The following is a 72,089-nucleotide window of genomic DNA, read 5'->3' on the forward strand; positions in this document are numbered from 1 at the left end:
TCTTGAACTTGTGCTTATCTAAACAAGGGAGTGCTTGAAAGTAAAGAAAAAGAGAAACTGAAAAGAAAAATAGTTACATGAGGACAAGATGATTATCAGGTCATTTTGTACCAAGTTTTCCATAATAAAAGAGACTCTTGGGAAGGATGTTCAGCAAATATTGTCTGGCAGTGGGAAAGATTTAGAGATGAAATCATACTTCAAGATTGTTTAAGATTGTTATAATTCTTCCTGATTGTTATAATTCTTTTGTTATTGATATATTTATTTATTTTTCATATATATATATATATATATATATGTATATATATATATATATATATACACATCTATATTTCAATCTTCAGTCCGGGCGTACCAGCGTAATTTCGTTGTATGCTGTTAACAGTTGTACAATGACAATAAAACCTCTTATGTCTTATACTCAACTCAATTGAATATCCACCATAACCATATCAAACATGCTTTAGATTTATTACCTACCAACTTTTGCTTCCAAGTCCTTTAATGTGTGGTAATGTCTTACTTTGATGCCCCAGGAGAGGAGATCGATCACCAGCCTGTGAGAGTAAGAGAGAGAAATTCTAGTATCAGTGACATTTTAGGAGTGAGGGGGATATTATTAGTCTGTTTACAGTTGAGAGACAAACAAATCTGTCAGATCAGTAGTTGTGCATGTAATAGGATTCGTAGAAACTTGCTCTTTTTCAGCAGCTCTTGGCCAAAAAAGAAAGAAACAAGAAATGGCTGCTTGATAGAAAAAGGCATTAGAGATGTTATGTTTGTGCTTGTGGGTTGAGTGTAATGCTTCCTGGAAATACTCTGGATTTGTTGTTTGATGCTTTACTTTCCATAACTTTTGTAAGTTATGGAGTTAAGTTTGAGTTTTGAGTTTTATTTCAAAATGAGACAGACTATGCAAGTAATTGTCATTTACAATGACTAATTGGCTCAGCATGAATAGAAAAAAACATTACAGAATATTGTTGAAGTTCTCTATTGCAGGCAGAATTGATTGACTTAAGGAAAGTGATATCAATGGTTATGATTTATATAACAGTGGTAGAGTGATATCAAATAATGTGTAGGCTGTTGCTTCCCACAGTTTCCTTGTTAACATAGCTGGAAATATCAGTACCTGTTGAGGTAATGGTGGTCTGAGAGGCACTGATCAACACTTATGATACCCCTTGTCAACTAACATTACCTCCATCTCATCTCCTTCTAGAGATTGCATTCACACTGCAGGGGTGCTGAGGAAGAGGGATACTGCAAAAGAAAACACAGGGCTGTCTGGCAAAATATGAAACTACAGCGGTAAATAGTCTGTACTTGTATAGCACCTCTAGTCTTTTTTACCTCTCAAAGCGCTCACCCATTCACACTGTAGAAATTTAATTTAGGATATTCACACTACGAAGCGCAGCACAGGGCTATCAGATCTTTGGATTGGTTGATGACCTGCTCTACCTGTGAGCCACAGCCACCCCTTAGCCACAACACAACGTAACTTCACTTATTAAGGTGCTGCAATGGCCAATCAAGTAACTTACATGAACAATTAAGTTGCAATTGTTGTGACAAAATATTGGTGCTCCAATATCTTTCCAGAGTTACCTGGGAGAAACCTGTGGAGTGTTATGGTGTCTGATCACACCCAACACCCACCTATGATGTAGCATGGTACTATAGTGCTGTGTGTTGTGAACTCTTAACTCTGCCATGACAGATTGACATGATTGGCTGCAGCCTTGCTCTGCAAGATGGACCCTGATACAATTCGCTGTGGGTTTTTTTAGGTATGGTAATGCCCCGTGCCCTGACGTGTGTCTGATTATACATGCTGGCATGTATAAGCAGACACTGGCAGTAGTTGCCCCATTTGTTAGGAAAAGTTGCCCAGCCTACAATTGTCTATAATTTAGTCAATATAGTCAGTGTGTCTCCTCCTCTCCATGTTTTATTTCTTCTCTATTCAGTTTCATCATTTTGTTTCTGTCTCTCAATCTCCCTCTCTCCATCTGTTGCTTTCTCCCTGTCTCCTCTTCCCTCCTCCCCCTCCATCTGTCTCGGAGGAGGTTTCACTAACAGGGTACTTGACAGGAGAGGAGAGTGCAGGGAGAGTGGCCTTTTTCTAGCAAGTCAGCTAGTCATCCAAGGCTAATTAAATATCCCTTCTGAGTGCTCAAGTCTCTCTCTCTCCTGTCTTTTGCTGTCTCTCTCGCTCTCCTCCTTCAAGTGGGTGCTTTTCCTGAACTGAATTAGCACTCTTTCCTCCTTCTCTTTCTTACTTGCCTTCCTTTCTCTCACTGTCTCTATTCCCCCGTTCCTAGTCATTGCCTTGGGCTCCTTACACTCAAATTAACCTTTCACTATAAAAATCACACAGGGGAGCAGTAGCCAGACAGGTGTGTGTGTGTGTGTGTGTGTGTGTGTGTGTGTGTGTGTGTGTGTGTGTGTGTGTGTGTGTGTGAGACTGAGTCTACAGGGTCAACCTAAGCTCCTGTCCATGTAATTGTGAATTAGAGTCTTAAATGAGCTCTACTTTCCCAGGCTGATCAAGAGACTGGAAGAAAAGAGAGGGGTTGGAAAAGGTAAATGAAAGAAAAAAGACAGAGGTTTTATGGGAAAAATAAGAGAGGAGGAAATAAGTGAAAGTCTGCTACCAATGGTGCTGTTCAATATTCAATAATGCTTAACGACTCTCATAGTTAAATCCATGCCAGCGGCTTCACATTTTACACACTGTGTTGTCTTATTTATTTTAGATAAATTAAAGGTGTGTGAGCAACACAATGGCATGACCTATGTAGGATTTATCTGCCATGTCCTGCTTGGCTGCTTGTTCCAACGAATACACACCTCAGTGTTGATGGGTGGGAAGTCAGTGAGGGATTATGTCCTAGTCACTGCACTAGTGACTTCTGCTGGTCAATCAAATACCAGCACAAGGGGGAGTTGGATCCTCAGAAGAATCGTGAACCTCCGATACTCCACATTCATAGGAGAAAATAACAGTGTTGGGCAATTTACCTTCCAAATGTAATATATTACTAGTTACTTTCATTGAAAGCAATATGTTACTTGACAATATAATATCTGTGTAGGGTAATGCATTACAGATTACACTAGTTTTGCATAAGTGTCACCAAATGAGCGTAGAACCGGAGCCCTGTTTGAGGTCCTGAGTGAGGATCAGTCTGTGGACAGTGTGAGGCCGGTGTAACGACCAAATCGCACAGGGGTCCAGTTGTCTCAGTGTTGCGTGGTTTGGGATTGCAGCCCAAACCGGGTGATAAACTCCCTCTAAGTATAAATACCAGCATGAAACTGATAGTCAAGTACTGTAAGTACCTTAAATTTGAAGAATTTTGAAGAGAAAGTTCAAGAGGGCAGAAAAACCATTAAGAGGTAAATGGGTGGGGTCCACGCAGTCTACCTGGGGGATTCAATTCGGCAGGTCAGGGTAAGCCAGTTTGCGCTGGGGGATTCCCTCACAGGATCTCTCCCTGTTGCTTGCTGGATCTTGCCGGCGCATTTCCTTTATGGCGTTGCCCCATGACTGGCTCCAGGTCAGTTTGCAATTTCAGGTAATTATGCATTATTTAACATACCATACTAAATGTAATAATATCACCGAAATCCTATTAATAACACATATTACTCTGATACAGCCAAAAGAAATGTATTACTGTAAGACGTTATCCCCAATGCTGGAAAAGAAGTGATTGTTACCTCTGTTACACCATGTGTAGCAGAAGGAGCACACTGCTGTTTACCACCTCTCTGGGCCAACAGTGATGTCAGCAGTGACAAGGACCACAAGGCATCTTTAAGTGGCCTTTCCAGATCGGTAGAAAATGGGAGAAGCGTAAACTTAAAATAAATCACACAGAATAAATGCAGACCTCCATCTGGGGCCAAGAAAGTAATACATTGCTAAAGTTGGCAGGGAATTCCTGTTCATCTATCTTGTACGCCTTCCACCCTCCTTCATTATGTACCTTCATTTCTGCCAGTGTCCTCAGCAATAAAAGCTTACTAGTTGAATAGCCAGTGCTTGCTCTTGTGTCTTCAAACAAAAATAATTATGGATGTAAAAAAACATCAAGGAATCAGATGGTTTCTTCAAACAACTGCAGTGCATTTGTTCCAAAATAGTTATTTTCTTGCCTGTACATGTACACCACTTCTAGCTCAGCTGCCTCTCCAGAGCCCTTTACATTTTAAATTGTACTGTAACCAATCACGTTGTCCCCACCTGTACTCCTAAAATCTCTATTCCCTTCCTCTCCCATCTTAGATCCCTCGAAGGAATCAAAGCGGCGGCCCACTCAGCAGCCCCAAACAATTAATAAAATCCTGTAAATCCTTCTGACTGTTGAAAATTTCAACAACATTGCAACAGAATTTTCAACATGAGGTGTGTCTGTGGTAACGTTGGTAGGGAGTGCCAAGCAAGCTTGCCTCCAGGGCTGGAAATTAAGCTTTCCCATTTAAAAATGTTACATGCTACTGACAGGCTGTGTCCAACAGGCTGAACACCACACTGTCAGCCTGTTGGACACAGCAGTCAAGAGTGGGCGGCTTGAAATTGGACCATCCAATTTCCAAGTGTTAGAGATGAGGAGAGGCAAGGGGAGCAGCAGGAAGGTACAAGAGGACAGAAGGGGCAGGAGGCACAAGCAGAGTAAAAGAAGAGGAATGAATTTTTAAAATTTTGACTTTGTGTCTCTTTGGCTTATTTGCTCTCTGTTTCGTCTTCTTTCTTCTCAAAGTTTTATTTGTTTTACTTACCACCATTTCCATTTTAAGAACAAGCCACTTCCAAAGCTAGATTGCTTTACATTGTCCTTGTGAGCGACCAGTAATCCCATTTCTCTCAGTGCTCGCAGAGCTTTCAGTTTTCCAAACAGTAAAACCAGAGAAACCGGAGAAGTAGTATAACCTCAGAGAGTGATCTAACTACCAAACTACTAACCAACCGACCAATCACACAACTGGCCAGTCACAAATAAAGACATGCAATAAAGACATGGTCTAGTTTGTTGGTGTTTGAGCCTGTCCATCATGGTGCAACTGTAAATATGAGAACAAACAATATACAGTACAGCAATATATCTCTCACCAACAATTTGGTGATTCATGTGTGTGTCCATGTACCTGAGTGTTGTTACAAACCTCTGCTGTCTCCATCTCTTCTCCTGAGGGAGGTGGAGCAATTATTACCAGACCTGAAAGAGAAACATTCAGGGAGGAACACAGACAGAGAACACAGAGAATAAGGGTGGTTTGGTGGTTTATGTTCTAATGTTGTTTGGGAGATCAGTTTTATTTGTGGACCAAATAGAATACCCGCACATTTTCAAGTCTCCAATTAAATCTCAGTTCTATTTTTTAAATACGATGCCAAGATATAGATGTGTGTATGTTAGTTTTTCTAATTGACTGTGTGTATCTACAGGATATCATTGTCTTTCTCTCTAATTGAGTAGCACTTTCTTTTTGTCCCTCTGTGTCTGTCTTTCTCAAGTGAGATTCTACTGTACAAAAAATGTGTGTTTAGTGTGTGTGTGTGTGTGTGTGTGTGTGTGTGTGTGAGTGTGTGTGAAAGAGAGACAGAGGCAAAGAGAGAGAGTCATGTTGGGCTCACAGATGGGAGAGCAGGGGATGATTAGAGTGGTATTACATTGTCACTGGGTTGGCACACACTGGTTTAATTACCAAGTGCAGCAAACACACAAAGACGTTCTTAGATACACACAATTACACAAACACCGAAACACAAATTCATGCAACCACTATATGCAGACACACTGTGCAATGAATGCAATGATATAAACCGTATAGAAATACAAATGCACACAACTCAAACATAAGCATATACAGTATACAGATAACACTTTGATACGTTGACGGTTGCTATCAGTATACTACACAACACAATAGTGCCTTTGAATTCAGATATTTTTTCATACTGAAACCAAATTCCTAATGATATCCAATTTGAAAAATTCTTCAGAACAGCAACCAATCAGCTTCACAGGTTCATTTTTAGTTGATTTTCCAGTAATCTCATTGTTCCAGAAAGTAACTGATTCATGTCAACTCAGGTGGTTACATACTCATTCTCAGTATACGAGCGTAGAGATTTGAAAATTTTCCAGGATGAAAAAATGCAGTTCACTATGGACAAATATGTCGACCATCAGTTCAGTCTGTTTGCTCTCTGTTGTCCATTAAGAGAAATAACGTTGTCTACAATGAGTCAGGGTCATTCTTATGTTTTCTCTCTGATATAACAAACCTTTATTTTCAGCAGAATGATTGAGCAATCATAATGAACTGTTCTGCAGTTCATGTGATTATGAAGTTTTTCATCGTAAAGCAAACTCATCATAATGTCTCACTGAATCATAATGCAATCTCAAAAATGCTCTCTACATTTGTTATGCAGTCAGATCCATCATCTCTCCACAATATGTTACTGTTGCCATTCTTTTGTTCTCTCACGCACTGCAGTTTATATTAGATTATTTAGACTGTATTAAAATTTTATTTGCTCTGTAGGCACATAAATTAATATTAAGCATACATGATGCAGCAAATGAGGACATACTGTAACAAGCCCCGTCCACTGAATAATGATTCAATTCTTTGATAAAATCTGGTGGTATATTTGCCATGTAGGGCCTTGGTATCAAACCTCACTTTCTTTTTGGTCCCACTTAAATTTGCCTGTAGCAAAGTATTGAAAACTGTCAAGTACTGAAAGTTACAATTGAAGGCCTATTTTAGACTGTAATTTATTTATGTTCTTGTATGACTGCTCATGCTTAAACATTTAAAATTCAAGAAAAGTTTGACTTCTTTTGTTAAATGATAAAAAAAAAAAAGGCAAGATTATGGTTTTAATTCCAATTATTATTAATTGTTCAACTTAAAAAAAAAACTGCCCTCCATACCGTAACAAATGTTAGGCTGTCAGAGATGAAAACATGCACAAACTAAGAAAGGAGAAAAAGATAGAAATCCGTCTTTTTATTTTCTGTCTAAAATTCATCTGCAGACATTGGTGACGACTAGAGGAGGAAAGCAGATGTTGAGAAAGGCAAAAAGAGTGGAGGAGGAGTGGAAGGGGGTCAAGAGCCCAATCTATCCCTTAGATGAAAAGCAAACGGCAATCGATGCGGCACAAACATGCGTGTCATCCCCGGGAATTGGTCGGCGGTTGGTGGCTCATCAGGGTCCCTCTTTCTCTTTTTCTGTGCAAATGGGAGAGAAATGGAGGGAGAGAACGAGCAAGAGAGAGACAGACATTTATATTTCATTGGTCTAGATGCCGCACTGCCAGTTAAACTGATGTTGCAGTAACAGTAAAGGAGGGGAAAAAAGGAAGAAGGTGGATGGAGGTGCGAAAGTATCAGTGAAAAAGCAAGCGAGGGGGGAGAAGACAGAGGGAGCGTGAGAGGTTAATCTAGAACAAATATCCATAGTGACAGAACAAGGGGGCCGGATGTGGTGAGTTGTTACTGAGAGTGGATAAGAGGGAATTTACACAGTGAGTGGGGAGGGAGGAAGTGAAATTGGAAAACAGAGAGAGAGAGACAGCAAAGACAAGGGCAAGGTGAGACATGAAGAGAAGGAGACAGAACAGAGGGAAGTTGGACAGAGGCAAGAGCCACAGTACAAGTACGACAACGAGAGAAAGAGGGATGTTGAGATGATGTACATGAGAGCAATGAAAAAGACAGGGACAAATGCATAGAGATAAAAATGGAGGAAGACAGAGGGTATAGCCTATATGAAGTCCGTCACACACCATGAAGTAAAGCCGCACGCAGAGCAGATGAAGACGGACTGAGATGGTGAAGTTTCTTGATCCTCTGGTGCCACTCGAAGGTATTAAAGGCTGAGCTGAAAGTCGATAAGAAGGAGTCAGGTTTTTACAGGAGGGGATGAGGACCACAAACCACTGCATCCTCCATCACCTCGTCATCAAGAGTGCCGGTTTGGTACTTTATAACCAGGCCCAAGATCCCCTAGGAATGATACAAGATACTCTATAGAGGGGAAAGATAATAGTGTAAAGTATCTACAAACACTGTAAACTCCAAATCACAGGGAGTCAATCTATAAAGAACTCACAATGTGGTGTGTACAAATTAAGTACTGCGGTCATAGTACATAAGTCAAGATCTCTTTATCAATCTTCAGATTGAGTCTGAATTAATCAATTAATCAAGTCTTTTTTTCCCCCCGAGTATGCCCAAGGTGAATTTAGTGCGAGTTAAACTCTGTTATTTCACATAAATAGTAATTCCTTCCAATTGTCAGAAGTGAGCATAAAATCACTCCTTCCTCTTAGCAAAAATAAAGTTATTTGCCGTGATATTTTAGATACCCTTTAAGCCAAACCTTTATCCTCAGCTGCTGTTGCCCTAATATCCCAGATTCCCAAGTCCCACATTTTCTCAAACTCACAGCATGTACCATCCTCCGTGGGTTCTTGGCTCACTGTCACAAGCATCACAGAGTACCATTACTGTAACCACAATGTTTCCTGAACAAGTCCAATCTCCACAAACCCATACGTGAGGAATCTGTTGTCTAACTGAACTCTCAGCTGTAAATGACAAACATTCCTCAGGCCAAACTCCTTATTGTGCATGAAAGCAACATCTTGACATCGTGACTTAAAATGAGCCAAATGTCTTTTGTTTCAAGCTTTGAAGTTGCTTCTTGATATTTATTGAGATACTACTTGATAGAGTACTCTGATACACACAATGCTATGTGCCATCATCAGTCTGTTCCTCTGCCCACTCAAGAGGCTCAAGATGACTGTGAAGGACTGTCCAATCTGAAAACACATAAAACAGCCGTTAGTGAGTCACCTTGAATTTCTCAGCCCATTTTCTTGACTGTTCGTCTATTTGTCTTGTTGCTGTCAATAACCGTCCAAGTGTCAATAATGTGACATGTTGTGATGCTTGCAGAGCAGATATTGATAGTAAATGACTGAAATGTTGCACCCACAGAATAAAAGAGAAATTGCTCCTAATGTTTTCCACTGAAAATCAGCAATTATTCAGGGAAGAATGCATCAAAGATGGCCAGTTTCTCAGATGTAATAGAGGGAAGTAGTGCAGTCATGGAAAAATGTTGGGTTTTTAATCCGTTACTGCTCATTTTACCTCTCTTTTGTTCCTAATGTGGTGTAAATGCCACTACTGTTTTCTTAACTACATTTTCAATCCACAGATGAATGCAAAAACATTGCACCTGTTCTCTGAGGGCTGTTGAAAATACTTAACAGTGCAAGAGTATCTGCAGGTGGATTCTTTTTCCTTTGCCCACCAACGGTCTTTGTCAGAACAAAACATTCTCTATGAAGGATTTTCTCCCTAATTTCACTGTGGAATTAGTGTAAATGAACAGAGAGACACTCAGACTGACAGACAGATGACCAGATGCACATATAGCCAGACAGAGAGACAGATGCGGACAGATAGGAATGATGAGAGAAGAGGGAGACAGATGGAAAGATGTAGATAGATGTAGACAGCAAGTCAGGGAGGATATTGGAGCATTTGGCCTTGAGCCTGAATCAACACAGCAAGCTGACAGCTATATCTGTAGGCTTTATTAACATGGAGAGGCACAAATCCATGTTTGCACACACACAGAAACACTAGAAAGTGAGTAAATTCAGGAAAATGTAAGCAGAGGTTTACATCCCACATGAAACGAACGTTTCGAGTTTGACATGTAGCCAAGTTTCCTTTAAGTCCATGACAAAATTGGAGACACATTTTCAAAAGTTTAACAAAGTCATATATTAAAACAAACTGAAAATGATTAAATACATAACAAAGTGCAAAAGCATATATAGCATGGAGGTCAGTGGCATCAGCAGTGCAGGATGTGCATCAGAGGGGAGATATCGTGTGAGTGTTTTGAGGTGCATATAAACAAAGTAAAGGAAGCAACCAACGAGGACCTAAAGCTGCAACTTGACCAAATGGATCCCTACAGGAAAGGCGAGAGAGACAGAGGCTGTTAGCAGCCAGGGCTTCATAAGCTGGGGACACCGGGTCAAGGTCTTCCCATTTGACATCCCCTGCCCCTGCATTGATTCCCTGCCCCATCCACCTGGTATCTGAAAAGCAGGTATACAAGACAGATTGGCAGGGAAGGGCAGGGGTCACCACATCAACCACAGCATGCAGATATTTTAACATCTGATATAGACTGATATATAAATCTTAGTCTAGCGTTAAGATTTTAAACTCATTTAGCCAACTTGGAAAATAGCATTATAAACCAGTGGCAATTGATTATGTTTAAAAACTCTATTGCTGGTGCTATTCAAATGCAGGGTATGAAATTCCCTGAACTTTGGCGTTTTTTTCTTTTTTTCTCAAATTAATGTGTCTGCATGTGAGAGAGTGAGAGACGTGGCAGCTGGCTGACACAGTGGGCACTCGGATAGGTATTCTGTCAGAGTTGGCACAGGGAAGTGGCATCACCTGTCACAATGTTTAATTAACACCTTGGAGTGTGTGTGTGTGTGTGTGTGTGTGTGTCCTTTGTCTCATGCCTGTGTGTGTGGGTCACATGTTTGTGTACAGATTAATTAGTGCTGTGGTATTTGCATGCAATTTGCTTTTTGGTTAGTGTCATATAGATAGTCCAGCGTGTGTGTGTGTGTGTGTTTCTGAGTGTGTGTGCATTTGTGTGGAGTTTAATTAGCATCACAGTGTGTGCATGTGTGTGCGTGCATGTCATGATACAGCCTGTGCATGTGCGCGATCATACGGAGGTGTGTGTGGGTGTGTGCATGTCAATGACAGCTGAGGTCACTCCTGGGGGTTTTAATCTGGACTCGCATCAGGAAGTGGAATGGCTTCTGCTAGTCTGATTGGAGTTTCCGCCGGCAACCAAGAGGTTCACCAGCTGTACCGATGAGATGCTTCCTGTGACTGTGGAAACCTCCCTCTCTCTCCTACACACACACACACACACACACACACACACACAGCTAAGGCATGTACACAGACACTCACACTCACACTTTCTCTCTCATTATCCAGCAGTGAATTGGACCTTAAGACAGCCAGTGACACACCTTAGAGTGGTGATAAGATTCTCCGCCGTTTCTTTGCTCACCTCACTACTTTTCACATCACACACTGTCATTAGCGGAGTGCTGAAGCTTGACTCAGTTGGGTTAAATTCAACAATTATGGTGATATTTATGTACATTTGTGGGCGGCCACAGAGCACTTCTCAGGGTCAAAGTCATGTAATGCATCTCTCTATTTGCTGTACTCCCAATTTCATTTACAGTGCTTCTTAAAGGAAGAACTGAGACTCAAACAGAGCATGTCTTCGTGTTCGTTCCTGTGATGAGGACAAGAAAGAATGTGATTCTCCCGAGATCCTCCTCTTTGGGTCAGTAAAGTTAGTGGCACTATTAGAAATCTAGTAGACCTAATAAATGGTCCCTAGTTTTAACTAACCTATAAAACTTGGCTGTGGATTTGGTTTTTAACATACTATTTTTTTCTTGCAAATTGCTCATCTTCAGCACTGAGAATATGTAAGCCATCCATATCGTAATCCAAATTGGCCCATTTCTCTCTACATCTTTGCCTCCATTGTTATTATCTCCTCCCTGTTAGTGTTCTGATCTCTAATTAGCTTTTGATTCACTTGCATTAGTGTTTTCCCATCCGCAGAAGCCATGACTCTAATCTATGATTTTTGATTTTTTGGCAAATTGCCTTGTTGGAAATTTAGAAACATTTCATTTCACTGAACACTTTTTGTTTTATCTACAAAATGCCTCTTGGTTTAAAACAAAAAAGATGATTATTTTTTTACTTCTCACCTGGTCAAAAAGGTGATATTGGGAAATTGTTCATGATTAACAGAGTTTTTTTCTGTAAAAGAAAGTAATATCTTCTCTCTGATCTTTTGCTCTTTTTCATTTATCTGTGTTCTCCGTCTCTCTCTCTCTTACTCTGACTTTTTTTTCTTTCTACCTTCCTGTGGTTTGACTACTTCATCATCTGGGGCCCTGTGACAGCAAGGCATTAATCCTGGCCCCTCTACCACACACATGCACACTACACCCAAACACACACATGTGCACCAAGCATAAGCCCACACACAACAGATCACAACATAAACACACACAGATACCTGTACAAATATTTTTTTATGAGCACACATGCATACATATAGTTAGCGTCCCCATACTCACGTATATAAACACACACACACAATTGCATGGACACACAACCAAAGCATGGTTGGCAGATTTGGAGAGAGATTCAGTTCCACCTCAAGCATAGTTCATGTCCATTTTATTGCCACACAGGCCGGCTGCTAGAATGAAAGATGTAAAATGAAAAACAGCTCTGACATTTACAACATTACACAAACTCGAGGCAATGAAAGGTAACACAATCAATAGATTGTGCAAAGTGCTAGAAACAGTCTCATCCATTATCATATAGAAGATGTATACCTTTACAGACTTATATAGCCATCGCTACACAAGAGGCAGCTACAATAAGAGGAAGTTATCGTATGTTTCAGTACCATAAATGGACACTACAGTAGATGTTGGCTCCAAAAACAATATTTGAATCAACAGAAACATGTAAGTTACAAAATGAATGGTATCCCTTTAAACATGGCCACGGAGGCCCTGGCAAAGCCTCATGGGAGCTGTAGTTCCTGAATGCTAACAAATACTTTGTTACGGAGATGAGGAGTTGACAGTTTACTCACCATTAATATAATGGAGACCTTTTTAGCTCCAGACATGGACAGAGGACACAAATATTAGGCTTTTCAGATAGAAAAATGGAGAATGAGAGGAGAACGGAAGCTAACCTGAACCGGGGCTCAGGCTCAGCTACCAGTTCCTCAACTTTTAACTCACCAAAGACACTTGGCTTAAATCTGCTCCAATACAAACCACTAGGCAATGTCATCACTTTTAATATCCAATGTGGCATTCATTTAGTAGACAGGTGTACAGTAAGTGATGTTCAAAAGGGCTGCACTGCTTTCAGTATAAAACATCTTTCAGACCACTTTTCTATGAACATTTACATCTGGCAAATGCTTCTTTGAAAAGTAGGATGATGAAGCATATCTCAGTATTTACTTTTAGCACTTTGTTTGGCCTATGATATCATCAAACTAATTGATGCAGCTAAGCAATCAGCAGACACACCTGGTATTTATTATCCAGACATCTCTTCTATCAACAACCTCTCCTGATGACGATTTTGAAGTAAAACTTAAAGCTTGATACTGAAAATGTCTTTTTCTGTAGCAACATAACTCTCTACAAGACCAGTGATAAATGACAGAGGGATTATTCATCAACCTGCAACCAAACTGTCTGTTTTTGTTTTTATATTATAACTGTAACATTGATTGTGTATTTCACCCTCCTTGATAAACTAAACACAGGCTACTGTGTGTGCTCTGGGTGCCAATCCCAGCATGCATTTGGTAATAGGTGGCAAAACAGCCATTCACAGACAAACTCATCCAAAATTGATTTGCTTGGTGGCCAACACTAAGCAGCCTCACCAGTGTAACCATCATTGTGCCTTTGAGCATGAACTTAATTAGCAGCTGAGCTCTAGAGTCATTACCAAGGTGGGATGAGAGCTTTCTCTGGCTGCCTCAGTAACATCTCCCTGCAGATGTTATTCAGTCTGTCTAGGATTTATGTAAAGTCCAAAAATTACAGCTGCATCTCAACCCAGTCATCACAAGGGCATAATAGATTAAAAACACAGTCAGTCAGTAATTGAATAGCAACTGTTGTGACTTCTCTGATGCCGATGATGTGCAGTTGATGAAAGGAAACTTCCGCTGACAACGACTTAGTGAATAAATAATGAGAATACATGTGAGTATAGATTTTGCTCTCGCGTGAAGGCTCTGTTTCATATCACTCCCCGTGACGGCTAATTTTAAGGCCGCAATAAGCGAGAGCGAGGAGGGATCAATGCAAACCCCAAGGGGAAACCAGGAGGAAACTGCAGCATTTTAAATAGAGCGTTCAGCTGGTGATATGGTAGCTAAGCTGACACATCAGCTGATCACGAGCTCTCCAGTTAACACCATAAAAGTTTCTGCAGGAGTTTTAATGGAGGCAGATGCAATGCATGGACTGTTACTAGCATCAGTTTTGTACGTGAGTTAAGGTCCTTAATTAAGGTCTTTAGCGGTACACGCTCCACCAAGTGACCTACTGCTCAAAGCTGGACACAGCTTTTTTAAGGGCTCTTTGTAACAGAGTTCACCACAGTCTGAGAAAAAGAGGTGGTGGTTTAAAAATCCCATACAAACGTAGTTTTCAGGGGCTTTCTTGAAACTGTAATTAAGGCTCAAACGTTGCCATTAATCACATCCCAGTCACAAAGCCTAATTAACCCAGTTTAAAAATATGTGTTGATGCTGTAGATTCTGTAATAGACCTGTTTCACAAGGATGTGTGTGTGGGTGTGGGTGTGTGTGTGAGAGAACTGAGCCTCCTTGGAACCACAACTAAGCAGCATTAAAGCAGAAAAAAGAAAAAGACAAGAGTTATGCTAACTGCTGCGTGTGTGTGTGTGTGTGCGCACAGCCCTGTTTGTGTGAGTGCTGTGTATTGAAATGTGTAAAATCAATTGTTGAACGTTGTTGTTTAACAATGTGGGCAACCTTATTTTTATTCCTAAGAAAGGTGACATGTGCCATAAGAAAATGTGTGAGGAAGCATATGACAACCAATGCAATAAATCAAATATATAATCAGTGAGTCTGTACATATATACATATGAGTTTGTTAGAGATTGCACTATTAGGCATCCACGTGTGTCCACGTGTGGACATTTGGATAGAAGCAATATAGTAAAGGGAGTGAATTAAGCAGTATATGTTATTTATTTCATTAGTTAAATATATTTGTATTATAGCGTTTTTGTTGAAAAAGTAATAAGACTGCAAGCTGAAGAGATAATACAAAAATGACTAAAAGAAAACGTCATGTCTAAACAGGTGAGACTTAAAGGTGTCCACAGAGATCAGTTCCTGTGTGAGTGATTTGCAAAGTCTGGGAACCACAACTTCAAAAGCATGAAGCCAAGCGTCTTTGATTTTAGGTCTGGTGCAAGGTACAATTACCAGGCCCTGGGCTAAGCAATGCTCTGTAATGTAAGAGGGAGCTTGACCATGCAAAGCTTTCAAAGTGATAACAAGGATTTTGAATTGAATTCTGAAGAGAGTGATAAAAGAGGGAAAAGGAATTAGAGAGATAAAAGAGGACCAAGGAGACGAAAAGAAAGAGACACAATGAAAAAGAAGGAGAGCGACAGACGTGGCAGTGTGCAGACAAATTGCTCTCAGAGCTGCTAGCTAGCTCGATAAAAGACAGGTCTTAAACTATGACCAAGGTCAACTCCCCTGCTTCCTAGCGCGGCCACACTGACATATTTACACCACTATAACCACCATCTCTGTGTCTCTGCTCTTTTTTTGGCTTGCTCTCTACCTGACTCTCCCTTTCTCAATCACTCGCTCACTGCAACACAACAACACTGCAGCAATATGAGGCAGAAATGCAGGGTAGTGAGTTGTTGGCAAGGAACAAATGTTCCTGGACAAATATACTCATTTAATGTTGCTTTATAATTCACTTTGTAGCAATAGAAATGCACAGTACAATGTAGAAATATCATATGCATTTTGCATGCAACTACAGGATATGATGCTGTAGATCAGTGGTTACCACCTTTTTTGCCTGTGCCTCCTCTAAAATAAAGTAAAGTTTATTTGAACCCCCTGGATGTTGGTTGCAAATGTTTACCAGTTATGATCGGGTCAGGGCCATAGCTACCACTGAGGACATGTCCTTAGTTTCTGAGTTTATCTTGGTAAGTTTATACTCTGCAGTCACAAAGTTTGACTTCATTGTGCACCGTAAACAGACAACAGTCTTTTTAGATTTAGTATGTTCAAATCCGACTACTTTTAGGATAAAAAACATAAACAGAAGATACATTTTTTAGCCACCAGAGTTATTTTTTCAGGATGTTTGAGGAAAGCTTTGAAACATTTCATGTCGGGAACAGAACTTACTGAAAAAATTAAAATGAAAAAATAAAAAGTGTGTCTGACCAGGTAGGGTCTTTGATGTTTAGAGTAATTTCTAAGATCCTGGGTCTGGCCCTGGGCTGGTTCCATCCAAAAAGCCATTTCCCCTGCTTTATTTCAATTATTGCCTTAAAAAATATATTTTATCTAATAATTCACAAGGGGAAAAAGATTAAAGGAGAGTCTGGAAATAACAAGCATAACATTATGAAGACTTTTTCTGCTTTCTTGAAAACTGTTTAATTTAGTTTTGTACAAATATTTTGAAGTAGCCTCAAAATGTTAGTTTGTTCTGTTGTCTTAATTCTAACAATTATATTGCATCTTAGCTGTTGAGTAGTTTGTGTTTTTTGTGACTAAACAGATGTGAAAAGCCTCCTTAACAGCTTAATGTGACAAGCTTTTATTTCTTTCTGGTATTTAAAAATGTCAAAGGTATATTGTCCTCATTTTCAGGTTCACACATGTTATGTGTTCAAACAGCACATTGTTCTTTAAGGCCCCCCTTCGAAAAGCCCAGCGTGCTCTGATTGGTCAGGTCCCACAAGCCTGAGCAGTTGCCGCCAACCAACCTCTGCATCAGCTCTGCCATTTCCAAAGGGGAATAGAATTAGCAACATGCTAACACCAAGTTCCAACAGCATAAACCACAGCAAAACCTATAGCTTCCAAGTCTGAAGTTGGGTCACGGTATCACTTCATCCTTGAGCCCTCCATTAACAGCTTTCATTCAAAGAATTCAAGAAAGCAAAGTAAAATAACGTCACACACACACACAACAGTTGTGTTTTGCAGTGCAAGTGCACAGTAGAAGTCTCATTTCTTATGTTTTCAGCATCTCAGGTGTTAAAAAAGACCTGAAAACAATGGAATCAATCAGTTTATCCTAACAAATCCTAACAAATAGGTGGGTTTTACATACATAAGTACAGAATCCACAGTTGGTAGAGCCTCAACACACTCACACTCTTGCACCAAAAGCACACACACACACCATCTCCCACAAGCTCAACAACGGACAGAGCTACTTTGCAGTAATATCTCTTCATTATGTCTTCATAATTACCCATGTTAAATGTTGCACTAATTAAAAACATCAGGTCCCGCCATGATATATGGTGCCCTATTGTTTGTCAGCTTTCTATTAATAGCTCATTTAGCAATAGGCTTAATTGATTTCCTAGTGTTCTAATTGATTGCAAGGCCAGAGGGAGATTTGTTTTAGACGGTGAATGGAGCTGATTGTCTGAGAGTTTAGAAACTGAGACAAAAAGAAAGCGAGAGAGAGAAACAGAGAAAATTACATCGTAGTCACACAGGCAATTAAGACTGAGAGCCTGACCTCCGCTAAGAATGACTGATTACAAGTTAAGTTTGCAGCCGTGTGCCATTGTAAAATGTTTACCAAACATATTTAACCAAACTTTGAATTGGGTTCTGCTTCTTATTTGAGCTACATAATCTCTATATTTGTATATCCATTCATTCATCTGGCATCATCTGAGAAAGTCAAACAAACTGAAACCTGAACTCAAGTTAACAGTGATTGATTAGAAAATTAATTATCTTGTTTCAGCAGCGATGAGGAGGAGTCTTATAATTAAGTGGAAATACAGTGTGGTTCAGTTAGTCAGAAACTGTAACAATGGCTAATTTTACAAAAGAAGTACTGGTCGATCACATGAACTGCTAACCGAACTTCCAATCCTGTTTGTTGCTTTAAATGCTTTAAGTGTATTTCTTGTTTTTCAGAAATGCTCAATTAAATCCACACTGGGGAAAAAAAGCTGCTTAGTTTAATGCTGCCTGTGGGAATATTGTCTGTTTGTTTGTTTAGTGTCATGTAGAGTGGATTCAGTAATGCAAGCTGTCTGAATAAATGCAGCGGATTGCATTTACTAATTATCCTTAACTAGCATCCGCAGTGACTTAATAAATGTCACATCATTGTGATTATTAAATGGATCCTTGTACAGTAAACCATCTTATTATCATGTAAATGGGGCACTATCATTAGAAATCTGCTTTGGTGTAATTACACCAGGTTATTGGGGTATTGGTGAACATGCAAATGTTTCTTGAGAGTAACCCACTGATAGATGACAGAGTGGTTATTCCTTCAGGACTACTTCACCGTCCTATCTGTCATTGCAATAACAGTGACATTAAATTGCTCGTCAGTGCTCCGTGTAACCTTGAGCTTTACCTGATATATGCAGGAAATGTCTTTATTTGTCAGTTTGGTCAAATCTGTCAGCATAACAGGCATGAGGAGACATTGGCCCATATGTTTGTTGAGACTCTTCATGACTTCATGAGTCAACTGCCTTCACAAAGAGTTGTGTTTGTATTTCGCTCTGAACTTCTTTAATCTGCCAAAGACAAATGACAAATACTTTCCATATTATAATAAGAAAACTAAAACTAATAATAATAATTATAATTATAAAAACTAAATTAAATCTAAACAATTGAAAATAACTAAAAGTAAACTGAAACGCGCAGAACCCCTCTGGAAACTGACTGAAACTAAAGTGAATTGAAAAAACATAATGAAAATAAACACAAGTGAAAATACAGAGCTATAATAACTCTGAACCACACTTTCTTCATGACAATTGATGGTCTCATGTTTATGCTCAGTCGTTCCTGACTGTCAAACACTTAAAGTCTGTGCTAGTTGGTGGAAACACTCTTCATGTGTGGTTTGTCCAGTCTTTAGAGGTTCCAATTAATCCTCAGGTTTGTCCCAAGCTTTACCTGGCAACAACATCTAGTGGACACTTTAGTGAGTTCAGTTTCTTTTTTAACGTACTAATTCTTTGTTGCTTTACTTTACTTTGGTCTAACTCTTGTTTGACTCTGGTTTGTAATTACTATCATTGAATTGTTGCCCAGTATTGTTTTTACAAGTGGCTTTCAGGGAAAGCTTCAAAAGCGAATTCCTGTCTGTTTAGCTCACTGCGCCTACATGAATAGTGACAGCAGAAGACTCTTTTTAAGTTATGGCCTCTTCTTCCAGTGCACAGCTGTAGTACTCTGTTTTTCTTCCCTCTCTCCCCTTTCTGTCCGTCTCCCCCCTAAGTGGATCTCTCCAAGGTCTTCTCAATAAACCCTTTGTGCTGTTTTGGACACTTCACTATAAACCAATTTACTTAAAGCAACTGTCAAACGTCTCACCTTGGGAAGTGAGAAGTATGGCAGAGAAAAGGCTGAGGAGGATGTAAAGAGAGAGAGAAGGAGCAATGAGAGAAAGAGGAAGCACGAAACGAGAGTGAACATATCAAGAAATGAAAAGGGAAATAAATGAGCAGGTTGCAGGCTCCATGTGAGCACATATCAGAGAGTGTGCATCCTGTGTGTGTGTGTGTGTGTGCGCACGCAGATCATTTAGCGTCGGTGTGTTGTTCGCCAGGTCTGCATTTCCCACAAGGCCATGCATGAACGGGCAAGCGGCTGGTCCCCTGGGACGATGACAACGGCAGCTCCATTGTTGCCACGGTGATATATTGCCAGGAAACCCTTGGGGGCAGGAACCACTTATTTAGACATCAAATTAAGGCTGAAGACGCGCGCACACACACACATACACACACACACACTCACACATACAAGATGCTTCCTGAAGTGCACATATGCACAAACTAATGCTGATTTACAGGCGTGCATGTGCACACTAAGAGATCAAGGATTTACCACTAACTTACACAGACTCTCACATGCAAACGGGACAGCATATAAATTCACACACTCTTATTTTACACACACAAGGTCTCTGCAGGAATCTGGCTAAGGACATAGGCCTTCATACATTCACACAGGCATATACCATTACATCAGGTAATGGCCACTTTTTAAAAGAAGAAGGAGGCGCATGGTTATGGTGAAGTTTTCTGCTCATAGGTTGAAAGAGCAAAACAATGAGTAGTGAATTTATTTTGTCTGTTCTGTCCTCTCAGTCCCTTCCATTTGAGTGTCCTGTACTGTATAGTAATTTGAGCCCTGCACCGTTATGCGGCCATAGTCTTGTCATTCAGCATCTTTGTGTACATCTATCACACCCAACCGCTCTTTTATACATCATAACAGCCTGACAGCAGCATAGTAGAGAAGTGTCACATACTGTTGTTGAAACTTTTTAATGGTCGTTTCACAAGTTATTATAGGAGTCAAGAGACAGACAGGGCCAGGCCAGGACTAAAATGACACAAGACAGCCCATCATGGTTACCCAGTGCTGCAAGGAACTCTCCATTAGGGGTGACAGAGGAATAAAAGTCACCCCCACCTTGTCTGGTGCTGCACATGTCCTCATGTTCCCAAATCTATTTCCCACATCATTTTGTACATGATGTTCCTATTGGAGTACTTCTTAAGCAAGTATGTGATATGCAGGATATGTAGGGGACGAATATCATACCATATTTCAAAACTGAAAAAAAAAAAGCTTTCAGAGGGCTGAAAATCAGTGTGTGAAAGCTTTAAATCTAATAAAACAGGTTTTGAAAGCTTGCAGTGTTTTGAAAAAACAAAAAAATAAATTAGATTTTTCTCTCTTCACAAATTTCTTTTTACAGATTCTCAGATACAGTTATACCTGTTCTTTGTCCCTGATTATAACCAATCCTGTCCTTTTTACCAGTTAGAATATCTTTAAAGTGGCAATAGGCCTACAAACCCAGAAAAATCAGTTTTCCACTCGCCAAAAGTGATGGGAGTTCCTGCATGATATTCAACCCATAGATATAAGGTGCCTTTGCAAAGTAATGATGTTGAGCCACTAATTTCAGCTTTCGTCTGTAATGTCGAGCAATATAAACTCTCAAGACTTCATTGACTTCACAATATTATCACTTTCATTACACAGGAGTCCCACAGGGACAGTTCCCTATCAGATGTCAGCATCTGCCTCCACCAGCCCTTCATGTGTCCCAGCTATCCCTTTTGTCTCTATAAGCAGCTCTGCCTCTACTTCCTGACTTCCTGCTCCTCTGCTTCCTTACAACAGCGCATGCATCTTTTTTTTTCCCTCTACAGTTCCCGTTAATCAGACACCACACACAATAATTTCATATCCCATTTCATACTCATGTTTTCGAATGGGTAACCTCTTTACTCAGCCTCCGCTATTATCCACAGAACTCTTCTGTGTCTCTCCTAATGCCTTATTTTTCTTTTTATCTAATGCTTCATAAGTTAAACCTTCAGCTATAAACAACAGACCACTACCAATTATCACATAGAAATATAATTTGGAGACCCAAGCATGACCCATATGTTTAATCAGACATGAAAGCACTAACTCTTGGCTCATGAATGGCAGCCTCAGTCATTAATTCAGTAGCAGAAAGATGGGGTGAGGGATGAGGGTGGTGATGAGATGAACTGAACAGTAATCAGGTATAAGGTGGTTCTTTTCATCATTTAACAAGCAATAACAGAGCTGTCGATGAGGATTTGGGCACAGAGGTTAACAACCATCAGGCTGATAAGAACTAGGTCCTGAAATTTTTGCAGAAGTGTGGCCACATCATGGCTCACATCAAATTTCTCATCCTGACTGAAGGAACAACTCAACAAGATGTATATTATAAAAGAACCATGAACCAAGAGAAATCTTCCAGATGAAAGACACCTAAGAAGAATAGACATTTGGGGGATTTTCTCCATGTTTCTCCTCCGGTTTGCTCGTGTTCTTCTTTCTCTCTGTTTCAGTAAAATACACTCATATGTAGTGGTGCAAATAATTCCCAGTAGATGTACTCCCTGAAGTTGAAAATAAAAATCACATTCCAATGCAATTGTAGTCAGAGTGAGTTTCATGTTAGAGTTTAATAATCAGGAGTGAATTTTCTGCAGAAATGATATTTATGACATTATGCAATTATTACAGTTATGTTAAACTACTAGTACCAATACTATACACTCCATTAGACTATTTGTAGATTTCTTGTATTGTAGTATCTAGTTGAGAGATAAAGAACAGCTCGGGGTGGAGAGGTAAGACAGCATGCAATAAACAATAAAACCACTGGATTCCAAGTGGTTAAATATTCCAATTCTGGACTGAGTGGAACAGGTGAGGTGAAAAGTGTTGTACCGGGCACTACAGAGGAGAAAGAAGAGGTTATTCTGATGTGACTTGAGAGGCGAGTGGAAGGGCGATAGGATATGAAAGGCGTGTGTGGTAAATTGACTGTGAAGGTGAGTGAGTGAGGTAGCGAGGTGCATAGTGGGTGACATACCCAACATTGAGTACACTGATTGGATAATTGGGTGACTGGACCTCAGCAATTATGGGTTTTGTTTCCTGTACAGACTGTGAAGTCAAATTTACAAGACAGCAGGTGGAACTGTTTGTTTAATAGACCCCTGAGGTTTTTGTAAATATGTGGTATTACCATACAAATACTTATCTGTTTTGGGACCCTCTACAATGGTTGCCAATGCACATCTGGGCTATAGAACTGACTAATTGTGTATTAGAGATATTACAGATTTGCTTCACCAACAATATAAATAACTTTGGCAAAATCGTCTTCTTGAATGTTCAAGTTAAAATACAGGTATCAATTAAGTGATAAAATTATGTTTTATCTGGAGATCAATAAGCTAATTAGATTGAAAGAAAACCTACTTCTAACTATGTTTTAAAGTGTTTAACACTGAAGGCACAAAGTTGACAATTATTGTCGTTTTTTTTAACTAAACTGAGCTTTCACACGTATTAACTCTTAATCATTTAACTGTGCATGAACAGTCTGTTGACCTTATCTTACAAGGACTTCCTCTAAGATTTTATATTCCATAAGAAAACTATCAAATTAAATTCTGCAATGTAACCAGTGATGCCCTGTTTGTGTCTTGATAAGCAAGCGCTTTTGACACTGCAGGAGCTAAACTTTGAAGTAATTTCTGTCATTTCCGAAGCTCACATAGTTAGAGTGCTTTGGTTTGCAAAGCAGTGAAACGATGTGCATTTTAAATAACCACAGGTCTACAAAAGCACCTCCTTCCCTCAGTGATATAAGCATTTTCAGTGTGAGTACCCTAGACCTGTCATTGCTTTAGCCACACTATAAAGAATTACTTCAAGAATGCTGCAGGGAATTTAAATTGCAAATTTAAGATGCAAAATTCTAATCTTGACTCTCAGCAGAACTCATATAGGGACTAGATCTGAAACTTGACTTGGCACTAGAGGCATACATGAAAGACTTCTGCAGGGTCCCCAATCATTGAAGTGAGGTTATGTATGTCTGTGTGTGTGTTTGTGTGTGTGTGTGTGTGTGTGTGTATGTGTGTGTGTGTGTGTGTGTGTGTGTGTGTGTATCCATGCTCCAGCACAGACTGTGTACATTTGATATGAATACCTGTGTGTTTTTATGAGACTGAGCTGCAGTTTCTATTTGGTTTTCAGCCTAAATGTGCATTCATGTGTGTCCTCATGTATGACTCAGCATGCAAACATGTGTGTGTGTGTGTGTGTGTGTGTGTGTGTGTGTACTGTCCAACTGAAGCACTGGTCAGGGCTGAGCAGGTCTATCGGGGCTTTGCTGATTCAGCATTCTACAGCATAGAAAGAGACTTAAGGACTGGACACATTCACATACACACACACACACACACACACACACACACATAAACACACTGGCATGCACACACACAGATGCACACACAAGCACAAACTGTCTACTGCCAATTCACCCTAAAGCATGCACGCTCAATGGACACTATCTCAGACTTCACACGCACGCACACACACCTAGACACCCATGATTAAAGGCTCTGCAAGAACTGCACACACACACATTACTCTCACATGCAAGCAGACACTACATTACACAAACACACACACAACCCTCTGGAGCATTCACCTAATGGAAATAGGATTAGATGTAGCACTAGTTATTACAGGAAAGTGGTGTGCCGTTCTTAGTTCGCACAGGTTGCACTGTCCTCATTGACATGTTGGGTGTGTGTGTGTGTGTGTGTGTGTGTGTGTGTTTGTGAGAAACAGAGAGCGTTTCACTGCCGTGTGTATAATGTGTGTGTTATGTCCTTGTAGTGTAAATGCTTCTGACTATATTACATGTATAGATTTGTGTCCTGTGTACAACAGAGAGCCTGATTTCCAGTCAGCAAAGCAAATTAATGTCTTGCTGCATCACTGAGAGAAATATAATCTTCTTATTTTCTGTGAGTAGTTAGTTATATTGATCTTACCTAAATGTGATTTTGTTGTGAAACAAACGATTTCTCAAAATTTTCAAATACTGAATTAATATAATGACTTCCAATAGTATACTGGTAACTGATGTAAAAGCCTCCTTTGCAGCATTTAAGTGCTTTATTTTGCGGCACAAAAGTTGTTTTTCTCAAACATTTTCAGTTTGTGAACACAACATTTATTTTTAGTTTGTTTTTATGTATATGAATGAACTGTGTGCATGTTTTGGGGGTGTCTTTTATGTCTTTATGATCACAGCTACATGTGGTCTACACGCATACCTCCTGTCTGAGGAATACCATGTCGTGTGTACTTCGTGTGTACTTCTTGTATTACAATTGACCACTCTAACTTATTCTGTTGTTCTTGTGACCACACCGAGCTGTGATGTATAAGCTCTGGTACAAACCATGATATGATATGATTGTATATGGTTGTATATTTTCTGTATTATGTGTGCCGTTAAAAAGAAAAGAGCGATATCTTAATCAATAGTAAGAGTCAAATTTGGCAAAATTAGTGAAAATGTTTGACCATGGCTTTGTCTGACATTTAAGTAGCACAGTGTGTGAAGTTTGCACATTTGGTTAAACACCCATATGATAATGTATAATCTGTTAAGACGAAGTCTTTCCCAAGACTAAATTTGTTTGACACAGTTGCTGTGATATGTCATCCTGTCTATACTTGCACTGTGTTTTGGCTTACAGAAAATCAGCTCATTTAACCCCAAAATAGTCTTTATTTGTTTTGAGATGGTTAATTAAACAGCATGGTAATTTAGCAAAGTAACTGGTTGTATATAACATGAAAATTCTAGCAAACATAGTAGTTGTAAACATAATATATCACTGACAAATTAGATCTAATAAGACCTTTAAATTTGGCTGGATTTGTGACATGGATAGTTTCAGCTGCTACTTACAAGCTACGAAAAGCTGTGAACAAAAAGAAAACAGTTAAATGATCAGATCCTGTTCGAAACAGTGGAGAAATTCTTCACTGTTCCACATTATTGCAAAGCATAAAAATTGTTTATTTGGCCCTCAGGACCACCGTTTTTATTCTGAAAAGACACTGGCACAGTTACCTACACAGATACACACATATATACACCACATCAAAGATAACTGTGTAACATATCTGTTTGTGCCATACATATACCCTATGTACACACACATACACCTGCACATATATACTGCTGCCAGACTGAAGGAAGATATGTGCACTCCCATTAAAGTACAGACAGCAGTATATAATAATCATGTAAACACACACATACACACTCTACAGTATGTACACTGCTGCATTACTTCAGGAGCAATAGACACACACAGAAGAGGTACAATTCCAGAGTTAGAAACTGATTAAACTCTGTGGTTTGCGACAGCACAGCAAGTATGTCTGCCTCACTGGGAGGGGCAACTTAAGAGTGTGTGTGTGGGTTTTGGGCTTCTAGTTACCTGTGCATATATTTGCATTTGTGTTTAATTGTCGAAATCCTGCAGAGTGTTTATGTGCAGAAGATGCATATGTGTGTATTGCCTAAAAAAGACCCTTGTGTATTTAAAATCTGTGTGTAGGTGCTCAGGTGTGTGTGAATGTGCCAGGCCTTGTGCATGTGGGAGTGTGTGTAGGTGGGTGAGTGGAGATGGGGAATGTGTGTGTGCATATGTCCCATGGGGATAATGTGACGAAGCCTGTGGTGTGATGTGTGATGTAAACAGGGATCATTAGCATAGCGACAGCCACCAGCATTCACACTGTGTCTACACCACCTGGGAACTGATAAACACACACACACACACACACATTCGCAAGAAAAATGCGCATAAAGACATACACCTGGGAAGTAACACAGAGCAGGTAAACAAAAACAGACTTACACACATACACACACATTCTACATCACACGTAACATACATTCAATCTCATCTCTTGCCTTGCTGGAGCACCCCCCTTGTATCTTTATGGAAATTGACTGCAGACAGGGATTGGCTTTTTATGTCTGATTTATGTTACTGCTATGTGCGTGCGTGTGTGTGTGTGTGTGTAAATTGAACCCAGACAGGGATTGTGTTTTTATGCCTGTTTTATTGGACAGCCTCTATTGCTGTCAGGACCGGGTAAAGAGAAAAGAGGAGACATGACAGAGGAGAGGAGAGGAGAGGAGAGGAGAGGAGAGGAGAGGAGAGGAGAGGAGAGGAGAGGAGAGGAGAGGAGAGGAGAGGAGAGGAGGAAGAAGAGGAGGAGCAGGGAGGAAGTATGGAAGCTATGAAAAAGAGCCTAAAAGGTGATTCAAAGAAGAGAGAAAGGAAACGAGAAAGGAGACGAATAACGATAGAGAGGAGTGGAGGGGGCAAAACAGCCAGGGAGACTGGGTGGCAAAAGGAAAGGAGGAATTGAAGGGATTAGGAGAGCAGTGAAGGAATCAATGGAAAAAGACGTGCAAAAAGAGGGAAGGAGTTAAAGACAGGAAGTGAGAACAGAGGTAAGAAAAATGAAGGAAAAAAATGAGGAAGAGAAGGTGAAGAATTTTTAAAAAAGAGAATCGAGACAATGAGCAGAAGAGAAGAAAGAATGAAAACATGAGAGAAGAGGGACGACCCCGAGGAGAGGAGGAGATAAAAGAGGTATTCAGGTGATCAATCCTCGCCTGCTCACAGGAGCGACCCATTTTTCAACCCCTTGTTTAGCAACCTGTGGCGCTACGCAGTGGAGCACAAAACACTGCGTTGCTGAACGACCCCTCCACCCTCCACAAACCACCAAACGCCTTAGGAAAGTAGCGAGTGAGAGTGTGTGTGTGTGTGTGTGAGTGTGTGTGTGTGTGTGTGTGTGAGTGTGAGTGTGAGTGTGAGAAAGAGGGAGAGAGAACAGGCATGAGAGCGCTTTCCCCTTCTCTGTTTATTGATATTCTGCTCCCCTAAATACAGACCAATCCGTCTCTGCTGTCACACACATACATACATACACACACTTACAGACATGCTTTCAAGCATGCTGTATACACACACACACACATCTCATGGAAGGGTCAAGAGGGTTGAGAGAGTGAGGAAGAGAAGAAGATGAGAGGATGGAAGTTAGAAAAGAAGAGGAAGGTATAGAGGAGAGGAGGGAATGGTTAGAAAGGTGAAGAGGAACATTACAGAGAAAATTAAAACAAAGGGTAAAGAAAAGAGGGAAGACACAAAGAGGAAGAGGAGACAAAACAAAGGGGAAGTAGGACAAGAGGTGAGTGAAGGGAGGAAAGGACCTGAGCAGAGGAGTGAAGAGGATGTGAGGAGGAGAAGCGCAACACAGAGTGATTGATAGACAATCTGCACATCTGTGTCAGCCACACCGTCCTCACCAGATAGAAAACAAGGGATTTTTCTTCCTCTTCTCCTCCTTATTCCTCTAATTTTTCTCATTTCCACTCCCTCGTCTATTTTGTCTCTCTGTTTTATCATTATATCCTCTTGCTCCCTCCAGAGTAAGAGGCATTAATTTGCTTCAGTTGATTGCTTTGGAGCGTTTCATAGAGCAAACATACTCATCATAACTCTACTCTTCCTCTTTTCTCCCTTGACTCCTCTTCGCCTCTCCTCCCCCTATCTTCTCCCTCCAGTCTCTTTTTCTCTTTTTTGCATAATTTCCAATTTCCTCCCTCACCCGAAAGAAAAACCTGCAACAGCCACTGTCTATCTACACACATTTGTCCCTCTGTGCACTTCAGTTACTTCCTTTTTTCTTTTTTCAATTAAGGCTTGAATAATTAAGTTGCACAAAATAAACAATATCTACATAACCAGTCTGCAAAACAATGTCAAAATTCAACCAGAAATTATATGAAGCAGGTGTAGAATAAAGTAGGGCTGCCCACGACCAAAGATTTACCAAGTTGACTGGCAGTTGTTAGCTCAAGCCACTAGTTAACTAGTCATATTAATTTAATCATTAGATAGACATATTTGAGGGACATCAGAGAGCGGGTTGAGTTCCAGGGCTGAGAAACACTGTTAATAAGTAACATTGTCAGCACAGTGCTACATTACAGAGAAATACAAAACTGTAATAATGAGCCATTACAATTTAAATCTTACAAGTGCACGCATGTAGCGAGCCACCTATCAATTAAACCAGAAAAAGCAGTAATGTTTTGGAATGCGTCAGAATAATAGGAAAATATTTGCCTGCAGAGTTTGCATGTCACCAGTATTTGGATCGGCCTTTATCCTCTCAGAAGGATCCTGTCTGACATGTAACTATCTTTAAAAACTAATCTAATAACTGCAGGGACCAGCCGTGTAGGCGCCAATGTGTGTTTGTGACTGACTCAGTTTTGCCACTTTCTGTGTCCACTGTTTCAATCAAATGCCTCCTAGCAAGATTTATAGGTTCTGACCTCATTCTGACGAGGTGCAGCTCCAGAATAGAGTTTGAGTATGTTTCTTTTCCTGGGAACAACCGACCGATGAGAACTCAGTCAACTAAAACGCTTCTCATCGACTGACGTTTAGTCCAATTTGAACATTACCTCCGGACATGGCTGGGCTGTGGTTATACACAAAAATCAGAAGAGCTAAGAGTTGGACTGTACTCGTCATAGAACTGACAGCATTGGACATGTGCTCAAACACTTATTATGTGCTGTGTTTATGCTTTCCTGCAAAGTGCCCCCTGGTTTCCTGAGAGTGAACAATCCTCTCTGCTAGGAGCAAAGATGGGAGCAGCTTGATATTGTTACACCATCACAAAACATCTTAGGGACAATGTTGACCTATTTCTCAGGACTTGGACTTGTTGTACGATGATTAATGTGCAAAACTTTAAAAGTGACCTCACCATGTTAGTGTGGAATCTAAAAAAATCAGCTTTCAGCAAAATACTTCCAAAAGCAATTGTTGCAGCACTGTTGGTGCTGCAGATCTAGTGTGAGACTGTGGGCTAAACTGTGGACGGTTTTAATAAGCGTCAGGAATCAGCTGGTGGTAGCTGAAGTTGTACAAGATGTCACAGGCTACACTGGAAATAACAGGCCGAAAGATAAGTCCATGTTCCTCTGGTACTGCAGCAAAAATAGAGCGTCAGCAGGAAGGAAACCTTGCAGATCATCAGCTGGCATTAAATCACAAAACAGGTTCAGCATAATTAAAGATGAAGCCAAAATGACTGCAGTGACTGAGTTCTTATCCCCTACTATTGCTATGAAGAGAAAAAAGTCTCAATACAAAAAGTGTGTGTATTATGATATCCAAACATATTTACAAATGCATAGATTAACAAATCTTGTATGTTAGAATTAATATGTTAGATTTTATAAAAATGCCACACTTAAATAAAATATACAAACATAAAAAATCAAATATATCTCATGTGTCTTCCCTTTCTCATAAATATCACCCAGTGCAGATTTATTCTGACCCTGACAGAGAAAGCATTTTTTGATACATTGAATAGAAGATAGATTTGCATAATGGCCACTGTTATGCAGCAGCATCCTGTTATTGAAGCACTCTTTTGACAGACGGGGACAAAGGGAAGCTGGTGGGACGTGGGGACAGAAAAAGAGAGGAAAGGAGAGCAGGAGAGGAGAGAAGGATAGAAAGAGGAGGAAAGACAGGGTAACAAGAGAGGGGAATGAGCGGCTAAAGGATGAGGACAAGGAGTCAAAGAGGACGGGGTTGTGTGAAGAAAAGAGGAAATGAGTAAATGAGAGACACTGGAGTGAAGAATAAGAGATGAGAGAGGAAACAACAGGGAGAAGAATAAAAAGGGTGAGAAAAAGACCAAATATATCTAAGGCACACTCCAGAGATGCAATTTTTCATTTTTGTGACTCATCTGTCATTATGACAATCATACACTCACTCAAGTGTAGAATTTCCTTGGGGTTCATTTCAGGGAAAAAAGCAAAACATGAGAAAAGAAAAGAAACACCATCTGAAAAGACGTTTTGTACAAAAAAGTTTTGACTTTTCTGTTCAAAGCTTGTTGCCAATAAATTGATTTTAAGCTTCTAAACATATCCACCTGTCCTGGGCAAAATGTCTTATTTGGGTGGCTGCCCACGAGGTCCTTTTATATATCATTTGGCCAACAAATCATGCAACTTCTCAGCATCTACAGTGAGATGAATAAGGTTTAGATAGGAGGTAAAACAACTAAAACTGGAATAAGTAAACAGCCCTTTTTGGGTATACAGTAACAAATAGAAGGATGAAATTGATTACATTGTTTTAATACTACAATATTTCATACTAAAATAAATATGAAATAATATTAAATTCAAATTCAAATCAGATTTATCCTGACTACACAAATGAAAGAAAACTTTAGTTTATAATGTAACAAATAACCATCAGCTGCAGCATTTAAAATGCATGAGTGAACTTGAAGTCCTTTTGAATGAAACGCGCTGGCATCTTTTTACTAATATTTGGTGGAGCCCTTGAAAACGTTTGTATTAAAACATCCTCCTGTTCTGTCATTATCAGAAAACGACTGGCCTTGCCAGTCAAATACGGGTCAATAAAAAAAGTGGAGAATTCATCAGACGAAGACAGATGAATTTAATTTAAAGAAAAATGCGGTTAAACAGAGAATAAAATTACTAAATGAAATTTGTCTAACGGGATCCTTTCTTTTTCAAATTATCATGGAGAGACAGTCGTTCATTTTCTTTAACGAGGTTTGTGAGGAAGAAGTCCAACTGCAGGACCCACACAATGCACACATCCAGTAAGAGGTTTTTAATAATCAAATTAACTTTTACATTATGCAAGGTATAAAACAGTTTAAAGTTACAAAAGAACAAATAAAGCGCAAAAGTGAAAGTTGTGATATGCTATTTAGCATAATTCAAACTTTAATTCTCACACAAGCAGTCAAAAAACCACAAACACACACAATCAAAATATATACAAAAAAATTTGCCTGAGTTATTTCAACAGGATGGGATTTTCAGGGCAAAAGACACCTATATCTGTGCTCACACACATTAGTGAATTTACCAAATAAATGAGGCCCTAAGGGGTTTAAATCGAGGCCACACTGAAGAGAAACTTCAGCACAGAACAGAAACTTAATAGCGGGCTCAGTAGTGTTCCTCCAAATTCATTTATGTTATGCTATTTATGTCATTTTTTCAGATTTTTATATCTTTTGGTTTTTTTAGTATTTGTGAAAAAAAAACTCTAGCTGACCAACTATAAGAATCCTTTTTATTTCACTAATGTGTTTCAGTGAACGACCTTAATCAGGCGGATTTATAGAATATGTAAAAAAACACACAGCCTGTACAAGTAGGCTGAATCTTTGAGTGCAGTGCAAAACTCCAAAGGATGATGGACACCCAGCACAGAAATAAAGCACAAAGTGCATAAACAACAAAAAACATCTCAGTCCCATAACACAATCTGAAAAATTAGAGCTCTTTCACTTTTCCTTTCTCTGTGTCTTTTTCAGTATTTCCTCCTCGCTTTAACTCTGCTCTGCCCACTGTGGTGACAAAATATATTGTTCAAAAATGTCTGTTTTCTGACAAATGGGTGTGACCACTCCAGCACGCACATATGGAGACAAGAGCCAGTCAGAGCGCGCTGATGTGAGGGGAAAAAAAAAAATTTATTCTGTCACAGAAACCTATATACACAACGTCAGACGCACACACACACCCACGTGCACATCTTGACATTGATGTATCTGAAATAGGACACAGTTCACTTAGCTGTAACAGTAATCAGCCATGAGCTTTACTCCCTGGGGGTTCCCCTCTTGAGATGCAGGGGCTGAGTGTAGAATATACTGTACGTGTATGCACGTGTGTCCATGTGTGTGTCTTCTTTTCCAGCTCATTGAAGAGTCCTCGTGTCCATCCCTCCTGTTCTCCTCAGCTGCTGTTGACACTTATATATAACTGCCTGCTTGCATCTCTTTTCTTCTCCATGTAGGACCGTTTATCTGTCAGCCTCTCTCACCCGCCCGTGTCTTTCTCTTCGCTTCTCTCTCCCTTTCAATCTCTCAATGTCACTCTATGACATTGTCATGAATTGGCAGTTTCTTTTTTCTCTTGCTGCTAATTCAATTAACAAGATGCCATCTCCCCAATTAAGCTTTCCAATTACCGCTCCGCTCTCGGTCCGAGTGAGAGCTGTCCCCCCCGCTTGGTGAAGGTTTTTCTTTGTGCTGGATGTTGAATTGAAATGGACTTGCAGCCTGTGTGATAAGACTTGTTCATCATAATCAAAAAAAAGAAGAGAAACTATTTTAAAAAAATGTTCACAGCTCACTCACTCCGATTGCTCTTTCTCATTACTGTTTGGGCGGTAATATTCAGTTCGGTTCCACTTTCCTCTGACCTTATTCAGAGGTACCATCCTGTCCATTAACTTGTGGAAAGACATAACAAAGCAGGCACATGAAATAGTAAAACCGTCCGAATGTAATCATGTGCTCGTTCATTATGGATTACAGAAAATCCAGAAGTGTTGAGATGATATTATCTGTCTCCTCTAATGGCTTCTTATGGAGGAGACAGATAATATCATTTCAACAATCAACAAAACACAAAAAAATATATTATATATATATATAAGATGTAGAGAATTATAAAACTGTATATAAAGGTGTAAAATTGTGCATTCATAAGCCTTTCATTGTTGTCTTTTTTATTGCCACCATTAACTTCAGAAAATGTCTGAAGGTGTCAGACAGTGTAGTGAGACTCTTCCTTCTCCTCCACAAAATGTAATGAAACATTATCAAAAGTCTGGTCAAGAAAAGCTCCTGATACTGTAAAGGTGACATTATGATACTATCACTATGCTGAGTAGAGTATCATTCACCATTCAACAATACATCAGACTGTGTGACTGATGAAAACACTGTATTAATCTAAACCTGAAAGATATTTTAAAGCAGACTCACTCTTGTACTTTATTTATTCACTTTATTTTTATTTATTATACAATGTTTAACAAAGTTATGCCTCATCAGCACGTACATGTGCGTCATCATTCGAAGTTAAACAATCTGAAATTTACAGATTAAAAGCACAGGATACAATGAAGAATTAAAGAAATTTCAGATGCATTTTTGTTGTATTAGTTGAATTTCTCAGAACAACCCAGCAGCAATCATAAATGAGTTACTAGCACGAAGCGCACACTCCCTGAGCCAAAGGCTCTCAAATATCTGTACCTGTCATGTAGTGTGCTAACCCGTTAGCACAAAGACACCTTCTAAGCCGTATGAGGGGTAACTATGAGCTAAAAGTAACATTCATGATGGCTGTTTTGCTTGAGTTTATATTATTATAGCATTTAACAGAGTTAGATCTTTCAGTCTGACAAATATTTAAGATCAGCGGTTGTGCACAGAACGATCGAGAGACCGGGCTGTGGGGCTGCAGGGCCGTGGCTGTGACCAGTCATGTCACCACTATCGTAGACTCATCCCCCAACAGATCATATAAGGATAAATGGAGTAGAAAAGAAACACACATTTGTATTGTTTTTTTGACTGTTCATGCAAAGGTAAATGAGTGGGGAGCCAGAGAGCTGTTATCACTAATTCAAATAAACTGATAATAAATTAGGACTACATGTCAACGCCACAAATGCACCATGGGACTGGGCACTGTTGTTGTTATTTTGGGTCAGGTGAGGCACTGTCTACCTATCAACCTTGATTATCTTTGGTGTTTGTCAGAGTAACGTTGTAGAAACCAGCAGCAGGTGCAGAGAGCTGATTAGAATCTGGCACAGTCACATGATGATGACTCATCGAAACACATGCGAGACGAGGAGGAAGAGGAAGCGGAGGGCAGGACCAAATCATCAGCTTCTCTCTCTATCTCGCCCAATCTCTCTCATGACTTTGTCAAAAGGCACACAGATTAAGAAAAACAGTGCTAATTAAAACTTTTTTTATGAAGCTGAATCTAATTGAGCGGGCTGATTAAGTAGCTTTTCAGATGTACGCAAGGCCATCAGTGTGCCAGAGCTACGAGCAAGGGTAAAAACTGCATCAGCTCGGATGGCATCTGAGGTTGTCAAAACACGGCCCAATTAAAAAAGTTACTTTCATTAAAACTTGCCGGACTTGTAGACAGACCTGCAAGATGAGTGATTTATCTGATGTTTATTTCAGCATAGCTCCCATTCTGTTTTCTTCTGAGCAGCTCTGTGTCCTTGCTCTGTCAGAAAGGGATAAGAAACGCTGCACTTCTCAGCAATTTAATGTGTGGTCTAATTAAAATGTTAATAACATACTCGGCTCGCACATCGACATGTAAGATTACTTAACTGCTTAGTTGTGCAGCCGCAGCCATTTTAGTCCACCTTGAAGCATTTATCAGATCCACCTGACATGATTGCTGCAGAAAGGTCTGTCGTGAATTTTATGCAGTGGTGCGAACCAACAAATTATTTCTTGAATGATCTGACTGCAAAAGTGAGAGTGAGAGATAATTGTTATTAATGTATAATTTTGTGGATTAAAGCAAAGTGTAGATCAGTTTAACAACGGCTCTAGCTTCATGGTCACCTCAAGGGTTTGCAGAGCCAACTGTTCATTAATTTAAATAGAGCTGAGGTATAACTAATACATTTTTACTAAGTGGGGATTTAAGCTTAGCTAAACTAAATCATTGCCCCACACAAGCAGTACTAGTTGAGATAATTCAGTACTTAGTATTTACACCCAGTAACTCAAAAACATGTTTTTTTCATGCATGTATATACAACAAGAAAGAGTATGAACATATCAAAAATATGTCAATTTCATGGTCAGCACAACTTGCAAACAGAGCTACAGCTTCATGAGACTTCCTACTACTTTGCAACTGTACACGTAAACGCAGCATAACTGTTTTTGTCTGCTGTGTGGTTCTGAGCAGGTAGTGTTGGACATTTCGCGCTGAGAAAAGTTTCCTGTTGAGGCTGAAAGCGATGCTCTGAGAGTGAAGCAAAACAGTAAAGTTTGAGAAAGCCGAGGGGCGCTGCAGATTCAAGTGCTAATTTTCTGTAGGTTATTCACTCTGAGCGATCACGTGATCACAGTTTTCACATTGTCTCTTGAAATGTTTTTATAAAAATATGAACTACAGTAGACGCTTGGGATATCCTTAGTGGTTCTCCTTTAAACCCACATTTTCTGGTGCATATATAATATGGTATGTACAAACATTATACTTTGTTTATTATTTTCTTTAATTTTTTTCTGTTTCCTACTTTCCCCATGGCTGTGGTCACATGTATGTAGTTATACGTATGCTGTTTGTATGTGTTAAATGCTGTTGTATTTACCTCTTGTGCAACAATTCTCATGTGACAAATTCAATCAATGATGGTCTCAAAAAAATATGACTTTTAATGGTGCAGCCTGACAGAGTCGCATCTGTAGTTCGAAAATCAGCTAATAGTGCACATTTTAAACACAAACTTAATAATGAATTTACACATAGTTGGCTCAGCCCAATCTGGGTATGTAAAGATCATTTTGGCCTGTTCCAGAGATTATTTATAGATACATGTATGCAGAATTATTTACACTTGATTAGTAGTTAGTATAGTAGATTAGTATAATATAAGAAATAAATCTGTCATCATTCTTTTAAAAAACACCCTAAGAGAGCTTTTGAATAAAGTTCCCAAATACCCATAAAAATAAAGCACCCACAGTTATTGCAGGATAAGTGGGTGTTTATTTCAAAATGTCAAAAACAAGAATTTGTAAAGACTATATGCACAGTAGTCATCTCCACACGCTAATGGATGGACTGGATACAATAATCAGTACACCTCAATAAGTGAAGTAATGAGCAACCAATGTTAGGATTTGAGCCATTAACTCCTGCTGGGCCCACCCATGCTAAAACTGAATGCTCTTGTGCTACAGCACCATGAATCACTCTGGATTGGAGCATCCACCAGATGGCATCGATATGTTCATAAATGACAGACTGCAGCAGATGGAGAGAGAAGCAGTCAAGACGACATACTGTAAGAGACAGAGAATGGCAGAGTGGAACAGATGGATAGAGTTACTCAGAGTAAAGAAAATAACGTGTATGTACAGAGAGGAGGGTCATGAGACAAGTCTGTATAAGACTAGTGCTATTACTGTACTGAAGCCAAGAGAGAACTAACTTTTTTTCTGTAAAAATCAAATCCCACAAAGTTCCAGCTCCCTGAACAGCAATATCTGCAACAGGCGGGTGTTATTCCAGTCTATGACATGCTGGTTTTCTACAGTTTGTGGTTTTCCACACTACATGAAATAATTTTATGACACTATCTTTTTTTCTGAAGAGCTTATCAACATGTAAAAGAAAAAAAAAATCTGTGTGAGCAAAGGCTCTGCTAAGGATTGAATCTCATCCCCGGCAAAATGCGAGAAAAATAATTTCCCTTTCCCAGAGAATTCAGTCATCAGGTGTTGTCTCCTTCTTTTTTCAGCCCAACATCTTTGGTGACCCCCACATGCTAAACACAACATCTCAGGAAAACAATATGGCTTTTCTCAGAGGAAACTGGTGAGCTATGTCTCTTTTTCTTGGCATGATTGCTGGATCCGAGGATTAAAGCTGAATGCTGGATGTTCAGGAGTGTGTGTGTGTGTGTGTAGGCGCGCATGCATGTAACGCAACTGCTGGAGGTGTAGTTTGGCAGAGCAGGAGCTAGCCGTGGTGCTGAAGTCTATCAGTGAAATCAATGAATTTTTTATGTAAGTTTGTCACACAACTTTTCCTCTGCTTAGAAATTGCAGACAGAGCCATTAGGTGCCATGTCATAGCCACAGCCCAGTCCATTGTTTTAGGAAACAGCTAGCGACTTATCCCATAGTTTTTATACTGCATCTTCTGGCATTAACAACACAAAACTCTAAACTAGGACACTGGAAGCAGAAAGTCATCCTGAGTCCCCTGTGTTTTTAGGTGGCAGCAACAAAAGGACCGGAGGTGAAGGCTGGGGGAAAACTGTTATTGTTATGTTTTCTTATTGTTATGCTACCAGAGTAAACACATTGTGTCTTACGCTTTTGGCTTTCCTGGGATTTCATAGTTTCTCCAACCTTAACCAAGAGAGTTGAGTGCCTGACGTGAAAATCAATGGTCATGCTTTAGTTGATATGAGCAGATATTGTAGCTACAGTCGTATGAAAAAGTTTAGGCACCCCTCTGAGGCTGCATAATAATTTACTCTGTCTGCACAGAAAACGATCACAGTGGCATGCCATTCATTTTGTAATAAAAGCTAAGTAATGGGATATTTTCCAGACAAAGATTTTTAGTGTAGCAATATTAAGTTGTATGAAATTGTATCAGATGTGAAAAATAGGCTGTGCAAAAATTTGGGCACCCTTGTCATTTTGCTGATTTGAATACCTGTAACTACTTAGCACTGATAAATTGGAACACAAAATTGGTTTGGTGAGCTCATTAAGACTTGAACTTCATGGACAGGTGCATCCAATTATGAGAAAAGGGTATTTAAGGTGGCCAATTGCAAGTTGTTCTTCTCTTTGAATCTCCTCTGAAGAGTGACAACATGGGGGCCTCAAAACAACTCTCAAATGACCTGAAAACAAAGATTGTTCAATGTTACGGTTTAGGGGAAGGCTACAAAAAGCTATCTCAGAGATTTCAGCTGTCAGTTTCCACTGTGAGGAACATAGTGAGGAAATGGAAGACCACAGGCACAGTTGTTGTTAAGGCCAGAAGTGGCAGGCCAAGAAAAATATCAGAGAGGCAAAGGCGAAGGATGGTGAGAACGGTCAAAGACAACCCACAGACCACCTCCAAAGACCTACAACGTCATCTTGCTGCAGATGGTGTCACTGTGCATCGTTCAACAATTCAGCGCACTTTGCACAAGGAGAAGCTGTATGGGAGAGTGATGCGGAAGAAGCCTTTTCTGTGCACACGCCACAAACAGAGTCGCTTGAGGTATGCAAAAGTACATTTGGACAAGCCAGCTTCATTTTGGAATAAGGTGCTGTGGACTGATGAAACAAAGATTGAGTTATTTGGTCATAACAAGGGGTGTTATGCATGGCGACAAAAGAAGACAGCATTCTAAGAAAAACACTTGCTACCCACAGTAAAATTTGGTGGAGGTTCCATCATGCTGTGGGGTTGTGTGGCCAGTGCTGGTACTGGGAATCTTGTTAAAGTTGAGGGTCGCATGGATTCCACTCAATATCAGCAGATTCTTGAGAATAATGTTCAAGAATCAGTCACAAAGTTGAAGTTACACCGGGGCTGGATATTTCAACAAGACAACGACCCAAAACACTGCTCAAAATCTACTCAGGAATTCATGCAGAGGAACAAGTACAATGTTCTGGAACGGCCATCCCAGTCCCCAGACCTGAACATTATTGAAAATCTGTGGGATGATTTGAAGCGGGCTGTCCACGCTCGGCAACCATCAAACCGAACTGAACTGGAGATGTTTTGTAAGGAGGAATGGTCGAAAATACCTTCATCCAGAATCCAGACACTGATTAGGGGCTATAGGAACCGTCTAGAGGCTTATTTTGGCAAAAGTAGACTCTACCAAATATTGATGTGATTTTTCTGTTGGGGTGTCCAAATGTATGCACCTGTCTAATTTTGTTTTGATGCATATTGCACATTTTCTGTTAATTCAATAAAACTCATTTCACTACTGAAATATTACTGTGTCCATCAGTTATTTGATGAATCAAAATGAAATTGCTGATCCACACACCTCATGATTTAGAAATGAAAATAATGGAAATTGTCAGGGGTGCCCAAACTTTTTCATACGACTGTATTGATCACTTTTAATGTGGTAAATCATCCAACTAAAAGCTGTCAGCCAAAACAGTGGAGGAGGGGGTATTTGAAAAAAACCTTGACCGCGGGGTCAAGGAAATTTCCGTTTTTGGAGCCGACACCAAACTGCCTCTTTTTGGTCTGATCCGCCTCCAAACCCGTTGGAAAACAGGTATTGATCACTTTTAATGTGGTAAATCGGCCAGCAACAGCTGTCAGCCAAAACAGTGGAGGAGGGGGGATTTGAAAAAAACCTTGACCGCGGGGTCAAAGTATTTCCGTTTTTGGAGCCGACACCAAACTGCCTCTTTTTGGTCTGATCAGCCTCCAAACCCGTTGGAAAACAGGTATTGATCACTTTTAATGTGGTAAATCGGCCTGCAAACAGCTGTCAGCCAAAACAGTGGAGGAGGGGGGATTTGAAAAAAACCTTGACCGCGGGGTCAAGGAAATTTCCGTTTTTGGAGCCGACACCAAACTGCCTCTTTTTGGTCTGATCCGCCTCCAAACCCGTTGGAAAACAGGTATTGATCACTTTTAATGTGGTAAATCGGCCAGCAAACAGCTGTCAGCCAAAACAGTAGAGGAGGGGGGATTTGAAAAAAAACCTTGAGCGCGGGGTCAAGGAAATTTCCGTTTTTGGAGCCAACAGCAAACTGCCTCTTTTTGGTCTGATCAGCCTCCAAACCCGTTGGAAAACAGGTATTGATCACTTTTAATGTGGTAAATCGGCCTGCAAACAGCTGTCAACCAAAACAGTGGAGGAGGGGGGATTTGAAAAAAACCTTGACCGCGGGGTCAAGGAAGTTTCCGTTTTTGGAGCCGACACCAAACTGCCTCTTTTTGGTCTGATCCGCCTCCAAACCCGTGTGAAAACAGGTATTGATCACTTTTAATGTGGTAAATCGGCCAGCAAACAGCTGTCAGCCAAAACAGTGGAGGAGGGGGGATTTGAAAAAAACCTTGACCGCGGGGTCAAGGAAATTTCCGTTTTTGGAGCCGACACCAAACTGCCTCTTTTTGGTCTGATCCGCCTCCAAACCCGTTGGAAAACAGGTATTGATCACTTTTAATGTGGTAAATCGGCCAGCAAACAGCTGTCAGCCAAAACAGTAGAGGAGGGGGGATTTGAAAAAAAACTTTGAGCGCGGGCTCAAGGAAATTTCCGGGTTTTTTTGTCAGCCAAAACAGTGGAGGAGGGGGGATTTGAAAAAAACCTTGACCGCGGGGTAAAGGAAATTTCCGTTTTTGGAGCCGACACCAAACTGCCTCTTTTTGGTCTGATCCGCCTCCAAACCCGTTGGAAAACAGGTATTGATCACTTTTAATGTGGTAAATCGGCCAGCAAACAGCTGTCAGCCAAAACAGTGGAGGAGGGGGGATTTGAAAAAAACCTTGACCGCGGGGTCAAGGAAATTTCCGTTTTTGGAGCCGACACCAAACTGCCTCTGTTTGGTCTGATCCGCCTCCAAACCCGTTGGAAAACAGGTATTGATCACTTTTAATGTGGTAAATCGGCCAGCAAACAGCTGTCAGCCAAAACAGTGGAGGAGGGGGGATTTGAAAAAAACCTTGACCGCGGCGTCAAGGAAATTTCCGTTTTTGGAGCCAACAGCAAACAGCTGTCAGCCAAAACATTGGAGGAGGGGGGATTTGAAAAAAACCTTGACCACGGGGTCAAGGAAATTTCCTTTTTTGGAGCCGACACCAAACTGCCTCTTTTTGGTCTGATCCGCCTCCAAACCCGTTGGAAAACAGGTATTGATTACTTTTAATGTGGTAAATCGGCCAGCAAACAGCTGTCAGCCAAAACAGCTGTCAGCCAAAACAGTGGAGGACGGGGGATTTGAAAAATACCGTGACCGCGGGGTCAAGGGAGTTTCCGTTTTTGGAGCCGACACCAAACTGCCTCTTTTTGCTCTGATCCGCCTCCAAACCCTTTGGAAAACAGGTATTGATCATTTTAATGTGGTAAATCGGCCAGCAAACAGCTGTCAGCCAAAACAGTGGAGGAGGGGGGATTTGAAAAAAACCTTGACCGCGGGCTCAAGGAAATTTCCGGGTTTTTTTGTCAGCCAAAACAGTGGAGGAGGGGGGATTTGAAAAGAAGCTTGACCGCGGGGTCAAGGAAATTTCCTTTTTTGGAGCCGACACCAAACTGCCTCTTTTTGGTCTGATCATCCTCCAAACCTGTTGGAAAACAGGTATTGATCACTTTTAATGTGGTAAGTCGGCCAGAAAGCAAGTGGCAGCCAAAACAGTGACGGAGGGGGGATTGGCCAAAAACGCTGACAAGGAAATGTCAAGGAAATGGCCGTTTTGGGCGCGGATGCAAAACTGCCTCTTTTTTGCCTCATCCACCTCCAGACCTGCTGGGAAACAGTTACTGATCACTTTTAATGTGGTAAGTCGGCCAGAAAGCAAGTGGCAGCCAAAACAGTGGAGGAGGGGGGATTGGCCAAAAACGCTGACCCCGGGGTCAAGGAAATGGCCGTTTTGGGCGCGGACGCAAAACTGCCTCTTTTTTGCCTCATCCACCTCCAGACCTGCTGGGAAACAGTTACTGATCACTTTTAATGTGGTAAGTCGGCCAGAAAGCAAGTGGCAGCCAAAACAGTGGAGGAGGGATTTGAAAAAAAGCTTGACCGCGGGGTCAAGGAAATTTCCTTTTTTGGAGCCGACACCAAACTGCCTCTTTTTGGTCTGATCATCCTCCAAACCTGTTGGAAAACAGGTATTGATCACTTTTAATGTGGTTAGTCGGCCAGAAAGCAAGTGGCAGCCAAAACAGTGGAGGAGGGGGGATTGGCCAAAAACGCTGACCCCGGGGTCAAGGAAATGGCCGTTTTGGGCGCGGACGCAAAACTGCCTCTTTTTTGCCTCATCCACCTCCAGACCTGCTGGGAAACAGTTACTGATCACTTTTAATGTGGTAAGTCGGCCAGAAAGCAAGTGGCAGCCAAAACAGTGGAGGAGGGGGGATTGGCCAAAAACGCTGACCCCGGGGTCAAGGAAATGGCCGTTTTGGGCGCGGACGCAAAACTGCCTCTTTTTTGCCTCATCCACCTCCAGACCTGCTGGGAAACAGTTACTGATCACTTTTAATGTGGTAAGTCGGCCAGAAAGCAAGTGGCAGCCAAAACAGTGGAGGAGGGGGGATTGGCCAAAAACGCTGACCCCGGGGTCAAGGAAATGGCCGTTTTGGGCGCGGACGCAAAACTGCCTCTTTTTTGCCTCATCCACCTCCAGACCTGCTGGGAAACAGTTACTGATCACTTTTAATGTGGTAAGTCGGCCAGAAAGCAAGTGGCAGCCAAAACAGTGGAGGAGGGGGGATTGGCCAAAAACGCTGACCCCGGGGTCAAGGAAATGGCCGTTTTGGGCGCGGACGCAAAACTGCCTCTTTTTTGCCTCATCCACCTCCAGACCTGCTGGGAAACAGTTACTGATCACTTTTAATGTGGTAAGTCGGCCAGAAAGCAAGTGGCAGCCAAAACAGTGGAGGAGGGATTTGAAAAAAAGCTTGACCGCGGGGTCAAGGAAATTTCCTTTTTTGGAGCCGACACCAAACTGTCTCTTTTTGGTCTGATCATCCTCCAAACCTGTTGGAAAACAGGTATTGATCACTTTTAATGTGGTAAGTCGGCCAGAAAGCAAGTGGCAGCCAAAACAGTGGAGGAGGGGGGATTGGCCAAAAACGCTGACCCCGGGGTCAAGGAAATGGCCGTTTTGGGCGCGGACGCAAAACTGCCTCTTTTTTGCCTCATCCACCTCCAGACCTGCTGGGAAACAGTTACTGATCACTTTTAATGTGGTAAGTCGGCCAGAAAGCAAGTGGCAGCCAAAACAGTGGAGGAGGGGGGATTGGCCAAAAACGCTGACCCCGGGGTCAAGGAAATGGCCGTTTTGGGCGCGGACGCAAAACTGCCTCTTTTTTGCCTCATCCACCTCCAGACCTGCTGGGAAACAGTTACTGATCACTTTTAATGTGGTAAGTCGGCCAGAAAGCAAGTGGCAGCCAAAACAGTGGAGGAGGGGGGATTGGCCAAAAACGCTGACCCCGGGGTCAAGGAAATGGCCGTTTTGGGCGCGGACGCAAAACTGCCTCTTTTTTGCCTCATCCACCTCCAGACCTGCTGGGAAACAGTTACTGATCACTTTTAATGTGGTAAGTCGGCCAGAAAGCAAGTGGCAGCCAAAACAGTGGAGGAGGGATTTGAAAAAAAGCTTGACCGCGGGGTCAAGGAAATTTCCTTTTTTGGAGCCGACACCAAACTGCCTCTTTTTGGTCTGATCATCCTCCAAACCTGTTGGAAAACAGGTATTGATCACTTTTAATGTGGTAAGTCGGCCAGAAAGCAAGTGGCAGCCAAAACAGTGGAGGAGGGGGGATTGGCCAAAAACGCTGACCCCGGGGTCAAGGAAATGGCCGTTTTGGGCGCGGACGCAAAACTGCCTCTTTTTTGCCTCATCCACCTCCAGACCTGCTGGGAAACAGTTACTGATCACTTTTAATGTGGTAAGTCGGCCAGAAAGCAAGTGGCAGCCAAAACAGTGGAGGAGGGGGGATTGGCCAAAAACGCTGACCCCGGGGTCAAGGAAATGGCCGTTTTGGGCGCGGACGCAAAACAGCCTCTTTTTTGCCTCATCCACCTCCAGACCTGCTGGGAAACAGTTACTGATCACTTTTAATGTGGTAAGTCGGCCAGAAAGCAAGTGGCAGCCAAAACAGTGGAGGAGGGGGGATTGGCCAAAAACGCTGACCCCGGGGTCAAGGAAATGGCCGTTTTGGGCGCGGACGCAAAACTGCCTCTTTTTTGCCTCATCCACCTCCAGACCTGCTGGGAAACAGTTACTGATCACTTTTAATGTGGTAAGTCGGCCAGAAAGCAAGTGGCAGCCAAAACAGTGGAGGAGGGATTTGAAAAAAAGCTTGACCGCGGGGTCAAGGAAATTTCCTTTTTTGGAGCCGACACCAAACTGCCTCTTTTTGGTCTGATCATCCTCCAAACCTGTTGGAAAACAGGTATTGATCACTTTTAATGTGGTAAGTCGGCCAGAAAGCAAGTGGCAGCCAAAACAGTGGAGGAGGGGGGATTGGCCAAAAACGCTGACCCCGGGGTCAAGGAAATGGCCGTTTTGGGCGCGGACGCAAAACTGCCTCTTTTTTGCCTCATCCACCTCCAGACCTGCTGGGAAACAGTTACTGATCACTTTTAATGTGGTAAGTCGGCCAGAAAGCAAGTGGCAGCCAAAACAGTGGAGGAGGGGGGATTGGCCAAAAACGCTGACCCCGGGGTCAAGGAAATGGCCGTTTTGGGCGCGGACGCAAAACTGCCTCTTTTTTGCCTCATCCACCTCCAGACCTGCTGGGAAACAGTTACTGATCACTTTTAATGTGGTAAGTCGGCCAGAAAGCAAGTGGCAGCCAAAACAGTGGAGGAGGGGGGATTGGCCAAAAACGCTGACCCCGGGGTCAAGGAAATGGCCGTTTTGGGCGCGGACGCAAAACTGCCTCTTTTTTGCCTCATCCACCTCCAGACCTGCTGGGAAACAGTTACTGATCACTTTTAATGTGGTAAGTCGGCCAGAAAGCAAGTGGCAGCCAAAACAGTGGAGGAGGGGGGATTGGCCAAAAACGCTGACCCCGGGGTCAAGGAAATGGCCGTTTTGGGCGCGGACGCAAAACTGCCTCTTTTTTGCCTCATCCACCTCCAGACCTGCTGGGAAACAGTTACTGATCACTTTTAATGTGGTAAGTCGGCCAGAAAGCAAGTGGCAGCCAAAACAGTGGAGGAGGGGGGATTGGCCAAAAACGCTGACCCCGGGGTCAAGGAAATGGCCGTTTTGGGCGCGGACGCAAAACTGCCTCTTTTTTGCCTCATCCACCTCCAGACCTGCTGGGAAACAGTTACTGATCACTTTTAATGTGGTAAGTCGGCCAGAAAGCAAGTGGCAGCCAAAACAGTGGAGGAGGGATTTGAAAAAAAGCCTGACCGCGGGGTCAAGGAAATTTCCTTTTTTGGAGCCGACACCAAACTGCCTCTTTTTGGTCTGATCATCCTCCAAACCTGTTGGAAAACAGGTATTGATCACTTTTAATGTGGTAAGTCGGCCAGAAAGCAAGTGGCAGCCAAAACAGTGGAGGAGGGGGGATTGGCCAAAAACGCTGACCCCGGGGTCAAGGAAATGGCCGTTTTGGGCGCGGACGCAAAACTGCCTCTTTTTTGCCTCATCCACCTCCAGACCTGCTGGGAAACAGTTACTGATCACTTTTAATGTGGTAAGTCGGCCAGAAAGCAAGTGGCAGCCAAAACAGTGGAGGAGGGGGGATTGGCCAAAAACGCTGACCCCGGGGTCAAGGAAATGGCCGTTTTGGGCGCGGACGCAAAACTGCCTCTTTTTTGCCTCATCCACCTCCAGACCTGCTGGGAAACAGTTACTGATCACTTTTAATGTGGTAAGTCGGCCAGAAAGCAAGTGGCAGCCAAAACAGTGGAGGAGGGGGGATTGGCCAAAAACGCTGACCCCGGGGTCAAGGAAATGGCCGTTTTGGGCGCGGACGCAAAACTGCCTCTTTTTTGCCTCATCCACCTCCAGACCTGCTGGGAAACAGTTACTGATCACTTTTAATGTGGTAAGTCGGCCAGAAAGCAAGTGGCAGCCAAAACAGTGGAGGAGGGATTTGAAAAAAAGCTTGACCGCGGGGTCAAGGAAATTTCCTTTTTTGGAGCCGACACCAAACTGCCTCTTTTTGGTCTGATCATCCTCCAAACCTGTTGGAAAACAGGTATTGATCACTTTTAATGTGGTTAGTCGGCCAGAAAGCAAGTGGCAGCCAAAACAGTGGAGGAGGGGGGATTGGCCAAAAACGCTGACCCCGGGGTCAAGGAAATGGCCGTTTTGGGCGCGGACGCAAAACTGCCTCTTTTTTGCCTCATCCACCTCCAGACCTGCTGGGAAACAGTTACTGATCACTTTTAATGTGGTAAGTCGGCCAGAAAGCAAGTGGCAGCCAAAACAGTGGAGGAGGGGGGATTGGCCAAAAACGCTGACCCCGGGGTCAAGGAAATGGCCGTTTTGGGCGCGGACGCAAAACTGCCTCTTTTTTGCCTCATCCACCTCCAGACCTGCTGGGAAACAGTTACTGATCACTTTTAATGTGGTAAGTCGGCCAGAAAGCAAGTGGCAGCCAAAACAGTGGAGGAGGGGGGATTGGCCAAAAACGCTGACCCCGGGGTCAAGGAAATGGCCGTTTTGGGCGCGGACGCAAAACTGCCTCTTTTTTGCCTCATCCACCTCCAGACCTGCTGGGAAACAGTTACTGATCACTTTTAATGTGGTAAGTCGGCCAGAAAGCAAGTGGCAGCCAAAACAGTGGAGGAGGGGGGATTGGCCAAAAACGCTGACCCCGGGGTCAAGGAAATGGCCGTTTTGGGCGCGGACGCAAAACTGCCTCTTTTTTGCCTCATCCACCTCCAGACCTGCTGGGAAACAGTTACTGATCACTTTTAATGTGGTAAGTCGGCCAGAAAGCAAGTGGCAGCCAAAACAGTGGAGGAGGGGGGATTGGCCAAAAACGCTGACCCCGGGGTCAAGGAAATGGCCGTTTTGGGCGCGGACGCAAAACTGCCTCTTTTTTGCCTCATCCACCTCCAGACCTGCTGGGAAACAGTTACTGATCACTTTTAATGTGGTAAGTCGGCCAGAAAGCAAGTGGCAGCCAAAACAGTGGAGGAGGGATTTGAAAAAAAGCCTGACCGCGGGGTCAAGGAAATTTCCTTTTTTGGAGCCGACACCAAACTGCCTCTTTTTGGTCTGATCATCCTCCAAACCTGTTGGAAAACAGGTATTGATCACTTTTAATGTGGTAAGTCGGCCAGAAAGCAAGTGGCAGCCAAAACAGTGGAGGAGGGGGGATTGGCCAAAAACGCTGACCCCGGGGTCAAGGAAATGGCCGTTTTGGGCGCGGACGCAAAACTGCCTCTTTTTTGCCTCATCCACCTCCAGACCTGCTGGGAAACAGTTACTGATCACTTTTAATGTGGTAAGTCGGCCAGAAAGCAAGTGGCAGCCAAAACAGTGGAGGAGGGGGGATTGGCCAAAAACGCTGACCCCGGGGTCAAGGAAATGGCCGTTTTGGGCGCGGACGCAAAACTGCCTCTTTTTTGCCTCATCCACCTCCAGACCTGCTGGGAAACAGTTACTGATCACTTTTAATGTGGTAAGTCGGCCAGAAAGCAAGTGGCAGCCAAAACAGTGGAGGAGGGGGGATTGGCCAAAAACGCTGACCCCGGGGTCAAGGAAATGGCCGTTTTGGGCGCGGACGCAAAACTGCCTCTTTTTTGCCTCATCCACCTCCAGACCTGCTGGGAAACAGTTACTGATCACTTTTAATGTGGTAAGTCGGCCAGAAAGCAAGTGGCAGCCAAAACAGTGGAGGAGGGGGGATTGGCCAAAAACGCTGACCCCGGGGTCAAGGAAATGGCCGTTTTGGGCGCGGACGCAAAACTGCCTCTTTTTTGCCTCATCCACCTCCAGACCTGCTGGGAAACAGTTACTGATCACTTTTAATGTGGTAAGTCGGCCAGAAAGCAAGTGGCAGCCAAAACAGTGGAGGAGGGGGGATTGGCCAAAAACGCTGACCCCGGGGTCAAGGAAATGGCCGTTTTGGGCGCGGACGCAAAACTGCCTCTTTTTTGCCTCATCCACCTCCAGACCTGCTGGGAAACAGTTACTGATCACTTTTAATGTGGTAAGTCGGCCAGAAAGCAAGTGGCAGCCAAAACAGTGGAGGAGGGGGGATTGGCCAAAAACGCTAACCCCGGGGTCAAGGAAATGGCCGTTTTGGGCGCGGACGCAAAACTGCCTCTTTTTTGCCTCATCCACCTCCAGACCTGCTGGGAAACAGTTACTGATCACTTTTAATGTGGTAAGTCGGCCAGAAAGCAAGTGGCAGCCAAAACAGTGGAGGAGGGATTTGAAAAAAAGCTTGACCGCGGGGTCAAGGAAATTTCCTTTTTTGGAGCCGACACCAAACTGCCTCTTTTTGGTCTGATCATCCTCCAAACCTGTTGGAAAACAGGTATTGATCACTTTTAATGTGGTAAGTCGGCCAGAAAGCAAGTGGCAGCCAAAACAGTGGAGGAGGGGGGATTGGCCAAAAACGCTGACCCCGGGGTCAAGGAAATGGCCGTTTTGGGCGCGGACGCAAAACTGCCTCTTTTTTGCCTCATCCACCTCCAGACCTGCTGGGAAACAGTTACTGATCACTTTTAATGTGGTAAGTCGGCCAGAAAGCAAGTGGCAGCCAAAACAGTGGAGGAGGGGGGATTGGCCAAAAACGCTGACCCCGGGGTCAAGGAAATGGCCGTTTTGGGCGCGGACGCAAAACTGCCTCTTTTTTGCCTCATCCACCTCCAGACCTGCTGGGAAACAGTTACTGATCACTTTTAATGTGGTAAGTCGGCCAGAAAGCAAGTGGCAGCCAAAACAGTGGAGGAGGGGGGATTGGCCAAAAACGCTGACCCCGGGGTCAAGGAAATGGCCGTTTTGGGCGCGGACGCAAAACTGCCTCTTTTTTGCCTCATCCACCTCCAGACCTGCTGGGAAACAGTTACTGATCACTTTTAATGTGGTAAGTCGGCCAGAAAGCAAGTGGCAGCCAAAACAGTGGAGGAGGGATTTGAAAAAAAGCTTGACCGCGGGGTCAAGGAAATTTCCTTTTTTGGAGCCGACACCAAACTGTCTCTTTTTGGTCTGATCATCCTCCAAACCTGTTGGAAAACAGGTATTGATCACTTTTAATGTGGTAAGTCGGCCAGAAAGCAAGTGGCAGCCAAAACAGTGGAGGAGGGGGGATTGGCCAAAAACGCTGACCCCGGGGTCAAGGAAATGGCCGTTTTGGGCGCGGACGCAAAACTGCCTCTTTTTTGCCTCATCCACCTCCAGACCTGCTGGGAAACAGTTACTGATCACTTTTAATGTGGTAAGTCGGCCAGAAAGCAAGTGGCAGCCAAAACAGTGGAGGAGGGGGGATTGGCCAAAAACGCTGACCCCGGGGTCAAGGAAATGGCCGTTTTGGGCGCGGACGCAAAACTGCCTCTTTTTTGCCTCATCCACCTCCAGACCTGCTGGGAAACAGTTACTGATCACTTTTAATGTGGTAAGTCGGCCAGAAAGCAAGTGGCAGCCAAAACAGTGGAGGAGGGGGGATTGGCCAAAAACGCTGACCCCGGGGTCAAGGAAATGGCCGTTTTGGGCGCGGACGCAAAACTGCCTCTTTTTTGCCTCATCCACCTCCAGACCTGCTGGGAAACAGTTACTGATCACTTTTAATGTGGTAAGTCGGCCAGAAAGCAAGTGGCAGCCAAAACAGTGGAGGAGGGGGGATTGGCCAAAAACGCTGACCCCGGGGTCAAGGAAATGGCCGTTTTGGGCGCGGACGCAAAACTGCCTCTTTTTTGCCTCATCCACCTCCAGACCTGCTGGGAAACAGTTACTGATCACTTTTAATGTGGTAAGTCGGCCAGAAAGCAAGTGGCAGCCAAAACAGTGGAGGAGGGGGGATTGGCCAAAAACGCTGACCCCGGGGTCAAGGAAATGGCCGTTTTGGGCGCGGACGCAAAACTGCCTCTTTTTTGCCTCATCCACCTCCAGACCTGCTGGGAAACAGTTACTGATCACTTTTAATGTGGTAAGTCGGCCAGAAAGCAAGTGGCAGCCAAAACAGTGGAGGAGGGATTTGAAAAAAAGCCTGACCGCGGGGTCAAGGAAATTTCCTTTTTTGGAGCCGACACCAAACTGCCTCTTTTTGGTCTGATCATCCTCCAAACCTGTTGGAAAACAGGTATTGATCACTTTTAATGTGGTAAGTCGGCCAGAAAGCAAGTGGCAGCCAAAACAGTGGAGGAGGGGGGATTGGCCAAAAACGCTGACCCCGGGGTCAAGGAAATGGCCGTTTTGGGCGCGGACGCAAAACTGCCTCTTTTTTGCCTCATCCACCTCCAGACCTGCTGGGAAACAGTTACTGATCACTTTTAATGTGGTAAGTCGGCCAGAAAGCAAGTGGCAGCCAAAACAGTGGAGGAGGGGGGATTGGCCAAAAACGCTGACCCCGGGGTCAAGGAAATGGCCGTTTTGGGCGCGGACGCAAAACTGCCTCTTTTTTGCCTCATCCACCTCCAGACCTGCTGGGAAACAGTTACTGATCACTTTTAATGTGGTAAGTCGGCCAGAAAGCAAGTGGCAGCCAAAACAGTGGAGGAGGGGGGATTGGCCAAAAACGCTGACCCCGGGGTCAAGGAAATGGCCGTTTTGGGCGCGGACGCAAAACTGCCTCTTTTTTGCCTCATCCACCTCCAGACCTGCTGGGAAACAGTTACTGATCACTTTTAATGTGGTAAGTCGGCCAGAAAGCAAGTGGCAGCCAAAACAGTGGAGGAGGGGGGATTGGCCAAAAACGCTGACCCCGGGGTCAAGGAAATGGCCGTTTTGGGCGCGGACGCAAAACTGCCTCTTTTTTGCCTCATCCACCTCCAGACCTGCTGGGAAACAGTTACTGATCACTTTTAATGTGGTAAGTCGGCCAGAAAGCAAGTGGCAGCCAAAACAGTGGAGGAGGGGGGATTGGCCAAAAACGCTGACCCCGGGGTCAAGGAAATGGCCGTTTTGGGCGCGGACGCAAAACTGCCTCTTTTTTGCCTCATCCACCTCCAGACCTGCTGGGAAACAGTTACTGATCACTTTTAATGTGGTAAGTCGGCCAGAAAGCAAGTGGCAGCCAAAACAGTGGAGGAGGGGGGATTGGCCAAAAACGCTAACCCCGGGGTCAAGGAAATGGCCGTTTTGGGCGCGGACGCAAAACTGCCTCTTTTTTGCCTCATCCACCTCCAGACCTGCTGGGAAACAGTTACTGATCACTTTTAATGTGGTAAGTCGGCCAGAAAGCAAGTGGCAGCCAAAACAGTGGAGGAGGGATTTGAAAAAAAGCTTGACCGCGGGGTCAAGGAAATTTCCTTTTTTGGAGCCGACACCAAACTGCCTCTTTTTGGTCTGATCATCCTCCAAACCTGTTGGAAAACAGGTATTGATCACTTTTAATGTGGTAAGTCGGCCAGAAAGCAAGTGGCAGCCAAAACAGTGGAGGAGGGGGGATTGGCCAAAAACGCTGACCCCGGGGTCAAGGAAATGGCCGTTTTGGGCGCGGACGCAAAACTGCCTCTTTTTTGCCTCATCCACCTCCAGACCTGCTGGGAAACAGTTACTGATCACTTTTAATGTGGTAAGTCGGCCAGAAAGCAAGTGGCAGCCAAAACAGTGGAGGAGGGGGGATTGGCCAAAAACGCTGACCCCGGGGTCAAGGAAATGGCCGTTTTGGGCGCGGACGCAAAACTGCCTCTTTTTTGCCTCATCCACCTCCAGACCTGCTGGGAAACAGTTACTGATCACTTTTAATGTGGTAAGTCGGCCAGAAAGCAAGTGGCAGCCAAAACAGTGGAGGAGGGGGGATTGGCCAAAAACGCTGACCCCGGGGTCAAGGAAATGGCCGTTTTGGGCGCGGACGCAAAACTGCCTCTTTTTTGCCTCATCCACCTCCAGACCTGCTGGGAAACAGTTACTGATCACTTTTAATGTGGTAAGTCGGCCAGAAAGCAAGTGGCAGCCAAAACAGTGGAGGAGGGATTTGAAAAAAAGCTTGACCGCGGGGTCAAGGAAATTTCCTTTTTTGGAGCCGACACCAAACTGTCTCTTTTTGGTCTGATCATCCTCCAAACCTGTTGGAAAACAGGTATTGATCACTTTTAATGTGGTAAGTCGGCCAGAAAGCAAGTGGCAGCCAAAACAGTGGAGGAGGGGGGATTGGCCAAAAACGCTGACCCCGGGGTCAAGGAAATGGCCGTTTTGGGCGCGGACGCAAAACTGCCTCTTTTTTGCCTCATCCACCTCCAGACCTGCTGGGAAACAGTTACTGATCACTTTTAATGTGGTAAGTCGGCCAGAAAGCAAGTGGCAGCCAAAACAGTGGAGGAGGGGGGATTGGCCAAAAACGCTGACCCCGGGGTCAAGGAAATGGCCGTTTTGGGCGCGGACGCAAAACTGCCTCTTTTTTGCCTCATCCACCTCCAGACCTGCTGGGAAACAGTTACTGATCACTTTTAATGTGGTAAGTCGGCCAGAAAGCAAGTGGCAGCCAAAACAGTGGAGGAGGGGGGATTGGCCAAAAACGCTGACCCCGGGGTCAAGGAAATGGCCGTTTTGGGCGCGGACGCAAAACTGCCTCTTTTTTGCCTCATCCACCTCCAGACCTGCTGGGAAACAGTTACTGATCACTTTTAATGTGGTAAGTCGGCCAGAAAGCAAGTGGCAGCCAAAACAGTGGAGGAGGGATTTGAAAAAAAGCTTGACCGCGGGGTCAAGGAAATTTCCTTTTTTGGAGCCGACACCAAACTGCCTCTTTTTGGTCTGATCATCCTCCAAACCTGTTGGAAAACAGGTATTGATCACTTTTAATGTGGTAAGTCGGCCAGAAAGCAAGTGGCAGCCAAAACAGTGGAGGAGGGGGGATTGGCCAAAAACGCTGACCCCGGGGTCAAGGAAATGGCCGTTTTGGGCGCGGACGCAAAACTGCCTCTTTTTTGCCTCATCCACCTCCAGACCTGCTGGGAAACAGTTACTGATCACTTTTAATGTGGTAAGTCGGCCAGAAAGCAAGTGGCAGCCAAAACAGTGGAGGAGGGGGGATTGGCCAAAAACGCTGACCCCGGGGTCAAGGAAATGGCCGTTTTGGGCGCGGACGCAAAACAGCCTCTTTTTTGCCTCATCCACCTCCAGACCTGCTGGGAAACAGTTACTGATCACTTTTAATGTGGTAAGTCGGCCAGAAAGCAAGTGGCAGCCAAAACAGTGGAGGAGGGGGGATTGGCCAAAAACGCTGACCCCGGGGTCAAGGAAATGGCCGTTTTGGGCGCGGACGCAAAACTGCCTCTTTTTTGCCTCATCCACCTCCAGACCTGCTGGGAAACAGTTACTGATCACTTTTAATGTGGTAAGTCGGCCAGAAAGCAAGTGGCAGCCAAAACAGTGGAGGAGGGATTTGAAAAAAAGCTTGACCGCGGGGTCAAGGAAATTTCCTTTTTTGGAGCCGACACCAAACTGCCTCTTTTTGGTCTGATCATCCTCCAAACCTGTTGGAAAACAGGTATTGATCACTTTTAATGTGGTAAGTCGGCCAGAAAGCAAGTGGCAGCCAAAACAGTGGAGGAGGGGGGATTGGCCAAAAACGCTGACCCCGGGGTCAAGGAAATGGCCGTTTTGGGCGCGGACGCAAAACTGCCTCTTTTTTGCCTCATCCACCTCCAGACCTGCTGGGAAACAGTTACTGATCACTTTTAATGTGGTAAGTCGGCCAGAAAGCAAGTGGCAGCCAAAACAGTGGAGGAGGGGGGATTGGCCAAAAACGCTGACCCCGGGGTCAAGGAAATGGCCGTTTTGGGCGCGGACGCAAAACTGCCTCTTTTTTGCCTCATCCACCTCCAGACCTGCTGGGAAACAGTTACTGATCACTTTTAATGTGGTAAGTCGGCCAGAAAGCAAGTGGCAGCCAAAACAGTGGAGGAGGGGGGATTGGCCAAAAACGCTGACCCCGGGGTCAAGGAAATGGCCGTTTTGGGCGCGGACGCAAAACTGCCTCTTTTTTGCCTCATCCACCTCCAGACCTGCTGGGAAACAGTTACTGATCACTTTTAATGTGGTAAGTCGGCCAGAAAGCAAGTGGCAGCCAAAACAGTGGAGGAGGGGGGATTGGCCAAAAACGCTGACCCCGGGGTCAAGGAAATGGCCGTTTTGGGCGCGGACGCAAAACTGCCTCTTTTTTGCCTCATCCACCTCCAGACCTGCTGGGAAACAGTTACTGATCACTTTTAATGTGGTAAGTCGGCCAGAAAGCAAGTGGCAGCCAAAACAGTGGAGGAGGGGGGATTGGCCAAAAACGCTGACCCCGGGGTCAAGGAAATGGCCGTTTTGGGCGCGGACGCAAAACTGCCTCTTTTTTGCCTCATCCACCTCCAGACCTGCTGGGAAACAGTTACTGATCACTTTTAATGTGGTAAGTCGGCCAGAAAGCAAGTGGCAGCCAAAACAGTGGAGGAGGGATTTGAAAAAAAGCCTGACCGCGGGGTCAAGGAAATTTCCTTTTTTGGAGCCGACACCAAACTGCCTCTTTTTGGTCTGATCATCCTCCAAACCTGTTGGAAAACAGGTATTGATCACTTTTAATGTGGTAAGTCGGCCAGAAAGCAAGTGGCAGCCAAAACAGTGGAGGAGGGGGGATTGGCCAAAAACGCTGACCCCGGGGTCAAGGAAATGGCCGTTTTGGGCGCGGACGCAAAACTGCCTCTTTTTTGCCTCATCCACCTCCAGACCTGCTGGGAAACAGTTACTGATCACTTTTAATGTGGTAAGTCGGCCAGAAAGCAAGTGGCAGCCAAAACAGTGGAGGAGGGGGGATTGGCCAAAAACGCTGACCCCGGGGTCAAGGAAATGGCCGTTTTGGGCGCGGACGCAAAACTGCCTCTTTTTTGCCTCATCCACCTCCAGACCTGCTGGGAAACAGTTACTGATCACTTTTAATGTGGTAAGTCGGCCAGAAAGCAAGTGGCAGCCAAAACAGTGGAGGAGGGGGGATTGGCCAAAAACGCTGACCCCGGGGTCAAGGAAATGGCCGTTTTGGGCGCGGACGCAAAACTGCCTCTTTTTTGCCTCATCCACCTCCAGACCTGCTGGGAAACAGTTACTGATCACTTTTAATGTGGTAAGTCGGCCAGAAAGCAAGTGGCAGCCAAAACAGTGGAGGAGGGGGGATTGGCCAAAAACGCTGACCCCGGGGTCAAGGAAATGGCCGTTTTGGGCGCGGACGCAAAACTGCCTCTTTTTTGCCTCATCCACCTCCAGACCTGCTGGGAAACAGTTACTGATCACTTTTAATGTGGTAAGTCGGCCAGAAAGCAAGTGGCAGCCAAAACAGTGGAGGAGGGGGGATTGGCCAAAAACGCTGACCCCGGGGTCAAGGAAATGGCCGTTTTGGGCGCGGACGCAAAACTGCCTCTTTTTTGCCTCATCCACCTCCAGACCTGCTGGGAAACAGTTACTGATCACTTTTAATGTGGTAAGTCGGCCAGAAAGCAAGTGGCAGCCAAAACAGTGGAGGAGGGGGGATTGGCCAAAAACGCTAACCCCGGGGTCAAGGAAATGGCCGTTTTGGGCGCGGACGCAAAACTGCCTCTTTTTTGCCTCATCCACCTCCAGACCTGCTGGGAAACAGTTACTGATCACTTTTAATGTGGTAAGTCGGCCAGAAAGCAAGTGGCAGCCAAAACAGTGGAGGAGGGATTTGAAAAAAAGCTTGACCGCGGGGTCAAGGAAATTTCCTTTTTTGGAGCCGACACCAAACTGCCTCTTTTTGGTCTGATCATCCTCCAAACCTGTTGGAAAACAGGTATTGATCACTTTTAATGTGGTAAGTCGGCCAGAAAGCAAGTGGCAGCCAAAACAGTGGAGGAGGGGGGATTGGCCAAAAACGCTGACCCCGGGGTCAAGGAAATGGCCGTTTTGGGCGCGGACGCAAAACTGCCTCTTTTTTGCCTCATCCACCTCCAGACCTGCTGGGAAACAGTTACTGATCACTTTTAATGTGGTAAGTCGGCCAGAAAGCAAGTGGCAGCCAAAACAGTGGAGGAGGGGGGATTGGCCAAAAACGCTGACCCCGGGGTCAAGGAAATGGCCGTTTTGGGCGCGGACGCAAAACTGCCTCTTTTTTGCCTCATCCACCTCCAGACCTGCTGGGAAACAGTTACTGATCACTTTTAATGTGGTAAGTCGGCCAGAAAGCAAGTGGCAGCCAAAACAGTGGAGGAGGGGGGATTGGCCAAAAACGCTGACCCCGGGGTCAAGGAAATGGCCGTTTTGGGCGCGGACGCAAAACTGCCTCTTTTTTGCCTCATCCACCTCCAGACCTGCTGGGAAACAGTTACTGATCACTTTTAATGTGGTAAGTCGGCCAGAAAGCAAGTGGCAGCCAAAACAGTGGAGGAGGGGGGATTGGCCAAAAACGCTGACCCCGGGGTCAAGGAAATGGCCGTTTTGGGCGCGGACGCAAAACTGCCTCTTTTTTGCCTCATCCACCTCCAGACCTGCTGGGAAACAGTTACTGATCACTTTTAATGTGGTAAGTCGGCCAGAAAGCAAGTGGCAGCCAAAACAGTGGAGGAGGGGGGATTGGCCAAAAACGCTGACCCCGGGGTCAAGGAAATGGCCGTTTTGGGCGCGGACGCAAAACTGCCTCTTTTTTGCCTCATCCACCTCCAGACCTGCTGGGAAACAGTTACTGATCACTTTTAATGTGGTAAGTCGGCCAGAAAGCAAGTGGCAGCCAAAACAGTGGAGGAGGGGGGATTGGCCAAAAACGCTGACCCCGGGGTCAAGGAAATGGCCGTTTTGGGCGCGGACGCAAAACTGCCTCTTTTTTGCCTCATCCACCTCCAGACCTGCTGGGAAACAGTTACTGATCACTTTTAATGTGGTAAGTCGGCCAGAAAGCAAGTGGCAGCCAAAACAGTGGAGGAGGGATTTGAAAAAAAGCTTGACCGCGGGGTCAAGGAAATTTCCTTTTTTGGAGCCGACACCAAACTGCCTCTTTTTGGTCTGATCATCCTCCAAACCTGTTGGAAAACAGGTATTGATCACTTTTAATGTGGCAAGTCGGCCAGAAAGCAAGTGGCAGCCAAAACAGTGGAGGAGGGGGGATTGGCCAAAAACGCTGACCCCGGGGTCAAGGAAATGGCCGTTTTGGGCGCGGACGCAAAACTGCCTCTTTTTTGCCTCATCCACCTCCAGACCTGCTGGGAAACAGTTACTGATCACTTTTAATGTGGTAAGTCGGCCAGAAAGCAAGTGGCAGCCAAAACAGTGGAGGAGGGGGGATTGGCCAAAAACGCTGACCCCGGGGTCAAGGAAATGGCCGTTTTGGGCGCGGACGCAAAACTGCCTCTTTTTTGCCTCATCCACCTCCAGACCTGCTGGGAAACAGTTACTGATCACTTTTAATGTGGTAAGTCGGCCAGAAAGCAAGTGGCAGCCAAAACAGTGGAGGAGGGGGGATTGGCCAAAAACGCTGACCCCGGGGTCAAGGAAATGGCCGTTTTGGGCGCGGACGCAAAACTGCCTCTTTTTTGCCTCATCCACCTCCAGACCTGCTGGGAAACAGTTACTGATCACTTTTAATGTGGTAAGTCGGCCAGAAAGCAAGTGGCAGCCAAAACAGTGGAGGAGGGGGGATTGGCCAAAAACGCTGACCCCGGGGTCAAGGAAATGGCCGTTTTGGGCGCGGACGCAAAACTGCCTCTTTTTTGCCTCATCCACCTCCAGACCTGCTGGGAAACAGTTACTGATCACTTTTAATGTGGTAAGTCGGCCAGAAAGCAAGTGGCAGCCAAAACAGTGGAGGAGGGATTTGAAAAAAAGCTTGACCGCGGGGTCAAGGAAATTTCCTTTTTTGGAGCCGACACCAAACTGCCTCTTTTTGGTCTGATCATCCTCCAAACCTGTTGGAAAACAGGTATTGATCACTTTTAATGTGGCAAGTCGGCCAGAAAGCAAGTGGCAGCCAAAACAGTGGAGGAGGGGGGATTGGCCAAAAACGCTGACCCCGGGGTCAAGGAAATGGCCGTTTTGGGCGCGGACGCAAAACTGCCTCTTTTTTGCCTCATCCACCTCCAGACCTGCTGGGAAACAGTTACTGATCACTTTTAATGTGGTAAGTCGGCCAGAAAGCAAGTGGCAGCCAAAACAGTGGAGGAGGGGGGATTGGCCAAAAACGCTGACCCCGGGGTCAAGGAAATGGCCGTTTTGGGCGCGGACGCAAAACTGCCTCTTTTTTGCCTCATCCACCTCCAGACCTGCTGGGAAACAGTTACTGATCACTTTTAATGTGGTAAGTCGGCCAGAAAGCAAGTGGCAGCCAAAACAGTGGAGGAGGGGGGATTGGCCAAAAACGCTGACCCCGGGGTCAAGGAAATGGCCGTTTTGGGCGCGGACGCAAAACTGCCTCTTTTTTGCCTCATCCACCTCCAGACCTGCTGGGAAACAGTTACTGATCACTTTTAATGTGGTAAGTCGGCCAGAAAGCAAGTGGCAGCCAAAACAGTGGAGGAGGGGGGATTGGCCAAAAACGCTGACCCCGGGGTCAAGGAAATGGCCGTTTTGGGCGCGGACGCAAAACTGCCTCTTTTTTGCCTCATCCACCTCCAGACCTGCTGGGAAACAGTTACTGATCACTTTTAATGTGGTAAGTCGGCCAGAAAGCAAGTGGCAGCCAAAACAGTGGAGGAGGGGGGATTGGCCAAAAACGCTGACCCCGGGGTCAAGGAAATGGCCGTTTTGGGCGCGGACGCAAAACTGCCTCTTTTTTGCCTCATCCACCTCCAGACCTGCTGGGAAACAGTTACTGATCACTTTTAATGTGGTAAGTCGGCCAGAAAGCAAGTGGCAGCCAAAACAGTGGAGGAGGGGGGATTGGCCAAAAACGCTGACCCCGGGGTCAAGGAAATGGCCGTTTTGGGCGCGGACGCAAAACTGCCTCTTTTTTGCCTCATCCACCTCCAGACCTGCTGGGAAACAGTTACTGATCACTTTTAATGTGGTAAGTCGGCCAGAAAGCAAGTGGCAGCCAAAACAGTGGAGGAGGGATTTGAAAAAAAGCTTGACCGCGGGGTCAAGGAAATTTCCTTTTTTGGAGCCGACACCAAACTGCCTCTTTTTGGTCTGATCATCCTCCAAACCTGTTGGAAAACAGGTATTGATCACTTTTAATGTGGTAAGTCGGCCAGAAAGCAAGTGGCAGCCAAAACAGTGGAGGAGGGGGGATTGGCCAAAAACGCTGACCCCGGGGTCAAGGAAATGGCCGTTTTGGGCGCGGACGCAAAACTGCCTCTTTTTTGCCTCATCCACCTCCAGACCTGCTGGGAAACAGTTACTGATCACTTTTAATGTGGTAAGTCGGCCAGAAAGCAAGTGGCAGCCAAAACAGTGGAGGAGGGATTTGAAAAAAAGCTTGACCGCGGGGTCAAGGAAATTTCCTTTTTTGGAGCCGACACCAAACTGCCTCTTTTTGGTCTGATCATCCTCCAAACCTGTTGGAAAACAGGTATTGATCACTTTTAATGTGGCAAGTCGGCCAGAAAGCAAGTGGCAGCCAAAACAGTGGAGGAGGGGGGATTGGCCAAAAACGCTGACCCCGGGGTCAAGGAAATGGCCGTTTTGGGCGCGGACGCAAAACTGCCTCTTTTTTGCCTCATCCACCTCCAGACCTGCTGGGAAACAGTTACTGATCACTTTTAATGTGGTAAGTCGGCCAGAAAGCAAGTGGCAGCCAAAACAGTGGAGGAGGGGGGATTGGCCAAAAACGCTGACCCCGGGGTCAAGGAAATGGCCGTTTTGGGCGCGGACGCAAAACTGCCTCTTTTTTGCCTCATCCACCTCCAGACCTGCTGGGAAACAGTTACTGATCACTTTTAATGTGGTAAGTCGGCCAGAAAGCAAGTGGCAGCCAAAACAGTGGAGGAGGGGGGATTGGCCAAAAACGCTGACCCCGGGGTCAAGGAAATGGCCGTTTTGGGCGCGGACGCAAAACTGCCTCTTTTTTGCCTCATCCACCTCCAGACCTGCTGGGAAACAGTTACTGATCACTTTTAATGTGGTAAGTCGGCCAGAAAGCAAGTGGCAGCCAAAACAGTGGAGGAGGGGGGATTGGCCAAAAACGCTGACCCCGGGGTCAAGGAAATGGCCGTTTTGGGCGCGGACGCAAAACTGCCTCTTTTTTGCCTCATCCACCTCCAGACCTGCTGGGAAACAGTTACTGATCACTTTTAATGTGGTAAGTCGGCCAGAAAGCAAGTGGCAGCCAAAACAGTGGAGGAGGGGGGATTGGCCAAAAACGCTGACCCCGGGGTCAAGGAAATGGCCGTTTTGGGCGCGGACGCAAAACTGCCTCTTTTTTGCCTCATCCACCTCCAGACCTGCTGGGAAACAGTTACTGATCACTTTTAATGTGGTAAGTCGGCCAGAAAGCAAGTGGCAGCCAAAACAGTGGAGGAGGGGGGATTGGCCAAAAACGCTGACCCCGGGGTCAAGGAAATGGCCGTTTTGGGCGCGGACGCAAAACTGCCTCTTTTTTGCCTCATCCACCTCCAGACCTGCTGGGAAACAGTTACTGATCACTTTTAATGTGGTAAGTCGGCCAGAAAGCAAGTGGCAGCCAAAACAGTGGAGGAGGGATTTGAAAAAAAGCTTGACCGCGGGGTCAAGGAAATTTCCTTTTTTGGAGCCGACACCAAACTGCCTCTTTTTGGTCTGATCATCCTCCAAACCTGTTGGAAAACAGGTATTGATCACTTTTAATGTGGTAAGTCGGCCAGAAAGCAAGTGGCAGCCAAAACAGTGGAGGAGGGGGGATTGGCCAAAAACGCTGACCCCGGGGTCAAGGAAATGGCCGTTTTGGGCGCGGACGCAAAACTGCCTCTTTTTTGCCTCATCCACCTCCAGACCTGCTGGGAAACAGTTACTGATCACTTTTAATGTGGTAAGTCGGCCAGAAAGCAAGTGGCAGCCAAAACAGTGGAGGAGGGGGGATTGGCCAAAAACGCTGACCCCGGGGTCAAGGAAATGGCCGTTTTGGGCGCGGACGCAAAACTGCCTCTTTTTTGCCTCATCCACCTCCAGACCTGCTGGGAAACAGTTACTGATCACTTTTAATGTGGTAAGTCGGCCAGAAAGCAAGTGGCAGCCAAAACAGTGGAGGAGGGGGGATTGGCCAAAAACGCTGACCCCGGGGTCAAGGAAATGGCCGTTTTGGGCGCGGACGCAAAACTGCCTCTTTTTTGCCTCATCCACCTCCAGACCTGCTGGGAAACAGTTACTGATCACTTTTAATGTGGTAAGTCGGCCAGAAAGCAAGTGGCAGCCAAAACAGTGGAGGAGGGGGGATTGGCCAAAAACGCTGACCCCGGGGTCAAGGAAATGGCCGTTTTGGGCGCGGACGCAAAACTGCCTCTTTTTTGCCTCATCCACCTCCAGACCTGCTGGGAAACAGTTACTGATCACTTTTAATGTGGTAAGTCGGCCAGAAAGCAAGTGGCAGCCAAAACAGTGGAGGAGGGGGGATTGGCCAAAAACGCTGACCCCGGGGTCAAGGAAATGGCCGTTTTGGGCGCGGACGCAAAACTGCCTCTTTTTTGCCTCATCCACCTCCAGACCTGCTGGGAAACAGTTACTGATCACTTTTAATGTGGTAAGTCGACCAGAAAGCAAGTGGCAGCCAAAACAGTGGAGGAGGGATTTGAAAAAAAGCTTGACCGCGGGGTCAAGGAAATTTCCTTTTTTGGAGCCGACACCAAACTGCCTCTTTTTGGTCTGATCATCCTCCAAACCTGTTGGAAAACAGGTATTGATCACTTTTAATGTGGTAAGTCGGCCAGAAAGCAAGTGGCAGCCAAAACAGTGGAGGAGGGGGGATTGGCCAAAAACGCTGACCCCGGGGTCAAGGAAATGGCCGTTTTGGGCGCGGACGCAAAACTGCCTCTTTTTTGCCTCATCCACCTCCAGACCTGCTGGGAAACAGTTACTGATCACTTTTAATGTGGTAAGTCGGCCAGAAAGCAAGTGGCAGCCAAAACAGTGGAGGAGGGGGGATTGGCCAAAAACGCTGACCCCGGGGTCAAGGAAATGGCCGTTTTGGGCGCGGACGCAAAACTGCCTCTTTTTTGCCTCATCCACCTCCAGACCTGCTGGGAAACAGTTACTGATCACTTTTAATGTGGTAAGTCGGCCAGAAAGCAAGTGGCAGCCAAAACAGTGGAGGAGGGGGGATTGGCCAAAAACGCTGACCCCGGGGTCAAGGAAATGGCCGTTTTGGGCGCGGACGCAAAACTGCCTCTTTTTTGCCTCATCCACCTCCAGACCTGCTGGGAAACAGTTACTGATCACTTTTAATGTGGTAAGTCGGCCAGAAAGCAAGTGGCAGCCAAAACAGTGGAGGAGGGGGGATTGGCCAAAAACGCTGACCCCGGGGTCAAGGAAATGGCCGTTTTGGGCGCGGACGCAAAACTGCCTCTTTTTTGCCTCATCCACCTCCAGACCTGCTGGGAAACAGTTACTGATCACTTTTAATGTGGTAAGTCGGCCAGAAAGCAAGTGGCAGCCAAAACAGTGGAGGAGGGATTTGAAAAAAAGCTTGACCGCGGGGTCAAGGAAATTTCCTTTTTTGGAGCCGACACCAAACTGCCTCTTTTTGGTCTGATCATCCTCCAAACCTGTTGGAAAACAGGTATTGATCACTTTTAATGTGGCAAGTCGGCCAGAAAGCAAGTGGCAGCCAAAACAGTGGAGGAGGGGGGATTGGCCAAAAACGCTGACCCCGGGGGTCAAGGAAATGGCCGTTTTGGGCGCGGACGCAAAACTGCCTCTTTTTTGCCTCATCCACCTCCAGACCTGCTGGGAAACAGTTACTGATCACTTTTAATGTGGTAAGTCGGCCAGAAAGCAAGTGGCAGCCAAAACAGTGGAGGAGGGGGGATTGGCCAAAAACGCTGACCCCGGGGTCAAGGAAATGGCCGTTTTGGGCGCGGACGCAAAACTGCCTCTTTTTTGCCTCATCCACCTCCAGACCTGCTGGGAAACAGTTACTGATCACTTTTAATGTGGTAAGTCGGCCAGAAAGCAAGTGGCAGCCAAAACAGTGGAGGAGGGGGGGATTGGCCAAAAACGCTGACCCCGGGGTCAAGGAAATGGCCGTTTTGGGCGCGGACGCAAAACTGCCTCTTTTTTGCCTCATCCACCTCCAGACCTGCTGGGAAACAGTTACTGATCACTTTTAATGTGGTAAGTCGGCCAGAAAGCAAGTGGCAGCCAAAACAGTGGAGGAGGGGGGATTGGCCAAAAACGCTGACCCCGGGGTCAAGGAAATGGCCGTTTTGGGCGCGGACGCAAAACTGCCTCTTTTTTGCCTCATCCACCTCCAGACCTGCTGGGAAACAGTTACTGATCACTTTTAATGTGGTAAGTCGGCCAGAAAGCAAGTGGCAGCCAAAACAGTGGAGGAGGGGGGATTGGCCAAAAACGCTGACCCCGGGGTCAAGGAAATGGCCGTTTTGGGCGCGGACGCAAAACTGCCTCTTTTTTGCCTCATCCACCTCCAGACCTGCTGGGAAACAGTTACTGATCACTTTTAATGTGGTAAGTCGGCCAGAAAGCAAGTGGCAGCCAAAACAGTGGAGGAGGGGGGATTGGCCAAAAACGCTGACCCCGGGGTCAAGGAAATGGCCGTTTTGGGCGCGGACGCAAAACTGCCTCTTTTTTGCCTCATCCACCTCCAGACCTGCTGGGAAACAGTTACTGATCACTTTTAATGTGGTAAGTCGGCCAGAAAGCAAGTGGCAGCCAAAACAGTGGAGGAGGGGGGATTGGCCAAAAACGCTGACCCCGGGGTCAAGGAAATGGCCGTTTTGGGCGCGGACGCAAAACTGCCTCTTTTTTGCCTCATCCACCTCCAGACCTGCTGGGAAACAGTTACTGATCACTTTTAATGTGGTAAGTCGGCCAGAAAGCAAGTGGCAGCCAAAACAGTGGAGGAGGGGGGATTGGCCAAAAACGCTGACCCCGGGGTCAAGGAAATGGCCGTTTTGGGCGCGGACGCAAAACTGCCTCTTTTTTGCCTCATCCACCTCCAGACCTGCTGGGAAACAGTTACTGATCACTTTTAATGTGGTAAGTCGGCCAGAAAGCAAGTGGCAGCCAAAACAGTGGAGGAGGGGGGATTGGCCAAAAACGCTGACCCCGGGGTCAAGGAAATGGCCGTTTTGGGCGCGGACGCAAAACTGCCTCTTTTTTGCCTCATCCACCTCCAGACCTGCTGGGAAACAGTTACTGATCACTTTTAATGTGGTAAGTCGGCCAGAAAGCAAGTGGCAGCCAAAACAGTGGAGGAGGGGGGATTGGCCAAAAACGCTGACCCCGGGGTCAAGGAAATGGCCGTTTTGGGCGCGGACGCAAAACTGCCTCTTTTTTGCCTCATCCACCTCCAGACCTGCTGGGAAACAGTTACTGATCACTTTTAATGTGGTAAGTCGGCCAGAAAGCAAGTGGCAGCCAAAACAGTGGAGGAGGGGGGATTGGCCAAAAACGCTGACCCCGGGGTCAAGGAAATGGCCGTTTTGGGCGCGGACGCAAAACTGCCTCTTTTTTGCCTCATCCACCTCCAGACCTGCTGGGAAACAGTTACTGATCACTTTTAATGTGGTAAGTCGGCCAGAAAGCAAGTGGCAGCCAAAACAGTGGAGGAGGGGGGATTGGCCAAAAACGCTGACCCCGGGGTCAAGGAAATGGCCGTTTTGGGCGCGGACGCAAAACTGCCTCTTTTTTGCCTCATCCACCTCCAGACCTGCTGGGAAACAGTTACTGATCACTTTTAATGTGGTAAGTCGGCCAGAAAGCAAGTGGCAGCCAAAACAGTGGAGGAGGGGGGATTGGCCAAAAACGCTGACCCCGGGGTCAAGGAAATGGCCGTTTTGGGCGCGGACGCAAAACTGCCTCTTTTTTGCCTCATCCACCTCCAGACCTGCTGGGAAACAGTTACTGATCACTTTTAATGTGGTAAGTCGGCCAGAAAGCAAGTGGCAGCCAAAACAGTGGAGGAGGGGGGATTGGCCAAAAACGCTGACCCCGGGGTCAAGGAAATGGCCGTTTTGGGCGCGGACGCAAAACTGCCTCTTTTTTGCCTCATCCACCTCCAGACCTGCTGGGAAACAGTTACTGATCACTTTTAATGTGGTAAGTCGGCCAGAAAGCAAGTGGCAGCCAAAACAGTGGAGGAGGGGGGATTGGCCAAAAACGCTGACCCCGGGGTCAAGGAAATGGCCGTTTTGGGCGCGGACGCAAAACTGCCTCTTTTTTGCCTCATCCACCTCCAGACCTGCTGGGAAACAGTTACTGATCACTTTTAATGTGGTAAGTCGGCCAGAAAGCAAGTGGCAGCCAAAACAGTGGAGGAGGGGGGATTGGCCAAAAACGCTGACCCCGGGGTCAAGGAAATGGCCGTTTTGGGCGCGGACGCAAAACTGCCTCTTTTTTGCCTCATCCACCTCCAGACCTGCTGGGAAACAGTTACTGATCACTTTTAATGTGGTAAGTCGGCCAGAAAGCAAGTGGCAGCCAAAACAGTGGAGGAGGGGGGATTGGCCAAAAACGCTGACCCCGGGGTCAAGGAAATGGCCGTTTTGGGCGCGGACGCAAAACTGCCTCTTTTTTGCCTCATCCACCTCCAGACCTGCTGGGAAACAGTTACTGATCACTTTTAATGTGGTAAGTCGGCCAGAAAGCAAGTGGCAGCCAAAACAGTGGAGGAGGGATTTGAAAAAAAGCTTGACCGCGGGGTCAAGGAAATTTCCTTTTTTGGAGCCGACACCAAACTGCCTCTTTTTGGTCTGATCATCCTCCAAACCTGTTGGAAAACAGGTATTGATCACTTTTAATGTGGTAAGTCGGCCAGAAAGCAAGTGGCAGCCAAAACAGTGGAGGAGGGGGGATTGGCCAAAAACGCTGACCCCGGGGTCAAGGAAATGGCCGTTTTGGGCGCGGACGCAAAACTGCCTCTTTTTTGCCTCATCCACCTCCAGACCTGCTGGGAAACAGTTACTGATCACTTTTAATGTGGTAAGTCGGCCAGAAAGCAAGTGGCAGCCAAAACAGTGGAGGAGGGATTTGAAAAAAAGCTTGACCGCGGGGTCAAGGAAATTTCCTTTTTTGGAGCCGACACCAAACTGCCTCTTTTTGGTCTGATCATCCTCCAAACCTGTTGGAAAACAGGTATTGATCACTTTTAATGTGGCAAGTCGGCCAGAAAGCAAGTGGCAGCCAAAACAGTGGAGGAGGGGGGATTGGCCAAAAACGCTGACCCCGGGGTCAAGGAAATGGCCGTTTTGGGCGCGGACGCAAAACTGCCTCTTTTTTGCCTCATCCACCTCCAGACCTGCTGGGAAACAGTTACTGATCACTTTTAATGTGGTAAGTCGGCCAGAAAGCAAGTGGCAGCCAAAACAGTGGAGGAGGGGGGATTGGCCAAAAACGCTGACCCCGGGGTCAAGGAAATGGCCGTTTTGGGCGCGGACGCAAAACTGCCTCTTTTTTGCCTCATCCACCTCCAGACCTGCTGGGAAACAGTTACTGATCACTTTTAATGTGGTAAGTCGGCCAGAAAGCAAGTGGCAGCCAAAACAGTGGAGGAGGGGGGATTGGCCAAAAACGCTGACCCCGGGGTCAAGGAAATGGCCGTTTTGGGCGCGGACGCAAAACTGCCTCTTTTTTGCCTCATCCACCTCCAGACCTGCTGGGAAACAGTTACTGATCACTTTTAATGTGGTAAGTCGGCCAGAAAGCAAGTGGCAGCCAAAACAGTGGAGGAGGGGGGATTGGCCAAAAACGCTGACCCCGGGGTCAAGGAAATGGCCGTTTTGGGCGCGGACGCAAAACTGCCTCTTTTTTGCCTCATCCACCTCCAGACCTGCTGGGAAACAGTTACTGATCACTTTTAATGTGGTAAGTCGGCCAGAAAGCAAGTGGCAGCCAAAACAGTGGAGGAGGGGGGATTGGCCAAAAACGCTGACCCCGGGGTCAAGGAAATGGCCGTTTTGGGGCGCGGACGCAAAACTGCCTCTTTTTTGCCTCATCCACCTCCAGACCTGCTGGGAAACAGTTACTGATCACTTTTAATGTGGTAAGTCGGCCAGAAAGCAAGTGGCAGCCAAAACAGTGGAGGAGGGGGGATTGGCCAAAAACGCTGACCCCGGGGTCAAGGAAATGGCCGTTTTGGGCGCGGACGCAAAACTGCCTCTTTTTTGCCTCATCCACCTCCAGACCTGCTGGGAAACAGTTACTGATCACTTTTAATGTGGTAAGTCGGCCAGAAAGCAAGTGGCAGCCAAAACAGTGGAGGAGGGATTTGAAAAAAAGCTTGACCGCGGGGTCAAGGAAATTTCCTTTTTTGGAGCCGACACCAAACTGCCTCTTTTTGGTCTGATCATCCTCCAAACCTGTTGGAAAACAGGTATTGATCACTTTTAATGTGGTAAGTCGGCCAGAAAGCAAGTGGCAGCCAAAACAGTGGAGGAGGGGGGATTGGCCAAAAACGCTGACCCCGGGTCAAGGAAATGGCCGTTTTGGGCGGCGGACGCAAAACTGCCTCTTTTTTGCCTCATCCACCCTCCAGACCTGCTGGGAAACAGTTACTGATCACCTTTTAATGTGGTAAGTCGGCCAGAAAGGCAAGTGGCAGCCAAAACCGTGGAGGAGGGGGGATTGGCCAAAAACGCTGACCCCGGGGTCAAGGAAATGGCCGTTTTGGGCGCGGACGCAAAACTGCCTCTTTTTTGCCTCATCCACCTCCAGACCTGCTGGAAACAGTTACTGATCACTTTTAATGTGGTAAGTCGGCCAGAAAGCAAGTGGCAGCCAAAACAGTGGAGGAGGGGGGGGATTGGCCCCCAAAAACGCTGACCCCGGGGTCAAGGAAATGGCCGTTTTGGCGCGGACGCAAAACTGCCTCTTTTTTGCCTCATCCACCTCCAGACCTGCTGGGAAACAGTTACTGATCACTTTTAATGTGGTAAGTCGGCCAGAAAGCAAGTGGCAGCCAAAACAGTGGAGGAGGGGGGATTGGCCAAAAACGCTGACCCCGGGGTCAAGGAAATGGCCGTTTTGGGCTGCGGACGCAAAACTGCCTCTTTTTTGCCTCATCCACCTCCAGACCTGCTGGGAACAGTTACTGATCACTTTTAATGTGGTAAGTCGGCCAGAAAGCAAGTGGCAGCCAAACAGTGGAGGAGGGGGATTGGCCAAAAACGCTGACCCCGGGGGTCAAGGAAATGGCCGTTTTGGGCGCGACGCAAAACTGCCTCTTTTTTGCCTCATCCACCTCCAGACCTGCTGGGAAACAGTTACTGATCACTTTTAATGTGGTAAGTCGGCCAGAAAAGCAAGTGGCAGCCAAAACAGTGGAGGAGGGGGGATTGGCCAAAAACGCTGACCCCGGGGTCAAGGAAATGGCCGTTTTGGGCTGCGGACGCAAAAACTGCCTCTTTTTTGCCTCATCCACCTCCAGACCTGCTGGGAAACAGTTACTGATCACTTTTAATGTGGTAAGTCGGCCAGAAAGCAAGTGGCAGCCAAAACAGTGGAGGAGGGGGGATTGGCCAAAAACGCTGACCCGGGGTCAAGGAAATGGCCGTTTTGGGCGCGGACGCAAAACTGCCTCTTTTTTGCCTCATCCACCTCCAGACCTGCTGGGAAACAGTTTACTGATCACTTTTAATGTGGTAAGTCGGCCAGAAAGCAAGTGGCAGCCAAAACAGTGGAGGAGGGGGGATTGGCCAAAAACGCTGACCCCGGGTCAAGGAAATGGGCCGTTTTGGGCGCGGACGCAAAACTGCCTCTTTTTTGCCTCATCCACCTCCAGACCTGCTGGGAAACAGTTACTGATCACTTTTAATGTGGTAAGTCGGCCAGAAAGCAAGTGGCAGCCAAAACAGTGGAGGAGGGGGGATTGGCCAAAAACGCTGACCCCGGGGTCAAGGAAATGGCCGTTTTGGGCGCGGACGCAAAACTGCCTCTTTTTTGCCTCATCCACCTCCAGACCTCTGGGGAAACAGTTACTGATCACTTTTAATGTGGTAAGTCGGCCAGAAAGCAAGTGGCAGCCAAAACAGTGGAGGAGGGGGGATTGGCCAAAAACGCTGACCCCGGGGTCAAGGAAATGGCCGTTTTGGGACGCGGACGCAAAACTGCCTCTTTTTTGCCTCATCCACCTCCAGACCTGCTGGGAAACAGTTACTGATCACTTTTAATGTGGTAAGTCGGCCAGAAAGCAAGTGGCAGCCAAAACAGTGGAGGAGGGGGGATTGGCCAAAAACGCTGACCCCGGGGTCAAGGAAAGGGCCGTTTTGGGCGGCGGACGCAAAACTGCCTCTTTTTTTTGCCTCATCCACCTCCAGACCTGCTGGGAAACAGTTACTGATCACTTTTAATGTGGTAAGTCGGCCAGAAAGCAAGTGGCAGCCAAAACAGTGGAGGAGGGGGGATTGGCCAAAAACGCTGACCCCGGGGTCAAGGAAATGGCCGTTTTTGGGCGCGGACAGCAAAACTGCCTCTTTTTTGCCTCATCCACCTCCAGACCTGCTGGGAAACAGTTACTGATCACTTTTAATGTGGTAAGTCGGCAGAAAGCAAGTGGCAGCCAAAACAGTGGAGGAGGGGGGGATTGGCCAAAAAACGCTGACCCCGGGGTCAAGGAAATGGCCGTTTTGGGCGCGGACGCAAAACTGCCTCTTTTTTGCCTCATCCACCTCCAGACCTGCTGGGAAAACAGGTATTGATCACTTTTAATGTGGTAAGTCGGCCAGAAAGCAAGTGGCAGCCAAAACAGTGGAGGAGGGGGGATTGGCCAAAAACGCTGACCCCGGGGTCAAGGAAATGGCCGTTTTGGGCGCGGACGCAAAACTGCCTCTTTTTTGCCTCATCCACCTCCAGACCTGCTGGGAAACAGTTACTGATCACTTTTAATGTGGTAAGTCGGCAGAAAGCAAGTGGCAGCCAAAGAACAGTGGAGGAGGGGGGATTGGCCAAAAACGCTGACCCCGGAGGTCAAGGAAATGGCCGTTTTTGGGCGCGGACGCAAAACTGCCTCTTTTTTGCCTCATCCACCTCCAGACCTGCTGGGAAACAGTTACTGATCACTTTTAATGTGGTAAGTCGGCCAGAAAGCAAGTGGCAGCCAAAACAGTGGGAGGAGGGGGATTGGCCAAAAACGCTGACCCCGGGGTCAAGGAAATGGCCGTTTTGGGGCGCGGACGCAAAACTGCCTCTTTTTTGCCTCATCCACCTCCAGACCTGCTGGGAAACAGTTACTGATCACTTTTAATGTGGTAAGTCGGCCAGAAAGCAAGTGGCAGCCAAAACAGTGGAGGAGGGGGGATTGGCCAAAAACGCTGACCCCGGGGTCAAGGAAATGGCCGTTTTGGGCGCGGACGCAAAACTGCCTCTTTTTTGCCTCATCCACCTCCAGACCTGCTGGGAAACAGTTACTGATCACTTTTAATGTGGTAAGTCGGCCAGAAAGCAAGTGGCAGCCAAAACAGTGGAGGAGGGGGGATTGGCCAAAAACGCTGACCCCGGGGTCAAGGAAATGGCCGTTTTGGGCGCGGACGCAAAACTTGCCTCTTTTTTGCCTCATCCACCTCCAGACCTGCTGGGAAACAGTTACTGATCACTTTTAATGTGGTAAGTCGGCCAGAAAGCAAGTGGCAGCCAAAACAGTGGAGGAGGGGGGATTGGCCAAAAACGCTGACCCCGGGGTCAAGGAAATGGCCGTTTTGGGCGCGGACGCAAAACTGCCTCTTTTTTGCCTCATCCACCTCCAGACCTGCTGGGAAACAGTTACTGATCACTTTTAATGTGGTAAGTCGGCAGAAAGCAAGTGGCAGCCAAAACAGTGGAGGAGGGATTTGAAAAAAAGCTTGACCGCGGGGTCAAGGAAATTTCCTTTTTTGGAGCCGACACCAAACTGCCTCTTTTTGGTCTGATCATCCTCCAAACCTGTTGGAAAACAGGTATTGATCACTTTTAATGTGGTAAGTCGGCGCAGAAAGCAAGTGGCAGCCAAAACAGTGGAGGAGGGGGGATTGGCCAAAAACGCTGACCCCGGGGTCAAGGAAATGGCCGTTTTGGGCGCGGACGCAAAACTGCCTCTTTTTTGCCTCATCCACCTCCAGACCTGCTGGGAAAACAGTTACTGATCACTTTTAATGTGGTAAGTCGGCCAGAAAGCAAGTGGCAGCCAAAACAGTGGAGGAGGGATTTGAAAAAAAAGCTTGACCGCGGGGTCAAGGAAATTTCCTTTTTTGGAGCCGACACCAAACTGCCTCTTTTTGGTCTGATCATCCTCCAAACCTGTTGGAAAAACAGGTATTGATCACTTTTAATGTGGCAGCAGTCGGCCAGAAAGCAAGTGGCAGCCAAAACAGTGGAGGAGGGGGGATTGGCCAAAAACGCTGACCCCTGGGTCAAGGAAATGGCCGTTTTGGGCGCGGACGCAAAACTGCCTCTTTTTTGCCTCATCCACCTCCAGGACCTGCTGGGAAACAGTTACTGATCACTTTTAATGTGGTAAGTCGGCCAGAAAGCAAGTGGCAGCCAAAACAGTGGAGGAGGGGGGATTGGCCAAAAACGCTGACCCCGGGGTCAAGGAAATGGCCGTTTTGGGCGCGGACGCAAAACTGCCTCTTTTTTGCCTCATCCACCTCCAGACCTGCTGGGAAACAGTTACTGATCACTTTTAATGTGGTAAGTCGGCCAGAAAGCAAGTGGCAGCCAAAACAGTGGAGGAGGGGGGATTGGCCAAAAACGCTGACCCCGGGGTCAAGGAAATGGCCGTTTTGGGCGCGGACGCAAAACTGCCTCTTTTTGCCTCATCCACCTCCAGACCTGCTGGAAACAGTTACTGATCACTTTTAATGTGGTAAGTCGGCCAGAAAGCAAGTGGCAGCCAAAACAGTGGAGGAGGGGGGATTGCCAAAAACGCTGACCCCGGGGTCAAGGAATGGCCGTTTTGGGCGCGGGACGCAAAACTGCTCTTTTTTGCCTCATCCACCTCCCAGACCTGCTGGGAAACAGTTACTGATCACTTTTAATGTGGTAAGTCGGCCAGAAAGCAAGTGGCAGCCAAAACAGTGGAGGAGGGGGGATTGGCCAAAAAACGCTGACCCCGGGGTCAAGGAAATGGCCGTTTTGGGCGCGGACG

This window comes from Pempheris klunzingeri, chromosome 7 (assembly GCF_042242105.1).
Source record: "Pempheris klunzingeri isolate RE-2024b chromosome 7, fPemKlu1.hap1, whole genome shotgun sequence".
In the NCBI taxonomy this organism is placed as follows: Eukaryota; Metazoa; Chordata; class Actinopteri; order Acropomatiformes; family Pempheridae; genus Pempheris; species Pempheris klunzingeri.